Source organism: Vitis riparia, chromosome 12 (assembly GCF_004353265.1).
Source record: "Vitis riparia cultivar Riparia Gloire de Montpellier isolate 1030 chromosome 12, EGFV_Vit.rip_1.0, whole genome shotgun sequence".
Taxonomy (NCBI): Eukaryota; Viridiplantae; Streptophyta; class Magnoliopsida; order Vitales; family Vitaceae; genus Vitis; species Vitis riparia.
The window spans coordinates 17,794,115-17,865,720 of record NC_048442.1 but is presented as its reverse complement, the minus strand read 5'-3'; the positions used below and the strand labels follow the sequence as shown (position 1 = coordinate 17,865,720).

The window sequence follows — 71,606 nt, the reverse complement described above, 5'->3', positions numbered from 1 at the left end:
GCATAAACAAAACGTGATTCAATTAAATGAGATGTTTCTACCCACTCTAAGTCCAAAGTCTATACTATCATTCATGTCTCTTGTGTAACTTTATATACAAAGCATGTGATCCTCCCTCCCTCCCTCCCTCTCTCTCTCTCTCTCTCTCTCTCTCTCTCTCTCGGCCACAAGGATGAAAATTCATACATTTTCCCCTCACACCCATGAATAAAGATTAGGTTCATTGGTGACTCAGCCATGAATAAAGATTGGGTTCACCCATGAATAAAGATTAGGTTCATTGGTGACACAAGGCATGCACTTCTCTTTTTAATTTCTTCATTGTGACCAAAGATTTGGGTGATTGATGTGACAAAAGGCTTTCTCTTTTCCTTGATAGAAATAATTAGAAATGTGTAGACATGTGGAAACGTGTTGACATATGGGCCATGCTAAATCATTTTACTTTAGGATTCAAGTTGTTATACTCGACACATGGGCGTTAGCTAGAGAGTATGACGTACCAAGGAAGGAGAATTGAGGGAGAAGTCAGAAATGAGAAGAGTACCTTTTCTTCTTCTTATCTTTCCAAGGAGGAAAAAAAAACTAAAATCATATTTTCCTTTTTTTTCCCTACTAAAATTATGTGATTGTATAGTAAGGGTATGAAAGTGATATTAATATAAATATTAATGACTAAAAACACTTTTAGTAGAATTACTTACTAGTAAACCCTAAACTCTATTTTAAGTTAAAATATGTCTTTTAATAAATTTGTCAATCATGCACCAAAACCGTAAATTAAATTAAAAACGTAAAACTCATTGCCCATGAAATCGTTAATTTAAAAATTATTTATTACACCAATAATAAATTTTTATTATTAAGAATATCAATAATCATCTCAATTTTTATTTGATCACCACCATTAAATTATGTTTGATTTCAAGATATATATAAATTTTAATCCATGGTTTAAAAAATTATTAATTAGTACTTGATTATCATCTGCATCATTTCGAAAGCAATTAATCTTCTTAAAATTCTCGATGATCACTAGGATCATTATCGTAAATATTGTAAACTATTATCTCAAGTTAGGAGAGGTACCGGTTCAAAATTTTCTAAGGACGGGCGAATATTTCTACATCACTAAACTTGGTCAAGCCGGAATTAAACCCTAAATTACATCACCCTCCTACCATATGATACTAACAAAATATCATGCTAAAAGGAAAACTGGGATTATGATGATGATGATGATATCCAAACACGTACCCAAGTGAACAAACATAAAATAAGCCTCAAGAGTTGAAGACTTGAAGTCTTCAATATTAAACGGAACACCAAGCCTTGTGGATTTGAAACTAATATTCAATGGGGATATACTTTGGTGACAGCTTGAAAAGAAAGAAAGATACTTTTCACACAGATTTGAATTCATGTTTATATCTGTATACATTTCAATCCCTAAAGTTAAGGCATCATTTTCAACAGTCGTAAGCTGTGATTGATTCAATAAAAAAGTATACCATATCTGATATTACTACAATAAGAAATATGATGAATAATTAATCCACTTCAGTCAAAGTTCAACCCCATTTCTTTGAAGATTCAAAGTCAGTTTGATGATCCAATTAATCACTTGCTAGAGAAAACAGAATATTGTTTTCAAAAAACACTTTCCGGTGTGGATATCTACTACCCATCTTTTGGTCAATGCTTGAGGAAGGAAACCCCATCATTCATTGTCAACCCATCGGCAAGCTTGTCCCCCACTCTTTATTTATTTAATTTTTTTATTGTTTATTTTTATGGCCGGTAGGTTTGAGAGTTGAAGATTCCAAGCAAGTCAAAAAGATGCAAGTCTTCATGCCATTTTTATGGTTTCAAATGAGATAGATCATGGTTGTCTCTTGAAGTTCATTCAACAATAATGTGATAACTATGAGTTATGATAATTAAGTTTTGGTTTTCAATAGATTGCCATTTTGCAATTTTTTGGACTTAAGTAGCCTTAAAACATTCAAAATTCATCGGCACCAAAAGTCGAGAAATATCTTATATTAAAAAGCTTTTCAGTACTACATATTTCAATTATTTTATTTCTATTATATCTCTTAACTTTGATTTAGTGGCCACCTAAGTGAGACTAACTTAGGTCCTAATCAATGAAGGGTTAAAACTAGAAAGAATACGAGTTTTTATATTTGTTTTGGTGAAGATATGATTTAAAAGAGTTTAATATACAAATTAGGGAATATTTTTTTTTTTGTTGAGAATTTGGAATGTTAATGTTAATCTATTTTAGCGTATTTATAATATTTTTTAAAAATAATTTTTATTTATAATATTTTATTTTCAGTCAATTTCTAAAACAATTATTAGATAACAAGTTAAACAATTAAAAATAATTGAAATAAGCTTTCAAAAGCACTTTATTTTTATAACAATTTTTAAAAATTAAAATTTTATTTAATAATTATTTTCAAAAATTATTTTTTGTTCTCCATGATAGAAATACAAGAAAACATATTTAACAAATAGACAATAGAAAATAGTATTTTATTTTTAAAAGTAGAAAAAAGTTTTCTATTTTTAATTATTTTCACTTATTTTTTATAATTAATTTATAAAATAATTATACAAATATGAAAAATGATTAAAAATAAATTACTTAGTATAAAATTTATTTTAAAAACTATTTTAAAATTTTATTTAATTTTTCATAATTGTTTTGGAAAAAGCTTCTCAAATAATTGAAAACACACACATACAAGGGCTAATTAGTCAATGTTCTCAGTCAAGTCAATAGCACATGTTATTCTCTAGATGTGAAATCAAATGGGTCTTCGTCATCCTTAGGAGAAATGTCCAAATCCATGGACCAAAACTTTCTATCAATTTCACATCTTTTGGAAAATCATACACGCATTATATTTATATATCAATTAATAATAATGACTCGTTGCTTTCAGAAAACTGCATCTGCATTTCAGTTGGTTGCACTTCATTTACATCACTTGACTTTTGTGTGGACTCTTAAGCTTAGTAAACCCCAACAAAACTTCACTTCTCTTATCACAAAATTTACCAAAGATATGATGAGAAAACATGGTACAAACCCTAGGCTCATTAATTAGCCTATTAATAAAAACAAAAGTATGGAAAATCCTAAGGTGTTAATTCAGTACTTATCGAGTTTTCAATTTTGATCATAAAAAAATATACGACAAAAGCTAAATTATTGGATGATAATATAAATATATGAGGGCATGACATACACCAATGCGACTAAATATAAGTAAATGAGTTATAAGTAAAAAAGTTAATGAAATCTAGCATATACGAGTGAGACAAAAGTGGGACATAGAGTAACGTAGCAAACTAGTGATTGATCTAATTTTTCAATAATTAGTATTGTAAGTATATAATAGACCTAAGGTAATTTTAAAAATGTTATATACTTATGGTGCTAATATCTATTTAGTTCATTATCATGAGCCTTAATTAAATTTAAACTTTGTTTGATAATTTTTTTAAATAGTTTTTTATACTCCAAAACAAAAATATAGAAAAATATGTTTGATAATCACAAAACGATTTTTTGTTTTAAAAAATAGAAAGCGGTTTTTTGTTTTAAAAAACAGAAAATGGTTTTTTGTTTTTAAAAAACATAAACAAGGTGTTTTTAATATCATTTTTAATTATTTTCATGTCTTTTCTAAAGATTATTTTTAAAAAATAATTATATAAATATAAACAAAGATTAAAAATAAAACATTACATATAAAAACTATTTTTAAAACATATTTAAAATATAAAAAATAGGTTACAACCATTTTAAGTTATTAAATAAACTTTTATTTTACAAAACATCACAAAATAATTCTCAAAAATTGTTTTAACAGACTATTTTTCAAAACACTTCCCGAACATACTCTTAGACATTACATGGAATTTATCTTTTCTTATAAAGAAAACTTGGGTTTGATTTCAAAATTATTTTCCACAATATGTGAAAAGAATTTCTTCATTTCACTCCGACAAAATCTTTTAGGTGAGATTTGAAAATTTCTTTAGAGAGCAGGTGGGGAGGAGGCTAGGGCACTTGTGATAATCCTGTGTAGAAATTAATGTGATGATAAATTAATGGTGGGTGATTGGTTGGCAGGAAAATCTCATACCACAAGTTTATATCGTATAGGATAAGCTTCATATTTCAAGATATCAACATCAACCTTCTACTCATAATCACAACATTTAATTACTCAAGGCGAAATCAAGTTGTCAAGTCGTCACCCATATGCAAACCATCAATTTCCAAAGAAGATTTGGATGTCAGCCGACTTCACATGATCCAATCAAAGCAAAAATCATACATTATTTATTTATTTTTAACATAACCCATCATTTCTTCATTGACATAAAATGAAGTTGTCAATTAAACAATCTTGTCCCTTGATCTTTATACTAGTGAGATTTTTTTTTTTTTTTTTTAATTTATTAAATTATTTATATATATTATTTTACTTATTTTAATACTTTATTAATAATTTTGGTGTTCAAATTTATTAAAAGTCCAACCGTCCAAAAAGTTGAATGAAATTAAAAGTGGTTGAAATTTAAGATGAGTTCATAGGTAGGGCCATGAATGGAGATGGTCGAGCCACGTGAATTGGAAGTTCAAACTCCTAAAACTTGATAAGAAGAAAATGTTTTGTTTAAAGCTTTAAAACAAGGATGACTTTGACTAATAAGTTGATCGAGTGGCCACAAATTGTCGAACTCTATAAACCCAATTTCTTTTATTTTGTGCTCTCAGGTCATATTTGGTTATGTGAAAATTTGAAAGGAAAAAAATTATTTTTTATTAATATATTTTTTTCTTTTCTTAATATTTTCTTAGAACTAAGATAATATTATTGTTAGATTTTCTTTCCGAGTAACCAACTTAATCCTCGCTATATTTTTATTTTTATTTTTATTTCTAATATTTAGTCAAACTTAACATCCTCATCCATCTCCTTAAGCCATCATTGTAGGAGGTTTTGAAAAATTATTTTTATTAAAATTATGGGATCAAGAATGTGAAAGAAACAAGCAAATCAAATTCTCTTTTTCACATGTTGAGTATCAAACCGACCGACCAAGTTGAAGGGACCCCATTCCCCTTTTTGTAGGGGGGAGACGTATGAAACATGCGGGAGTTCATTATCTAATCTATATATAAAGGAGATTGGACCAAACTCCTACAAGTTAAAAAGCAGTCCAAGGCATTAGTTGAACAGTCTGGTTCCCAAAAGGTTGCCCATATTTTCAATTTTGCTCACATGCCTCTTTTTCTATTACTCTTGCCTTCACATTAAGTAATAAATGATGATGTGTGACCACCTATGACCCATGGACACCAATAAGCCACCCATTTGATTAAAAAGTTGGTTCAAAACGAAAGTTCGAAATAAAAATATTTTCACTAAAGTGAGGGCGAGTTGATCCGGTTAATAATTAATTTGAGTTTAATTTGAATGGAGAAATAATCAATTCAAGTTCAATTAACCTAATTTCTAATTCGAGATACTCAATTCAAACTCAATCCAAAAATTTCAAGATAATAATAAAAAATGAAAATAAACTGATACATTTTTTTTTTTAAATAAAAAATGTATAGTATAAAAATAAAATAAAATAAACTTATATATATTTTTTAAAAAATAAATATTATCATATAGGATAATAATCATTATAAATATTATAAAATTATTAAATTGGGTTTGGACTAGACTTAAGTTATTCCAACTTTGGAAGTTGGAACCCAATAAAAATAAGTTCGGATTAATAAAACTTAATCCAAGTTGAACCAGAATAATAAAATATTTATCTAAATTTGTCCAAACATCATTTTAGGTCCGGTATATATAATAATAATAATAAAAGACCAAACATGGTCCAAAATAAAGAAGATGAGAGTGAGAAGGCTCCCTGGCTCACAAAAGCCAAGCATTCGATAAAGGCCAAGTCCCAAAATTTGGGAGAAGGCAGGGGTGAAGAAGATGGGTGTGATTGTGAATTCAGCCGTCCCTTCCTCTAAATGGTTCACGTTGTGACAAGGACTTTGATCATCCCCAACTGTTACCATTCACACTCTCTTCTTCTCCCCTGGTTTCATCATACATGGGACTGTTGCCCACGACTCGTAACCTAGTATGCACGTGCCAAATGATGTTAGAATCAAGAGATCATGGGATTAAGGGAGGGGTTATCGAATACCTTTGATGGACATCAATTAGAGAGAATAAAAAATCTGATCCAATAATGGTATCAAAGTCTTGTTCAATTCACAAGGAAGACTATTCGAGACCAAATTTTACAGGTTTAAACTTTTTAAAAAATTTTGAGGTTTTGATTCCAGAGAAATGGAGCCCAAATGGTTTCTCTTTGGTTCATTCTTGTGCCAAGGAGCATGGACCATTGAAGCAAAGGCCATAAATGATATAGTCAAACACATGAAAGGAGGTCTGTAGGCGTTTCTTCTTGACAGTTGTAATAAGGGGGATTCACGAATGGATTTATACATTCTACGCTGTTTGTTTTGTTTGTTTCCTGGGAAAGAGGCGTCACCGAGTCATTGTCGAAAGGACACAGCCACCCACTAGAGATGGCTTCAACGACCACCAAAGACTTTAATGGACGGTAGAGTAGAAACACAACTTCAATTCGTGCCTTAATATTTACAATCTGAATGGGGATTTAACTTGAAGGAGAATTAGGTTTGGGGGGTGTGGAAAAAGATATAAATCAATTGAAAGGTATAAAATTTTAATTTTCTTAGGAAAAAGCAAATTTTAATTTTTTTTCTTATTTTGTTTTCAAATGATCGGAGGAAATTGTGATGAGAATGTGGCTGCCTAGGTTGACTTCGGCTCAATCTACGTTCAAATTCCACAATATCTTCCTTGAATTTTCCTATTCATATATACATATAGTTCCTAATTGGATCTTTCCCTCCTTCCGGATCTTTTCTCACTCGTTCAAACAACCTAGACAGTCCAAAATCAACTCATCATGGCCTGCTTAAAAGTCCAGGAACTTGGAATTTTTAAGTTCACACCTGTCAAAAGTTCCACAGATCCCTAAATATGAAGGTTCTGTTCAAACAGGAAGAAGTTTAAAAGATGACTTGGGGAAAAATCATAGTGATATTTAATAGGTGACTCCAAAATAACAATGATATCCTAAGGAAAACATGGGATGGAACTCAAAATTATACTTTATTCACTATAGACATCTCAAGACCAAGAACAAGATCCAATCTTCAAAGTTGCATCCAAACACAACCCAAGAGTCACAAAAGCATCCAAACACAATCCATATGTCCATGGTATCAGACTACTATATTAAGGCAGCAAGCAAGTAGTATGTGATGGATGGCAACGTAAAATTAAATGCGCTGCTTAGGGAGATAAGTAGCAACTCATCCATGCACGGAAACGAGACCATGCGAGCCCAACTGCATCTTCATCTTCATCTGGCATTCCCATACCCTTCCTCCGCTGTATACCTTCAGGAGACCTGTTCATGAAAGCATGACCATTGCCTGGATAAATGTGTACCTCATATGGAACCCCTGATGCTTTCAGCTTTTCCTCCAATGCTTTAGCAGCCTGACAAATCAAATTTCAATAGAAAATGAATTTTCTTGGAGGCTCGCAGATTATCAAGGAACTTCATTTTCACATTAAAGGAAACCTAAAATCTAAATATATCTAGCAGGCAGAAACCCATAAAAAAAAAATATATCTAGCAGGCAGAAGATTGCATGATGAGGGCATTATCCTTGAATCTAAACAATCTGGTCCTTGCACAAGGATTTTGTAATTATCTAGTGCTATGAAGCTAGAGGAATTCTGCAGCTCCAAAACCTAAATATTTGGAAGTGTTTCTTTACTGAAGAAGTTATCAGCATCATTCATTACACTCAGTTTACATCATAAAAAGTTTCTAATAATTTTAAGGAAGTGACCATATTGGCAGGGAGAAGCACATGGTATAGAAAAAAACATCTTTGTGAAACGCTACTTGGTAAAGAACCAAAATCTCAACTAGTTTTGAGAGAGATCAAAGCATTTAACTTGGGAAATTCTGTTATGGTAGTTCACTCTCAGTTTTCTTGTCCAGAAACACTTGGATAGAATTAGACAAGGAGAAGAGGGAGTGCTTCCTAACTGAATCCCGCCATAAATGATGTTCCCACTTAACTTCTCACCTTCATCCCTACCTTTTCTTATTCCAGCCAACACCCACAACCTTCTTCACTTCCGGTCCATTGACTGACATCTAATTTTGTTCAACAAGATTTATGTTGCACACAAGATGAAACTTGAGCATGTTAGGAGCTAAAATTTAAAGGCTACTGAGAACCAGTCATACCGTCACATCTGAGAAGCCAACAAAACTATCAAGCTCCCCAAAGTGGGCCTGCACAGGAGCCTTAGCCTTGGCAGGATCCGCCAACTCTGATGAGGGGACTCCATAGAATGCAACAACAGCATCAACCTCGGGAAGCAGGACAGAACTAGCAATAGAGAGAGCACCACCCATGCAATATCCTGTTACACCGACCTATTTCAAAGAGAGCACAAGTATGTTTAGTCAAATCCAATTCAATTTTTGACAATTGAAACCTATCACAGCTCCATAACTTCTAGCTATTGTAAAACACAGGAAAATTCAGTAGAACATGGAACCAAATGTGACATCTTAGTAAATACCATGACCAAAAAGCCCCCTGTAATTTCTATTCAAGCTATGGCCATTTAAATTGGTGAAAGTCCATTATGGCCAAAACGTGAAGAAATCAAAACCTAGGTGTCAATTACTTCTGTTAAAAATTTCTAAATTTCTATGATGTCTTGACTATCTGCAGAATGGGTCATATCAATGGGCTACTGACAACGTAGTATCAAAGCCTCAAAACTGGCAGCCCCCTCCTTCATTCTGGGAGGTAAGGTAGAAGACATGATCCTTATCTTTAAGCATCATGAAATTTTGAATCTCTCTAAAATAAATCAGAAAGCCAAGGAATAATTAAAGAAAAAAAATACATCAAAGATTAGAAAAGTTCTAAATGAAGTTAAACACACTGCATATCATAAAGTCTTGAATAAAAGGTTAAGCACCAGTCATATGCAAAGTGCTCCTTCAGAAGTTAATTGAAAAAACTAAGTTCCAACAGTTTTTTTTTTTTTTTTGGATAGGCAATTAGTAAATATATTAATAACATCTAACAAATAGGCGCACCAAAAGTACATAAACAGTGCAAAAATGCTGCCATAAGGAAAGTCAAAAAGAAAGAAACAAAAAACAACTCTAACCCTTTATTTTGAGGCTAACAATCAACAAGTCTACCATGAAGGTGTCATCTATGTGCACTTTAATCCACTCCAAAAAATTACACATGAAAGAAAGTTGAATGATCGATCCATCTGTTCACCATTTCCCAACGACTTCCTGTTTTTATCCTTTCATATAGTCCAAAATAAGCATAAAAGAGCAGCCCTCTAAGTTTTCTTCTGCTTCTTCCCAAAAAAGGACCCATGTCAATTCAAGAGAGTACCTCTTACTAAAGAGTGCATGACCGAAACTATCCCAAACAAAGAGTAAACTAATTGCCACAAGATTCTTGTTTCAGAACAATGAAGAAGGATATCATCAACCAATTCTTCTTCACCTTTACGCATACAGCATTTGTTCAACAACAATCCTCTCCTTTTAAACCGATTTAAAGTCAAATCCTCCCTTAAACTAATTCCCATAAAAAGAAGCCCACCTTCATCAAAACCATGGGTTCCAAACTACATGTGGGAAAGGTTCTATTCTTCCCAGAATTATGCAAGAGTATAAAGATTTAATTGAGAAGTTACCACACTTCAAATTCATCCAAACCATTCTATCCTCCTCATCCCTTTGTAATACCTTCTCTAGCAGTCTCCAAAAAAAGCCTCCACCCCATCAAATTCTCATTCACGAAGCCATCTTGAAAAATAGGGGCTCCAAATGTCCTCTTCCCTAGCCTCCTCCCATACCTTTGCTACCCATGAATCTTTGACAATAACTATAGTAAACAATGCAAGAAAGGACTACCGAACATAAGTCACTATACCACCTATCCTTCCAAAATATAACCCTCCTTCCATTGCTCGCCATAAAGTAAGTTTTATTATTAAAGACCTTCCACCTGCTTCTAATTGCCTTCCATAGCCACTCTACATGTCTATCCCTCACGTTCCCAGAGCACCATCCTCTCCTTCCATAAACTTTCCTACAATCACTCACTTTTAAAGGGATTCCCTCTCGGTAGTGAATCTTCAACTTCATTTGCAAAGGAGAGCCTTATTGAGAATAGAGAGATTTCAAGAAACAAACCAATTTACCACTTGTGGTTATTTTTCAAGCCCACCCTCCAAAAGGAAAATCTCTTTGAATCTTCTCTAACCTCAAGTCTATCCTTCTTGGAATAATTTTTTTTTTTGATAAGTGAGAGCAAAACATATTAAAGAAGGCCGAAAGGCCGCACCGCATACAGGAAGTATACAAAGCAGCCACAAGGCCAAAAGCGCAAAAACAGGAACACCTCACCAGCCCTTAGGGAACCGCTAACCACTCCAAAAAGCCTAAAAGTGAAGAGGACTCCTCTCCCCTATACACCTTAGCCCAACTCCACAAACTACATACAAAAGAATTCTTAAGAGTCTGAATAGCCAAAGAACCCCCTCTAAAAGCTAACCTATTTCTTTTCTTCCAAATCGTCCAAAAAATACATAACGGAATGGAATTCCATATCTTTTTCCTTTTTTTACCCACAAAAGGGCCCCGCCAACAGAATAACGCCTCTTTGACCGTCTCTGGAAACACCCACTGAACCATAAATAAGGCAAAGGCGATCTCCCATAGGGCCCTGACCACTATACAGTGTAAAAGAATGTGATTTACATTTTCCTCTTCACAACCACACAAAAAACAACGATTAGGGAGCTGTCACCCGCTCTTTTGCAGCCTATCCAACGTGAGGATTTTTTCCCAAGTAGCCTCCCACGTAAAGAAAGCAACTTTGGTTGGGACCTTGTCCACCCAAATATTTTTTTCCGGAGAAACGAGGGGGTTAGGGGCTGCCAGCAGATTATAAGCCACCCGAATCTGAAAAATATCAAAACCCCCTCCTTTCCATAACACTGAGTCCTCCTCTGGGGTTAACCTGAAGTCCCTTAGCAGAAGAAGCAATTCTTCTATTAACACCAGCTCCCAGTCATTAGAATCTTTAGACAATCTGAGATTCCACTCTCCTTGGCCAAGCCTTGGGTCCCACACCTCATTCACCGCTGGGGAAACGCTTGGGACAGTGCTGCGTTGCCGCACCAATGGTCAGTCTAGAACATAACCTTAGTTCCCCTCCCCACCCTGAACTTCATGTTATCCCAACACCAGATCGTCTCCTTCAAAATCTCCTTCCAAACTCCCACTCCAAAGGACCACGAACTTCCTTAGATCTCCAACCACATCCCTCCAAACCATGCTTCACCCCGATCACCTTCTTCCACAAGACATCCTTTTCAAAGGCAAATCTCCAAATCCACTTGCCCAATAAGGCTTTGTTCAATAACCCAGTCCTCCTGATGCCAAGACCCCCCTTCTCCTTTTGAGTACACACCACCTCCTAATTGATTAAATGGATTTTCCTACCTGGGCTTCCCCCTCCTCAAAGAAAATCTCTTTGTAATTTTTCAAGCCTTTTAACCACTGACTTGGGCATTCTAAAGATGGACAGTTGGTAGATGGGAATGCTGGCTAAGGTACTCTTAATGAGGGTGATTCTCCCGCCCTTAGACAAATAGTGTCTTTTCCAAAGAGCAAGTCTTCTCCTCATTCTTTCCTCCACCCCATCCCACATGGTCAAGGCCTTGTGCCGGGCTCCAAGGGGCAGCCCCAAATATTTAACCGGAAGGCTCCCTACTCTGCAGCCTAATTCCACCGCCATTTCCTCAATATTATCAATCTCCCCAACAGGAATAAGCTCGCTCTTGGCCAGATTAATCCTAAGCCCAGAAGCCGCCTCAAACCACGCCAAAATCCAGCCAAGATGAGTTAAATGCTCCTTTCTAGCTTCACAGAAGATAATAGTGTCATCGACGAAGAGCAAATGAGACACATTCATCTCCATACCCCCTTTCCCTCTTAGCCTACACCCAGTAATAAAATCCCCCTCCACAGCCCTTCTAATGAGTGCACTCAGCACTTCCATGCCCAAGACAAAAAGGTAAGGAGAAATTGGATCTCTTTGACGCAGGCCCTTAGAGCTGGAGAAGAAGCTTTCTGGCACCCCATTAATAAGGACAGAAAATTTTGCCGTTGAGAGACACCACCACATCCATTCCATCCAACGAGACCTAAAGACCATCTTTTTCAAGACCTTCATTAGGAAGTTCCAATTAATGCTGTCGTATGCTTTCTCAATATCCAATTTGCACACCAGCTCCTTCTCTTTCCGCTTCTGCCAATAATCAACCACCTCATTAGCTATAAGAGAGGCGTCTAGAATCTGTCTCCCCCTCACAAACGCGTTCTGATCAACCGAAACCACCTTATCTAACACCTGTTTCAGCCTATTGGCCAGCACTTTGGCCATAAGCTTGTACAACCCCCCTAACAGGCTGATGGGCCGAAACTCCCCTAGATCCTCGGCCCCACCTTTTTTTGGAATAATGACCAAGAATGTAGAATTCAGACTTTTGGCAAAAGACTTCTGATCATAAAATTCCTTGAACAGCTCTACAACCTCTTCCTTTACGAAATCCTAACAAGCTTGCCAAAAAGCCACGGTAAACCCATCCGGGCCTAGGGCCTTATCGCCGTTCATATCCATCAAAGCTGAGAATATTTCTTCCTCAGTAAAGGGAACCTCCAGAGCTTCAGCTTCACTAAGATTAAGACTTTGAAGGTGCAGTCCCTCTATATCGGCTCTCCAGCCTGGGTCTTCCCTTAGCTGGTGCTGAAAGGCATTCACAATCCCCTCCCTCACCTCCTGCTCCTCAACCAACTCCACCCCATTTATTTTAATTCTGTCCAAAAAATTGTTTCTCCAATGGGCACTAGCCATCTTGTGAAAATACCCTGTATTCTTATCCCCTTCTCTTAGCCACAGCTCCCTAGACACTTGTCTCCAATGGGTTTCTTCCAAGAGAACCCACTTTTTGAAATTCTCCTTGGCTTCATTTTTCAGATCCGTTTCTCTTTCTGATAGGCCCTTATCACATTCCACCCTGTCTCAAAATTCAATTTGCTGAAGGGTTGAGCTTTTGTTCACTTCCAGCCTACCAAAAACATCCCTATTCCAAGCTTTAATTTTCTCCTTCATCACCTTCATTTTAGCAGCCATTCTAAAGCTGGCCCTCCCTCCTCTCGCCCCTCCCTACCACCAATCCCGAAGGAGATCCTTAAACCCATCAACCTTGAGCCACATGTTTTCAAACCTGAACGGAGAGGGTCCCCGACTCATCCCGCCCCCTTTCAACAAAATGGGGAAGTGATCAGAGGTAGGCCTAGGAAGCCTACACTGGACAACCCCCCTGAAAATATCTAGCCAACTCTGCGTTACCAAGAAACGGTCCAATCTAGCCCATGTCCGATTGTTCCTGCCCCTGCTCCACCTTCTTGGAATAATGATAATGATATGAAATAAACTTGTAAACTAGATAAAGTACTTTTAATCAGAGCGAATCTCCCTCCTTTTGAGAAGTACTATCTCCTTCACAAAGTAAGCATTTTTTGAAATCTATGTTCCACTGCATCCCACACTATAGAATTTTTTTTTTTTTTTATCCGAATCCCACACTATAGATATTGGTAAGGGGCACCCAAAGGAAGACCCAAGTAAGAAGTGGGGAGTTCCCCTACCCTACAACCCAGAGCAAAAACTTGTTCCTCCACATTAGCAGCCCCTCGAAATTGGGATCGACTTACTTTTCTCTAAAATATATAGCTATATAAATTTCTAAGGCCTTTTAAGCCATAAAAACTAATTAAGAAATTTAAATTCAGTTGGTAATTCAGCATTGGTCAGATTATTAAATTAAAAAGGGGAAAAATGAAAATATTGTAGTAGAGAAATTGTAGTTAATCATTATGTATGCTAATGGATCTACATTTTCTTAAAAACATTGTGCAATCATTAATGAAAGATAAAAGCTTATTTAAGCACTCTAATGTATTGAATAAGTCATGCGCTCACCAAATTAATAGCAAGCTAGAGGTATATTTAATATCCAATTGGGATAAAAATCTTCAATATTATGTTAGGGTCAAACTATTGCATGTAATGCCGAATCTCAAGATGTGAGCCACAAGCTTTATGAATGTGTTACTTTGTGGGCATATGCCTTCAGGGAGTTAAACCTCAAGGATCCTACCTCATCACATTCGACTCCAGCCTCACCTCAAGGCAAGCATAGTCCTCTAACAACTATTTTCATGGTACATATGGATAGAAGCATTGCAACGTGTTTAGATTAAGAAATCTACAAGGCAAACTTAGTGTCTGAACATTGCAAAACATAATATAATGGGGAAAAATATCAATATAATTATGTCCCATGTCCTGCTCATGATCCCTCTTTCATCAATTAAATTGAACAAGAAGTCCCAAAATCAGGAAACGTGACATTACTATGCACAACTGTGTGATGTCCCCGCAAAGCGATTAGGCCCATCCTCAAATTTCAATCAAGGTTCCAAATGACAATTCACACAACGATTTAGCAAACAGTATAAGCAATGTCATCAGTGTTGTGTTAAAAATATAAATACACGGATACACTCTTCTTAAGTCTCATATCTATGAGTAGATCCATGCACGTTAGAAGGGGTTGGAAATTTGAAAGGTTAGATTCTCAAATACTGATTTTGACTCAACCATATACCAAGTTAACTCGAGCACCCAAAAGCTTGGGTTTGGATATGAGTGTTGGATTTGGGTATGTGTCTAGGTGTCTAATCCTTCACAACTCAAAAATAAATTGGAAGTGAAGTGAACATATCCATTTTAAAAGCAGCCATCTTTTCCCTCTAGTCCCTTTTTTTTCCCTTTCTTATTGAAAAGTTAGTTGAAAAATGAATTTTTTTAACAGTATATAGTCTATAAAAAAAACTATATACTGTTTAAAAAATTCACTTTTCAACTAACTTTTCTTTTTCTCCAATGTAATTATTATTAAGAAAGTTGAAAGAATATAAGGATATCAATTGAAAAAATCAAACAGCCACACCTAAAGTAAAATAGGAGTGTCCGACAAGGATCCCATGGTCACACTCATGTCATGTCGCATCGACATGGGTGCATTGGGTGAACTTGAAGGATCTAGATATCACAGCCTTAAAGGATCCATGGTGCAGTCACCATCCAAGCTAAACAAGTAAAATATAACTTAAAATGAATATTTCATTTTAGACAATGAAACAATCAACACACCTTTTGCGAGCCATTTGCCTTGAGCCAGTTAACTGAAGCACAAATGTCCTTTACAGCACCTTGCCAGTCAAGACCATCCATCAAATGTTGTGCTTCTGCAACATCTAACCCAACCTTTCCTCTATACAAACTGAAGTAAGATGAAACAGTAAAATATATTCAGCATTCAAAAGTTGTAAAAAGAATACAAATTTAATAATCATATGCTAACATTAAAGTTTGACAATTTAAATATTTGTACAGAGCCAATATATCTTACAAATCTGGGATAAGTGCTTTAAAACCAGGATCCAATTGTGAAATTTTCAAAGCATGGTTCTTGACCTCATAATCCACACCCCACCACTCCTGAACCACAACAATCCCAGGAGCATCTTCTTTGCCAACCACATATGCGTCAAATATCTGGTTGATCAAATGAATACTCAATAAGCGCAACAAACTCAGAACAGGCAATCTAGTTCATAATAGTAATGACGCCAACAAGAAGCATTAGGATGTTGCCTCAAACTTTGAATACAACTTGCCATTGTAATTAGATTCCTTTGAAAAAAAATGAAAACTTAGAAGAACGTTCAAAAATTAAATTGAAGCATTCATCCAATTTACATTTTTTGTGGCTTCAATGCACACATCATCAACTAGTTCTTCTTTATCAATGAAGCTAGTGTGACTCTAGCCCATGTATCACATTGCTTTTGGCCTTCTACTTCAAGCACTACAAGATTATCTGAGTGACTCATGAAAAGCCCAAAAGAGTTTGAGCATGTTTGGGAGTGATTATGAGAGGGTTAGAAGAGCTGCCTAATACTTGGAAACACTTTTCTTACAAAAGTTAGGTGTTTAGCAAAATTTTAAAAATCTAAAGAATCACTTGATTCTTGGACTAGAACTTGGTAAATGCTTCTTCAACACGTTACCAAAAACTAATTAATTCAGTATGTGCTGCTGACGAATTGGCCAAAGTCTAAAAACAAAATCACCACCAAACTGACCACAGTCGCATTATCTCCATTTCAATCTGGGCATCCCATCGGATAAATTAGTTCTTCAATCTATGGCATTTCTAGTTGAAATTCAGTATGGAGGGCTCTGTTGATGTATAGAAACCCTAAGTCGTCTCACTCATCATTAATCAACACAACAAAGGCTCAACCATTCATTAGGGAAACAAAACCCCATTAATCCCAAGAAGTGCAATGCAACACCAACACACACAACATATGCACGGTCACTCCAACACACAAATTCCAGTGAACCAGAAGAGACCCATTAATCCTAACAACCCCAAAAAACAAAACCGCTAAATAGCCTCAACCAACACAAAACCCATCACAAACTTCATCGAATCAGAAAAGACCCAGTTGGTTCTCAAAGCAAAGTGAAATGAAATGTTCAAAAACCGACTCAAATTCTCAAAACATTTAATTTTTCCTTTACTTTCCCGAGAACCAAACAAAAGAATGATGGAATAGAAGTATGAAACTCACAGTATCGTCTCTCTGGATCTGAATTTTCTTGAAGGGCGAAGAAGCAGATTCCGCCATTGAACGAACTTGCAGGCGAGAGGGCGAGATAGAGAGCGTCCGCACAAGAGGCTTGAGGAGGGTTTTGGTGAGGCTTCTAGAACATGGGATGATAGCTAGCATTCTTATACAGTGCATACTCGGTCAATGGCCTTCAGTGTATTTTTAACAATAGTCCACAGGAGGGGGCCATTTCAATGCGACGCCGTTTTGAGTAATCTTGTTGATCGTTCAGAACGACAACGTTTTGCCTGTTTGGTGAATCCAATTTTTTCCTTTTTGGCGCCCATAGTCGTCCTCGTCCTCCAAAGGCCATGCCTCAAAGAAGGCGAAGCCATGGAGATCATCTTACGGAAACCCTAGATGTTACTCCTTTTTCTACATTTTTTTTTAAAAAAATTTAGTTATCGAATCTTGAACTGAAGATTCCTCAGAAATTCACGGAGAAGCCACAAATTCGTTGTTTACTGTAAGATGTTCGATAAAATGCCTGAAAGAAGCTCCGCTTTCTACATGGCCATTTCATGATCAGGATATGTGAATTGTAATGATGCGATGACTGTGAGGCTTCAACGCTCATACTCACAGTCGCCTGAGTTCCTATTACGACTCCTCCAAGGTTTAATCAAACACCCCAAACAAATCAAACAAGTCCATTCCCTCCTAATCACCAATGGTCACCTCCTCCCCCGTTCAAATGCTTCAAATCTGAAATGGATGGCAACCCTTCTCTACAACTCCTTGATCAGAGGCTATCTCAACTTTGTGGAGCCTCACAAGACTCTCTTAATCTTCACCCACATGCTTGCCCATCAAGCTCCACCTAACAACCTCACCTTCCCTTCTATCATAAAGAAAGCTGCCTCTTGCTCACCCTCTTTAGCTTTCATGATAGGCACACCCCTTCACACCCATGTCATCAAGCGCGGGTTATCCCATGATCTATTTATACAGACGTCATTGGTTGTGTTGTATGCTCGACTTTGCAAGGTTTCTGATGCTTGTCGTGTGTTTGAGGAAATTTCCAGACCATGTGTTGTGTCTTCCAATGCAATGCTTGATGCCCTAGGCAAGAATGGGGATATGGGGTCCGCTCTTTTTCTCTTTGAGAGCATGCCTGAAAGAGATGTGGTTTCATGGACTAGTATCATTAATGGTTTTGGGAGGAATAGGTGCTTTGAGGAGGCAATTCAGTTTTTTGTGAAGATGATGGGGCATGAGGATGTGAGAAGTTGTTTTGTAAAACCAAATGAAGCTACATTTGTTAGTGTTCTGTCTTCATGTACTAATTTAGATGGGGTTGGAGCTTTGCATCAGGGAAAACAAATACATGGGTATATTATTAGGAATGAGGTTGAATTTACTGTGTTTATGGGTACAGCATTGATAGCTCTTTATGGGAAGACGGGGTGTTTGGAAAATGCGATGAAAATTTTTAATGGAATGGTGGTTAAAGGGGTCTGCACTTGGAATGCAATGATTTCTTCGCTGGCTTGTAATGGCAGAGAGAAGCAGGCCTTGGACTTGTTTGAAAAGATGAAGATGCAAGGGCTGTGCCCAGATGAAGTTACCTTTGTTGCTGTTATTACTGCTTGTGCTCGTTCCAAATTTGTGGTGTTAGGTTTGGGATTTTTCCAGTCAATGTGGTGTGACTTTGGGGTTATTCCAAGGATGGTACACTACGGGTGCGTGGTTGATCTTTTGGGCAGGGCTGGGCTATTGGAGGAGGCAACTGGGTTTATCAAAAGGATGCCTTTTGAGCCTGATGCCACTGTTCTGGGGGCTCTTTTGGGTGCTTGTAAGGTTCATGGAGCCATTGAGTTGGGAAATGAAGTGGGTAGAAGGCTGTTGGAATTGCAGCCGCATCATTGTGGTCGATATGTGACATTGTCAAATATTTATGCAGGGGGAGAGATATGGGGCCATGCTGCTGATTGGAGGAAAGCAATGACAGAGGCTGGAATTAGTAAAATTCCAGCCTATAGTATGATTGATGTGATGTAAACATTTAGTGCCAGTCTCTTCCCCAACTTCGGGCATTTCAGGAAGCATTAAGTCTCAGTTCTAGAGCATTAAGACAACAATTTGGCTTGAGAAAATTTGGAGATGGACTATAAAGAGATTTTGATCAAAGATGCGTCAATTTCATGGTTGTGTAGTGTCTGATTCTTGTTAAGGGGGGAAACGAACTGAAGTGCTAGCAAGAAGGATGAGCTCAAGATGACTTATTACGTGCTAGTGCAGTTGCAGGCTTTCATCAACTTTAGTCCACTTGATGATTGATGGCAATTAGGTGACCCTTATTACCATTCCTTTGATGGCATTCAGCCTGCTATTTCAACTACTTCAGAGTTTTAACACAAGTGGGCTTTAAGTGGCACTTCACCTCAGAATCTTGTTGCTGAACTTTACTCACTGGTAAATGGTACTCTGAACCAGTTTACACTTCCTAGTTACTATGTAACTTGTACTTGTCAGGCTGACATATTTGCTGTTTTTTTATTCACAGGTCCACTTCCTGCAAATAATCCCATACTTGTATTACTTGTCCAAGATCTGTGAAATGTGGAGCAATTGATTATAGGTATGGTTCCAGGCAGTTTATGATCTCTTTGCCCCATCTGAATTCACATGCTTATCTTTGAAGCTGCCATGATGTATGGTTGTTTGAATAAACCGTGAATTCTGATGCAAATGAAGTAGTGGCTCATACCTGATTCCTAAATTGGAGGGATGTTAGAGTAGATGATGGGTTACGGTTTAAGAGTTCTATATTGTCAATATAGTAGTTCTAAAAATCTTAATCATTTGATATTTTGATAATCAAGATCAATCCACTGTTGTGCACTAGTCAATTTGATTATTTGATTATCCCGTTGCTTGCATCACAGTAATTTTCATAAGGAAAGCACACAATCCAACATTTAGTTAGTTCCATTGCCCCAAAGAGATGTTCTGTAAATTTGATTTTCATCACCTGTTAAAGTCTCAACTATTGATTTAATTTAGCTATTCGGAGCATCTTCTCAGCATAGTTAGAGTTTACTAGTTTAGTTGAAAAGAGTGTTATGATGATGAATTGGTGATCAAGCCCTAATATGTGAAGATAGTGCAATTCCATTCCAAAAGATTAGCATGGCAGAGCTCCATCATTAGTTAAATAGATTTAAATATGCGATGCCTGTCTCTGGTTCAACCAAAAGATTGGTTAAAAATCATCTGATGATTAAAATTATCTGACATACAGTTGGACTTTGTCCAGCAGACCACCCCATATCTGGAACCCCCTACGATCACACTAAACACTCTGCTCTCCTTGCTGACAGTTGACTATCCGGCTAACAAGCTAGCTTGCTATGTATCTGATGATGGCTGTTCGCCTCTCAGCTTCTAGGCTCTCCTTGAAGCATTGAATTTTGCTAAGCTTTCGGTTCCTTTCTGAAAGAAGTATGGTATTTGCACTAGAGCTAGTGCGCTATTCTGGTGAGCTTCAATCATTCAGTGATAATTCAGTGGAGTTTCTACAAGAATAGAGAAAGATGAAAGTGATTGAAAGTTGGAACAATTTTTTATCTTTTCTACTTTTGATTCCAATTGGTAAAATGCAGATGATTCTAGCACTAAGAATTTTCTTTTCCTTTAAAATTTTGAGACCTCAGACCTTGAATTTCAGTCACCAGTGACTTTCACGGGAAAAAACATTTTTTCTCGGCTTTAAAAGCATACAATTATAAGGTTAATGTTTGTTTTATTTGTGGACCCTTTCTCTAGGTTGATCGTCAGAGGTTCCGTGGCCAATACCGGCTGGAGTTCTCACCTTGAATTATGTGACTGCAGAGTCTGATTCATCGAGCCAAATCTAAGGACATACCAAAACATTGGACTAAAAGAAAGTTTTAGAATGTAAGAACTTTATTTTTTTTGTGTTACAAACTGGACTCATTTGGTTGCTGAGAAAATGGGAGGAAAACACATGTGAGATTGAATCCTATTAGAGTTTGTTGACCCAAAAAGCTTGCAGTGTAAATTATAATTATGAGATTTTTTGGAGTGTGTTTTTTAGGGTTATGATGATTATGCTTCTATTGTAGTTGCTCGCATCTCTTCCTTCTTGTATCAATCTTTTGATACGGTGGATTTCCTTCTCCTTTATCCATAGTTTTTCTCGTTTAGAGTTTTTCACGTCAATTTGTGTGTTCTTATTCTATTTTTTTGTTACCTATTTTTGTTATTATGTAACAAATCCTATGTTATAAATATTAAGAGTTGTATGCTCCAATTTGCAGCTGAGATAATGTAAGAGACAAAAGAAAAGCATGTTCAAATATAAGCATGCATATAACTCCTGTTTTTTGTTTTTCAAAATAAAAAATAGTAATTTTTATAAAAGATATAATAATTCTTAAAGGCTTATAATAAATAATGGTTTTAAAAATTGTCTAAAACAGTTAGATATATATATATAAAAAATTATTACCTCAAATTAAAAATGTTTAAAATTAATTTTTAAATATATAAGATAAATTTATATTTTTTTGCATAAGATATTATACTTTTATATATGAAAGTTTTTTACTTAAAAAAAAAAAAGGGAAGTCTATCCAAACTAATACTAAAATTTTCATTTTTTTTCTTGAAAATAAAATGATCTAATCAACCATTCCTAATACAACAATTTGGTAGAACAAAATCAACAAACATACAATTCTTTCCACTTCTCTCTCTCTCTAGAAAGCAAGGTACCTGCAAAACATTTCCAAGAAAGAGTAAAAAATAATTTTTAGCATATCTATGAAAAAAAAAAAAATTAAAACCAAATATTCCGTGTGGTTAATGAATAGGGCAAAAGGAAGGAAATTTGAAATTTTGATTTAAAAATCTGGAATTGCAATATATTTTGCTTTTAAAAGAAAAAACAAAAGAATAATAGATTTGTAAAAAAAAAAAAAGAAAAAAAAAAGAAAACTCTAAAACCAAATCTTCACTATGGTTAGTGAATAGAGAAAAAGGAAGAAAATTTAAGATTATGTTTAATAATTTTTTTGGAGTATAGTTCTAAAAAATGGCTTTTGAAAAATTTTCCCTAATGATTTGGAGAATAAAAATTTATTTGAGAATATGAAATTTTAGCCATTTTTTTATATTTTAATTATTAAACGTATTTTTTTATTTTTATTTTAAATTTTGAAGAACAAAAAACCGTTTTAAATATGCCAACAAAATTGTTGGTTGATGGCTGAAAAAAATTTAAAATAATAATAAGCAATTTGTAATTAGTCTAAATAGTAAGTCATGACATTAACTATCAGGTAGTTATGATCTTATTAAGTTATTATATTGTATGATCTCTCAACTTTGAAATGACACTAAGTTTGTGTTAAAGTATGTAGTGACTTTAATCTATGAGTTAGATTTTAGTTGGTCATATATTCCTTATGGATTGAGTTATTATTAATGGTGGTTGATGACAATAGGTATTCTCAATAGAGGTACCATGATATCTCATGAGATTGAAACAATGTGTCATATTGGGTGATCCTAAGGACATGCGTTCAAGAAATCTATGGTTGTAGTAGTTACATGGTTGAAACTTGACATATTCTCTTTGTGAGTTAGAGTATGTCAATTGATTATATAATCTAAGGATTGTAAACGTAATCTTGAAAGGTTGATAATATTCATCTTATTAGATTATATGCACCAGTTCATGAGAAGACTGCATATAGTAGATAGTAGGTCATAGACTTGAGCATTTGTATTATATTATAATATACACAAGATACAAGAGTATAGTTGACTTTCTATAGTGGGACGTTGAGTTAACTTCCGAATTAGATTTTGAGAGAGCTAGTATTTGTTTATGGATCTCAGTAGTCTCTACTTGAACTTATATTTCTTGATGACATGATTTATAAGGGTTAGTTGAATTTTTTATTTACATGTGTGTATAAAAGCATTTTGGTAAATAAACAATGTTGCACAATAACTTGTGAATGGTCTCTTTAGACTGAGCTAATTGGTTAATTGAAGCCTAATATTAATTAATCAATTAGAACCTAAGTAGGTTAGTTTAAGTGACACATTAATACGTACTTGACTATATAGAGCAAAAAAAGCTCCAATAGTCAAGTCATTTAAGCCTAATAGAAGCTTATAAAAACCTTTTTGGGTGGTAGGGCTTCCTTTTTGTTTTCTTATTCACTCCAAGGAGTTGAGAGCTCTAGACACAAATCCTTTGAGAGGATTCCATCTCTTGGTGCTTGGATTCAAGGAGAAAAAAACATTGTGGTGGGAGATCTTTAGGTTTGTGAGGTCTACCATGATTTCAGCACTTCTTCACCTATTGAATCTAATATGAGAATATATAAATCTAAGGTAACACACTAATCTTCTAGATCCAAAAGTTTTAAATGTCTACTTACTTTTGTTGCTAGGATCTAGAGAGCAGGAAGATTTGCATGAAACCTAACGGTTTAAGGATAGGGAATTAACAACAACAAAACTCAAATAGAACACTACAAGAAGGAGAACAAGACTGTAAAACTGCCACTGTTGCTGATGGGATGAACTGCAATAAACAGAGGAGTAGAGTGGCTTGGATGTAGTCAGATGTAAAACACAATGATGGGTGGTCTAAAGCATGGGACCAGTGGGCAATGGAGTAGAGGATGGAACAATTTTTTCTATCTTAGATTCTGAGGGTTGGGGTGGGGAGGATGGGCTTGGAGGCTTTTATAGGGAGAGTTGTAATAAGACTCCTATAAAAGCTAAATGTCTAAAACTAATTTACTTAAATTAATTAATTTAAATAACACGTTCTGATCTGCTCATTCCACTCCACTAACATGTTCTTGAGACTTGGTTCAAGACTCTTAACATTCTTAAGATTTGGTTTGAGACTCCAACTGAGGAGAACCTAGTAAAAAACTTACTAAAAGAATTATTTTAGTAAAAGGAAGTTGGAATTGGGAACGTATGCGGGCATGGGGTAGACAACACTAATTAAGGTTTTCCGGATTCGACTACCTAAGATTCTACTGGATGGACTTAGGGCCCCTTGGACAGGCAAAGCTCCTACTTCCTTTTCCACAAGTTCAAGAGGCTTAAAAAGCTGTACTCCTACTTCAATATAGGATTGTTCACGTTAGCTTATGCACTCCTATATATACACCCACATGTACTTTTCGAACACTTTTTTCTCCTTAAAATTAATTAGAATATTTTGTATAAAAAGTATAGATTCACCTTATCTACTTAAAAATCATTTTCAAAAATTTTAAAATTTGAGGTAGTAAATATTTTTAGATATTTCATTTTTTTTTCATACGGTTTTTAAAATCATTGTTTTTTTAATGTAAGTCTCAAAGAACTCTTATATTTTATGTAAAAATTATTATTATTATTTATTTTAAAAATAAAAAACAAGAAATATATCCAAATGGATACTAAATTTAATATTGACTTTTATTAAATATGAAGTGATGATTTTAACTATTTTTACTTTCAAAGGATCTATTCAGTAGTGATTGTGTTAAAAAGGTTTTTAGTTTGTAGTGATTTTATTAGTAAAACTTGTATAAAAAAATTACTATTAGGGAAACTTAGAGTCTATTTGAGAACTGTTTTTAAAAATATAAAAAAAATTGTTTTTCAAACTTGAAAACACATTTGATAATTTTTTGACAAAAAATAGTCTTTTGAAAACTTGTTATGAAAAAAAGGTGTTTTTTGAAAACATATTTTAATTATTTTAAGTTGTTTTAACTTATTTTCTTGAGATTATTTAAAAAAAAGAATTATACAAATATGAAGAATTATTTTTTTTAATAAAATATTTGGAAACATAAAAAACACTATTAGAATATTCTAAGTTTCTAGATAGACTTTTGTTTAAAATAACATCAAAGCCTGGTTTTGAAAACCAATCTCAAAAATGGTTTTTGAAAATTATTTTTGAAAACATTCCTAATAAGATCTTTAGTATTTGAAAATAAATGAAAAAAAAGTCTTCAATGGTATTTTGGCAATTTATATAATAAAAAGTGATTTTTAGAAGAAACATCAATTAAGTCTTCTCTAGATTTTTAACTGAAAATAATCTTTTAAACTTAGGTGGTGTTTGTTTTTTTACTTGATTCTAAATAGAACCTTATTACTTAATAGTATTAAATATTAGGTTGTTTGTTTTTATAGTATTTTATTTTTATTAAGTATTAAAAAGTAAAAAAATCATTGTGTTATTTTTTCTATTTAGAAAAAGCCATATATTTTGACTTTTTCTATTTAGTAAAAAGTTTATAATAAGTCATGAAAAAGTAAAAAAAACAAACAACCTAAATTCTAAAACTAAATGGTTTTCAGCAAAAAGCCAAAAAAACAAACACCACCTTAGTCAAACACTTATTTTTAAAAAGGAAATTACGTCTACTTGATCTATCTGAGTCACTCCCAAACAAACTTTAAGTTATTTTGCACTTCAAATAATACTATTGAGTCGTTGTGTTACCACAGGACCTTCAAATATATAACATTATCAGAAACATTATTTTTTCAGTGGTAGAGAGAAATCTTGCAAACCATGCAGTGTATGTTGAATAAAATCCATGTGCATAAGACAAGACACAATTATATTTTTTCAGTAATAATAGTAATATTTTTGTGCAGGCCATGCGTGTTCAATGAAAAAAATCAAGGAAAACCGATTGATGGGGTTGCCTTCCAAGGAGTGGCTAGTTTGAAGGAAAGAATAAGCCCTGAATTTCATATATCATACACATAGCAGCCCATGTGACCTTCAAATATATGAAGTTAATAGTAATATTAATTATCATATTTTGTCGACTGTCCCCAGAAAACTCCAAATGGCATGCGGTTAATATACGTGATGGGGCACAAATAATGAATACGTGTTGAATAAATTCTTGTAATCAGACATAAAACATTTATATTGTAGCAGTAATATATGTGTAGGCGATACTTGTATGTCCAATGAGAAAAAAGTCAAGAAACAAGAGGAGAAACTACTGTTAGGTTTGCTTTGCAAGGAATGGCCAGCGCAACTATTAAGTCCAATAACATCTCCACAAACTACATACACCATCTATCCACCAAGTATCCTCCTCCATTTTCCAATGGCCAAACCAATCCCTTCACCTCTCTATGAAAAAATTCCCCAGAAAAACACACTCCATAGAGCCTTGGACCTCACCATCTTCTTCCTTCTTCTCTCTCTCCTTGCTTATCGTCTCCTTTCCCTCAAAAACAATGGCTTCACTTGGCTCATCGCCTTCCTCTGTGAGTCATGGTTCACCTTTATTTGGATTCTTAACTTCAGCTGCAAATGGAACCCTGTGTCCTACAAAACATACCCTGAACGTCTTCTACAATGTTATCGGTATCCAATAATGCTCTTAGTAAAACTCTTCGTGTGCTTTGGTGTTTTTTTCTGCCTTCAAATTTTATATATGACTATACTTATGATTTTCTGAACAGAGTTGATGAGCTTCCTCCAGTGGACATGTTTGTGACAACTGCAGACCCCATGCTGGAACCCCCTATCATCACTGTAAACACTGTCCTCTCCTTGCTGGCAGTTGACTATCCAGCTAACAAGCTTTCTTGCTATGTGTCCGATGATGGGGCTTCCCCTCTCACCTTCTACGCTCTCCTTGAAGCATCCAAGTTTGCTAAGCTTTGGGTTCCTTTCTGTAAGAAGTATGATATTCAAACTAGAGCTCCCTTTAGATACTTCTCCAGAGAGTTGTTACCATCCCATGATAATTCAACGGAGTTCCTACAGGAATACAGAAAGATAATGGTAGGCGCATTATTCCTAGTAGGAACCATAAGTGGTCCTTAATTATTTTAGTTCAACTTGGTGCAATTATTTATTTATTTAATAACAATGATTAGAATGCAGATGATCCTGAATCTAGAATTTTCTTCTCCAATCTATTGAACTATCTTTCTTTTTTTGTCCTTTTTATATATAAAATCTCCTTTAAAGAAAAAAATAAAAATAAAAATCCACTAGCAAGCAAGTTCGTGTCCAAGTTACGTGTTCAATTTTCTTTTTCTTCATCCCTCTGTAGGACGAATATGAAGAGCTTAGACGAAGAATTGAAGACGCAACCCTGAAGTCAATATCATATGAGTTTAGTACTGCAGATTTTGTCGCTTTCTTAAATATAAAAAAGGGAAGCCATCCAACTATAATCAAGGTATGTTTAGAGATATTACCGTTATTAGGTCTATTTGGATTGCTTTCTCATAAGCTAAAAAACAAATTTTTTAAGTTCAATAAAAGATTTTATGTCTGATTAATTTTATACTTATGGTTTAAGAAAAAGCTTAATATAAAAGTCATGAAAATCTTATTTCTTATAAAACCTTACACAAAAAGTCATTTTATGTTTAATACAAATCTTATGATATCAATATTACTTTTTAAAAATTATAACTTTAGCTTCAACTTTATTTTGTAGGTAGAGATTAAAAGAAACAAACAATCTCGAACGGGTCGGAATTGGTATAGAACAAAGGACCACTTAAAGCTAATAATAGGATATTAGAATGATAGTATAAAACTATTTGTTTTTGTCTTTTTCTATATTATATAAAAAAAAATAACTTTCTTTAATTAATAAAAAGATAAAAAGAAACAAACAATCTCAAATAGGTTGCAATCGATATAGAACAAATGACCACTTAAAGCTAATCATAGGAGATTAAAATGATAGTATAAAACTATTTGTTTTTGTCTTTTTCTATATTATATATAAAAAATAACTTTCTTTAATTAATAAAAAATAGTCATGCCATTAAAAAAAAAGTTTTATTTATTTGTATTTTGATTTATACTCTATTTCTTTGTTCTTGTACTTTATTGTATTTAAATTATATTTCTTTATATTTACGTTCAATGGTATGTTTAGATTAAAAGTTCAATACGATACTAAATTCAACAAGCTTGCCATGAGCTTCATTTAAGCTATAACTATTCGGTTACGACATGAGAGAGCTAGGGAGTTGTGGTGAAGGAAGTATTTGACAACATTTCTATAACCACGGATGTGACTTTGTAGGTTATATTGGAGAACAAGGAGAGCCGCTCTGATGGACTGCCACATCTAGTCTATGTATCCAGAGAGAAGGATCCCAAGCATCCACACCATTACAAAGCCGGTGCCATGAATGTTCTGGTAAGGAAGCTTCCTTGAATTAATATAATTACTGATCTCCCTCTTCTTCTGATTGTTTCTTGATAAACAGACCAGAGTCTCTGGAGCTATGACAAATGCTCCTTTCATGCTGAACGTAGACTGTGATATGTACGCCAACAATCCACTGATTTTTCATCATGCAATGTGTTTGCTCCTCGGTTCCAAGGATGAACAGGACTGCGGGTTTGTTCAGTCTCCACAATGCTTCTATGATGGACTAAAGGACGACCCATTTGGAAATCAGCTAGTAGTTTTGTATAAGGTATGCCAAATTTCAATAGCGAAGAGTGATCTCTTCCATACTATAGAGCACACGTAGTAGAAGCCTCTTTTATTTATTTTTCATTAATTGATATGTTTGTTGAATCAGTATCTGGGAAGTGGGATGGCAGGGCTTCAAGGACCTACGTACTCTGGAACGGGATGTTTTCATAGAAGAAAAGTTATCTATGGGTTATGGCCAGATGGCAGGATGGAGATTAAAGGAAGAAGTGGTATGCAGTCAATTTATTTGTCTTATGTATCATTCTAATTTTCTTAGGGGGATCTTAAAATTTTATATGAAACTAAGCATTACAATTTTCTACTTCTTGGTAGGAAAATTAACTGATGAGAGAATACAAAAAACATTCGGAAATTCAAAGGAATTCACCACAACAGCTGCAAGGATCTTATCCGGGCTGAGCGGGATTTCGCATTGTCCATATGATCTTTTGAATCGGGTTGAGGCAGCACAAGAAGTTGCAACTTGCAGCTACGAGTATGGAACTAGCTGGGGTACAAAGGTGAGCTGCAAATATTTAGAACAACAAGAATAGCACGTACCTCAAATAAAATCTGAAGTTGCAATGATTAGCACTTCCCTGTTATTTGATTAATTTAGCTGTAAGTTTACAAGATTGCTAAAGATGATCCCCTCTTGCTTCATGGCATAGGCTTTATATAGCCTCTCCCTCTGTCACTGCTTCACGCTTTGGTTCTGCTTTATGGACTTTAAGACGCATGGTGATAAAGAGTCATTGAGCTCAACTTTTTAGGGGCAGGTTGGTTAGTTAGGTCAACCTACAGGTCCGAGGTGGGTTGTCTTTCTTTTTGGTCCTTGCTTTGGGGTGAGGTGCTTTTGTGCACCTTCAGTATCCCCCTTCCCCCCTCCCAGCTTTGAGTTTTTCTTTTTGGAAGAGGTTAGAGCCTTTTCTTTTTGGGTTGTGTGCTAATGATGTTTAGGCAGTGCTAGTGCAATTTTCAATGGCGGTATACCCATTTTGGTTTCCTCCGTTTTGAGGCAGTTTCTTCCACTAATCTCATGTTTGATGGTTGAGATTTGTCCACGTGCCGCATCCTTAGCCTTTCCTCAATTGAGAGTTTTCTCTTTCAAATCCTACGCTAATTATTATTTCTTCCTTCAATAGTCGATAAGTATTATATCTCCCATTTTCTTTCTTCATTTATGGTTTTCTTCTTCTTCTTCTTATATTCCTGTTCCACCATATTGAAGAAATAAAAAAGGATGAATGCCTCTGGATCGATTGAATAGTTTCATGCTAAGTTTAATATCCTACTGTTAGTGGGACTTTGCTTCATGGATGATGGGGATGTAATCCTGGCCAAAGGGAGTCTAGTTGAAGGTGAGATGTTCTTGCCCAAAAGCTACTTCGAGGCTGGGCTTTGACTTCCACTTCTTCTATTGTTTAGAAGCTTAGTGTGTCATCTTCGACTTGTCTCGAACCAACTATGTATTAATATCGTTCGTTTGATCATGTCAATGATCGTGTTAGATTACTTAAGGGGTTTGAATATTTCAATGAGGGATGTTATGTACATCTATACTATGAAGTAGTCTCACATTCCTCATGAATGGTACTTGTTCGCTTGCTTAGGTGTGACTGGCTTCATCACCGGGGCACCCTTGACCAATAAAGACCTGAATTGTGGTATTGTTGCCATTTTGGCTGAATGAAAGCTTGGACCTTTTGAACCCGATGACCTTCCTAGGGTTCTAGAACACATGACATGTCACATTAGTTTTTAGTTTTACTTTTCCTCTTTTCTTTCAGAAAGGCGAATCTTAATAATGGACTACACCTAGAGGGGGGTTGAATAGGGTTGAATTATAAAAAAAAATGTTCCAACAAAGATTATCTAATTTTAGAAATTTTCAATGTCAATAAACTTTTATTTCAACAACTTTTCAATAAAACATAAAATCCATAAGCAAGTATGTATGTACCAACACTCTCCTAATAATTTATAAATGCAATTAACATGCAAATGCTTTAACACTCCTCAAAATTAATTCAAAAGAACAATTATCTCCTTAACTCATTTCAATTTACGACAAGATATCATTAACTAAAATGAACAAAAAAATTATTGAAGATATTCCATGGAAAATCACACTTATATCAGCTTAGATATCTTCCATTTAACATATATGCCCAAGTGACCAATGATATCAAAAACTGAAAATAAATCAAAGAGTAGAATGAGAGAATGAGACAACTGACACTAGATTTTAACGTGGAAAACCTTCGAAGAGATAAAAAACCAGGAGCCTATAATTGATAAAAAAACATCCACTATGAAGAATAAAAATTGAATACAAAGTTTTACTTAACTCAAGCCAATCAATCCCTTCTCGGAACATTTAACTAGTACCTTTTACTTTCAGCTTCTCACCTTCTTCTTCAGAAGCACACTTAGAGTCCACACCAAGATCGATCTTGATCTCTTCTTGAATCCACACAAGAAGAAAATGAGTTTTTACACAAACCCACAAATAATGAGAGATGAATGCTTAAGGAATCAACCCATTTTTCTTTTCAGAAAATCCATTTAAAATTTTTCTTGGAAAACTTGGATGTGATTTTCTTAGTATGCAAACAACCTAAAAAATGGTAAGGAATGAGGAGCTCTCTATCATGACTGCTAAAATCTCTCTTACCTAGAAATGAGAGAAGTTTGTATTTAAAAAGCAAAAGAAACCCTTAATCTGATGGCTGAAATTTGATCTTAAAAACAGGTTAGTTGGATTGATCTACCCCTGCGCCTAGATCGATCTAGAAACAGGGGAACTTACTACTTTTATCAAAAATTATTTTTCCCAACTTCCCTAACACTTTTTAAAATAATTCAAAGCAATCAACATATTGAAAAATAGTGTTGATTCAAATTCATTCAACACACGCTCGGTTATATACCTCGACCTCTTAGCAAAGTCTTAATCTTCAAAGGTCAAGTAGTTCAACCAACATATTGAAAAATAAGGTTGATTAATTTCATTCAACACACATGTGACTACATACCTCAACCTCTTAGTAAAATCTTAATATTTAAAGGTCAAGTAGTTTGGAGAAGAATTGGAAAACTGAGTTAAGAGACACTTAGGAATTTTGTCCGGAATTGCCAACCTAGCTAAACACTCAAACTTTCCTTCTTTGTAGATTCTCCTTGCCTTTACTTTTTCTTGTAGTGATAGAGGATACCGAGGTTCTAGAGATTAGTGATTCCTATCGAGCTGAGATCATTGGTGATTCAAAATCGACATTGCTTTCGTGACTAGAAGGTTCTGTTGAAGCCAACCCAATTGTATGCCAGTTTCATCTCCTTGGGTTTGATTTCTCCTACCCCCAACCTTTCTTTCATCAATTCGAAGGAGTGACTTCTTTGGAAAAAAAATTCCTGCTCTTCACACCTCCTTTAGTAGCTGATCCTATAAAGAGGAAGCGTGAGCAACCTTTGTTGAAACAATCTTCTTCGGATGGGAAGTCTCAAAACATTGGGTCAAACACTAGGGGCTTGTTGAGTCACTGACAATCTCAAATGATAGAGCAAGGCTCGTTCAAGTGTTAGGGTAACCCATTCTTTTGGGACCTTGAAGAGTAAGACATTATTTTTCTCCACTTCGATCAATCTCATTGTAAGTTTTGAAGATGCATAAGATTCTACTAAATCTAAAGCTCCAAGAATGATAGGTGGAGCAATGGAGAAAGACACTTCAGATTGCAGGGACATAAGGAAGGTTGTGGCCATGTCGTCCTCTATTGTAGTATATGACTCATATTGAGTGAGAAACATATGTGGAGAGAAAAAAAAAATGGCAAATGCTGGAGTGGAGTGTAGTGTATGGTTCGGGGGTATTTTTAGAATTTCAATACTTAAGGGTTAATATAAATACCCCTTTATGTAACCTTAATTTTGATACAGTGAAAGTCTTCTTCCCTGTTGTGGACGTAGGCATTCTACCGAACTACATTAAAATCAGTATATTTTCTTTTGTTTTCTCAAATCTCTTCATTAGGAACCCTTCCTAACCTAAGTTCTAAAGGGGGAAAAGATTCTGAGTTTGAGATGCTTTTTGTTGGTGGGGATTTACTTTCGGTGGTTGAGGTAGCTAAGTGGTCAACTCTTCCTAGTGATGCCAAATTTATTTCGGGTTTTCCTAATCCTGAGGTGGTAGATAAATCAATTAGGCTGAGCTATTGGGTGCGAATTGAAGTTTTTGTTTCCTTTTCCCTATGTTTTTATGTTCCATGTGGGTCATTGAGTTGGCTTATAGTTTCTGTTTTATGTGTTTTCCTCATCCATGTAGGCCTTATAGTTCAACCTGGTTATTTGTCAACATCTTAATTCGTCTCGACTAAACTAGGTCGGGTTGAGGGACCAAGTGAGAGTATGTCCTCCCAAGTGGAGGTCATCTCAAAAGAGTTGGTCATGTTAAATCCAAGTTGGAGGTTGAGTGGAACATTATCACCAATTTCCAGCAAGAGATTGTGTCTCTTAGGGTTTGTTTTAGGGACTTGGAGTCTTGCTAGAAGTCACTTTCTAAAGAAAAAGATGACTTGAGCAATCTTTTGGAGGAGATTAGATGAGCCAAGATGATGTGCGAATTGGACCTATTCCACTTGCAAGAAAACTGAGACAAAGAGAAAGAAAAAGTTTGTGACGAAGTTTATATGCAACTTACTAGTGACTTGTTGGCCCGTGATAAGCAGAACCAGAATGAGGGATACGTTCTTGGTTAGAGTATTTGAAGCTTGGAATTGAGTCTTTTGACCCTCTTGAGTTTGATTTTGGTAGTAAATCTGACAGGTCTTCTGACCAGTTCCTTATGAATGATCATTTTCTGGGTACGAATGGTGGTCTTACAAAATTGGATTTAGAGGTGAATTTTTTTTTTTTTTTTGAAATCTTATTGACTGTAAGGATTTTGGTGTTTCAAGGAGCTTGGGTTGGCTGGTGGACATCAGGATGAGCCAAGAAAAAGACAAGGTAGTTGCAAGAGCTTAGGTGTTGTTCATGAGGTAGTTATTGAGGCTTTTAGATCAAAGGAAGACGAGGCAACGAAGAATGCTACTCTTTCTGTTTCCTTAGTCACTAACTCTTCTTAATTCAAGGGTGATACCTTAGAGATTGACATTAATACTTCTTCAAAGGAGTCTGGGCTTTTGTTGGAGAAAGATTCTTTTAGACTTGAAATTGCTTTACCACATTAATACCTCTTCAAAGGAGTCTGGGTTTTGTTGGAGAAAGATTCTTTTAGACTTGAAATTGCTTTACCATTGGAAACCTGACAATACTTTGTCCTAGCCGTCTTTTTCCTCTCTGTTTTTGTTTTGGAAATGTTTGCCCTGTTTTAGACTATATGAGATATTTCCTTTGTAGTGAACGATATGCTAAAAACAAAATTTTCTTTTGGCAATTCTATGTGTTGTTGTGTAAGTTAGGGAAAGAGATGATTTTGTGTTGTAGGTAGAATGCTCTCACTTCTTACCAAGAGGTAGGGTCCTACTAGGGGCAGGTACAATCAACATGGGTTGGCAAATACAGTCGAAGCTCTATATAATGACCATTCAAGCCTTTTTAATTTTTTGGCTATGTTATGGTGTTGCGGCTTATATGCTTGCTTGTATTTAAGCTTTCCTGGAGGTTGCTTACCCAAATTTTCCCATTCTTACATTGCATAGTTAAGTTAAAGCGAACCAAATTTATTTAATACATAATCAGTTATGCATAGTACTTTTTAAGGTGTATCCGGTCCCAAGGTTTAGGTATGGGTGTCCCATCTGGTTGTACTAGGCAACATGCTTCAGTTCAATACATTTTAATAACCTAAAGCGACCTTCCTAAGTTGGCACAAACTTGCCTTCATCCGCATGTCTATTTGGATCATGTATAGCTCGGAGTACCAGATCTTCCCTTTTATATGGGTTGATGTTGGACTTTTTGGTTGTATGCTCTTAACAGTTGTTGGTATATGCAACTATTTGAATGACCACCTTCTCATGCCTTTCCTCCAGGAAGGTGGTGGTTTCGACCAGAGTCCTTTGTTTGTCTTTCCCTTCATAATATTATACAAAAATGGTTGACATTCCTATATTAATTGGTACTAACCTCCGCTTCGTAGGAGTTTCCTTAGTTGTCATGATGTGAGGTGTGGCCCAGTATGCCCATAGGATTACTGGTAGCTTTTCGACCCATTTGGCTTTAAATATTTCCAAACTTTTTTTGAGTGCTGCGAGTATTGTTCTATTACTAATTTCTACATGTCCATTACCTTGGGGGTAAGCCAGAGTTGATAAATGATGATGGATACCCAATTCTTGGCATAAATCCTTAAACTCTTAGGATTTAAACTACATTCTATTATTGATAGTGATCTCGATCTTGTGGACTGCTGAACCGACAAACGATGTTCTTCTAGAGGAAAGTGTGGATGTTCTTCTCTCTTATTTGAGATAATGGTTCTGCTTCAATCCACTTTGTGAAATAGTTAGTGGCAACTAGGAGGTAGTGTCGTTGAGCTGTTGATATAGGTAATGACCCAATCAAGTCTAACCCTTAATGAACAAAGGGCCAAGTTGTACTAGTCCGGTAATATTTCTATGGTGGTAGGTGTCGTAGAAGGGCATACCTTTGACACCTCTCACAAGCCTAGACAAATTGCATCACATATTTTTGCACGTAAGGCCAATAGTATCCCAGACTAAGGGCTTGGTGCATCAACATTCTTTTGCCATAGTGATTTCCACATTGCCCTTGATGTATTTCTGCCAAGAAATACTGGGATTCGAGATGTGATAAACATTGGAGGTAGGGACCTTGTGTGGAATGTAAATATAACTATTTATCAATAATTGTATATTGCAAGGCTTAAACTCAAAGTTTATGTGCATTTTTTTTTAGTCCTTTGACAACGTTCCATTTTTTAAGATATTTATAGGAATGGTGTCCTCCAGTCTTCTTCATTGATAGAGTTACTGCAGTTTACACCAATTCGCATCTGTATATGCTTGGTTGCTCTTGATATTCCAAGCTGACACTTTGCTGCTTGTCCACCCTAAGATGTACTGCTAGGTTAGCCAATAGGTCAACGATCACATTTTTCTCCCGCGGAATTTGTTCAATATTGAATTTGTTGAAGGTTTGTTTGATTTCATTGACTCTAGATAGATAGGCTCCCATTCGATCATCTTTGGCCTCATATTGAGGCAGGACCTGACATACGATAAGTTTGGAGTTCCGAGTATACTTGGATTTTTCAGGCTCCTAAAAGTCGAGATACTTCTAATCGACGAAGTAAGGCTTCATACTTTGCTTCATTTTTGGATGCTTCGAATCCAAGTACAATGCTTTTGTCTGTACTTCCGAATGGGGTTTCCATGTGGATTCCAATCCTTGCACCATGTTGGTTTGAAGCCCCATCTACATAGAGAACCTAAAACTCCTATGGCCTTGGTTTGTCTCTGGTTTAACTCCTTTTGTGAACTCAGCCACAAAGTCTACTAACACTTGCTCTTTTAATTGTAGTATGTGGTTTATAGCTCATGTTGTATTCGCTCAACTCCAAAAATCATTGTAGCATCTTTCCAGATGGGTCAAGTTTGCAGAGGACGTTTCTGATTGGTAAGAAGTTAATACGATGATGGTATGCACTTGAAAGTATGATTGAAGCTTTCAAGTAGCAACCAATAAGGCCAGGGTTAACTATTCCAATTGGGGATAACTGAGCTTAGTGTTCAACAATGCTTGAAAGTATGATTGAAGCTTTCGAGTAGCAACCAATAAGGCCAGGATTAGCTATTCCAATTGGGTATAACTGAGCTTAGTGTTCAACAGTGCTTTGCTTACATAGCAGATTGGTGTTTCTTTATTTTTTTCGTTTTGAAACAAGATAACACTTACGACCTGTCTAGAGATTGCTAGGTAGATGTATAATTTCTCATGAGGTTGGGCCATTGAGAGGGGATTGACGGGTGTGATAGGTGGTTTTTTTAGTAGTTTGAAGGCTTCAGTATATTTCATGTCCTACAGCAATTTTTTTTTTTTTTTTAGAAAAACAAAAATGGGTTTACACTTGTCAGTTGATTAGGATATGAAACTAGATAAGGCTACTATTTTTTCGGCTTCTTGTACCTTATTCTGTGTAGTTGGGATCTTCATGTTGTGTATGGCACGGATTTGGTCCAGGTTTCACTTACTGCCCTGCCCTGTTTCCAAATGCCCTAAAAATTTTCCACTGGCAACTTCAAAGATGCATTTAATTGGATTAAGCCATATCTCGTGCTTGAGTATAGTGGCCAATACTTCGGCTAGGTGTTGGGGATGATCATTGGCCCTTTTACTTTTTACCATCAAGTCGTCCATGGAGACCTCCCTTCCTATTTGTTACTAGAATACTCATGCCATTTTACGCTGAAAGCCATTACCTTGTAACAATATGTTCCTTGCTCCGTAATGAAGACAGTTTTTTCCAAGTTGTCAAGGTGCATGGGAATTTGGTTGTATCCACTGTATGCATCTAAGAAGGTCAATACCTCGCGCCCAACGACGGAATCCACTAGCTGATCTATACAAGGTAGCGAGTAATTGTCTTTTGGACAAGCCTTGTTGAGGTTAGTGTAATCTACACACATCATCCATTTCCCGTTCTTCTTTGGTACGATCACAACATTGGCCAGCTAGGTTGGGTATTTGACTTCTCGTATGATGGCAAGTAGCTTTTTTAAACTTTTCTCATATGATTTGATTTTTAAATGGTGCAAAACGACTTTGTTTTTGCTATATCGGTGGGAAATGGGGTTCGACATTGAGCTAATGACTATAGACTTGCGGATTTACCCTTGGCATACCCTGTGGTTGCCAAGCAAACACGTGCACATAGGCTCGTAAACACTCTTCTAGGCTTTCCTGCAAAGCGTCATCTATTACTTTTCATTGTTGCTTTGCTTTCCTATCACGATTTCCCAAGTGGGCTTTGCTACTTTCTATCGTTTTTGATCTTCTTTTGGCTTGGTCAGGGAGGAGGAATTTCTTTAATTGCTATTTGTCAGGAGTTACCAAGGGTAGTGGTCTCACAGTTGTAGGTTTTGCATACATTATAGCTAGATGGCAATGCCAAGCAGTGAGCTGGTTTCCTAATACTTCATGTATTCCTTTTGGAGTTTGCATCTTAATCTTTTGATGCTAGGTCAAGGTCACCACATGGGTGGCATGTATCCAGGGTCGACCTAGAATGGCATTGTACGGGGAAGTGGAGGTTTCAATTAGGAAGTGGGTTGGGGTTTGTGGTTGATTTGATCACCACCTCCAAGGTTAGTTTTCCTGTGCTTTGGTGGTTTTGCCATTGAACCCAACCAAAATGGTCTAACTTGGTTCCACTCTTTGATGCTCTTGGTCCATTAATTGGGAGCAACCATAGAAAAAGATGTTGGTGGAACTCCTAGTGTCAACTAGAATCCTTTGGACTTGGTATGACCTAATATGTAGGGTGACTACCATGGGTCACTGTGGGGGAGAGACGTGTCTAAGGTTTTGGGCAATGAATTCTATCACTGGTTCCCATATCCTGTTGAACTATTATACTCGAGCACACTAATGTGGTAGGTTAAATATGGTGTTGTTGCTGGACGACTCTTTGGCGTACATGCATAACAAATCAATTTTGGGTCTTGTTACTGTAGGTGTCGATAATATGTATAGATGGTGCCAGGTTGTCATCTATTTTGAGGGATGGTAGTTCATCTTGTTCCTTTGCCTCAACCGAGGTTGGTCATCGTGGATCATATTTCTTTTCATATTGTTGTAATCCTTTGCACCACACTATATTCTCAAGATATCGATGTAGTGCCTTACAATGATTTGTTTGATGTCCATGAATGTGATAGTAATGGAAATACTTGGATTTATCTTGCTATTCGGAAGGCTAGACGGGTGATGGAGGCCATCAGAAGTTCGGGTCACCTTTTAGTTTAGCCAACAATTCTTGAGGTGAGGTCGTGAATTCTACTCGGGTAGCGGGGGATTTTTTTATTGAATCTTGTTTGTTTTCTTAGGTCCAACTCCTCAATTTGAGGTATGTTTGAGTTGTGTGATCTTCCTTTTGTTATCTACGACCCCTAACTCTTCTTCCATGTTGGCGTATCTATTTGCTTTTGCTAAGAGTTCCTCCATGGCAGTCAACCCACTTTTCGCCAGTGATTGTAGTAGAGGGCTTCTAGGCTGTAAAGCCTTTCTGAAGGCAACAATTATCGTCCGCTGGTCATTGCTTTCCACTTGGACCATTTTAGTGATGAACTAGTGGGTGAATTTTTACAATGATTTCGTTGTTGCTTGCTTCAAGTTGAACAGATAATCTACACTTCGTCTCGTTGCAGGCATCTCAGGTCATAAACTAGTCACACGATTGCGTGAAGCTGTTTATGGAATGCAGTGGAAGCTAATGGAACGACGTTAGGGATGACCCATGCAAGCTGGTGGGAAAGACTCAGTAGAGCAGTCCCTCTCGAACATCCACAAGGGTCATGAGTTACTGGAAATGATATATGTGTCACTGGTTCCATCATAGAGGTTGAATTTTGGTGGGACGTGATAGGTATAGAGAAATATACTGCTGGATTAAATAAACTATTTCCTCATCCCTTATTCAATTGATCTGTACGTAAATATATACAACATCACAGAGAACTATTTTAGGAAATATTTACAGCAATTACTATGACAAAATAACTATACACCAATCTCGGCTAATAATCACATAAATAGAAATAGATCAAAGACTTTATTCAAATGGCTTGATTGTAGGCTGAAATCATGAAGGTTTGACTTGATCTTGATTTTGGCAATCTTCCTTAATACGCCCTCGCAAGATTGAGCTTCCATCGGCAAGACCAATCTTGGTACGTAACAATTCAGTCCGTTGCCGTGACAAGGGTTTTGTCAAGAGATCAGCAAGTTGATCTTGCGTGTGAACATGACGAACATGAAGGGTCCCATTTTGAACAAGCTCTCGGACAAAGTGTAAATCAATCTGAATATGCTTCATGCGAGAATGATTAACTGGATTAAAACTCAGATGTGTGGCGCCAAGATTGTCACATAGCAACAAGGGAGGCACCTTGAGTGGAAAACCGAGTTCATGAAGTAAGGAGTTTAGCCACACAGTTTCAGACGTAGCATTGGCAAGAGCACGGTATTCAGCTTCCGTCGATGAGCGAGCAACAGCTCGTTGTTTCTTGGAGCTCCAAGAAATGGGATTTGTGCCAAGAAAACTAATATAAGCCGAAGTAGAGGTTCTGTCATCCACATTCCCTGCCCAGTCAGCATTAGAGAACGTGGTTAAAACTGAAGTTGTGTTTCTAGTAAGCTGAATACCATGAAAAATGGTTTGTTTCAAGTAACGAAGCAGTCTCTTCGTGGCTGTCCAGTGGGCTGTAGTTGGCTTATGCATGAATTGAGATAGCTTATTCACAGCAAACGAAATGTCCGGTCGGGTCAGTGAAAGATACTGAAGACTACCAATGACACGCCGAAAGTCAGTGATGTCAACAGGTGCTGTGCCATCAAACAATTTCAGAGAAGCAGATGTGGATAAAGGAGTGGACACATCCTTAGCACCAAGCATATTCGTTGTGGACAATAAGTCACGAATGTATTGATGCTGTGATAAGAACAGACCAGCACGAGTAGGAATAACCTCTACTCCCAGAAAGAAGCTAAGGTTTCCCATATCTTTTAGGGAAAACTTTTCACCCAATTTCTGAATTATGTGATCCACAAACTGAATATCATTGCCAGTAATTACAAGATCATCAACGTAAACCAAAAAATAGCAAATGATAGAACCATGTGTATAAATAAACAAAGAAGAATCAGCTTTGGAATTTTTGAACCCAAGCTGAAAAAGAGCAGTTCTCAGAGCTGTGTACCAAGCTCGAGGAGCCTGTCGAAGCCCATAAATGGCTTTTCTCAATCGACACACATGATCAGGCTTACTGGTATCTTTAAACCCTGGAGGTTGCATCATATAAACAGTTTCTGTGAGGGTTCCATGTAAAAAAGCATTGTTGATGTCCATTTGTCGTAAAGGCCACCCATTCATCACGGCTATAGTCAAAACACATCGAATAGTGGCTGGCCTAACAACAGGACTGAAGGTTTCCTTGTAATCTAGGCCCGGTCTTTGAGTATAGCCTTTGGCCACAAGCTTGGCCTTAAATTTGTCCACTGAGCCATCAGCTTTGCGTTTTACTCTAAACACCCATTTACAGCCCACGGGTGTCCAGTTTGGGGGGGGGGGGTGGAACCAAATCCCAGGTTCCATGTTTCATCAAGGCAGTGAGCTCAGTGGACATAGCATCACGCCACTGAGGATGGTTCACGGCTTGAGTCACACAAGTTGGCTCAATTGCTAGAGGAATGGGATGTTTGGAAACCAAATGAAGTTGCTTGGGTTTAAAGATGTTGTTCATGGAACGGGTTGTCATTTTGTGGAGACGAGGGTTCCCAGTTTGAACACACGAAAGGGGAATGGAATGGGACTGAGATAAAGTAAGATCAGCGACTGTGTGTGTGTGAGTCGGATGAAGGGAGGAAGGAAGAACAGGGTCATGCGAGATGGGAACATCCGAATGAGAACCGGAATTTCTAAGAGCATCAGTCAAAGGAAAATTAGGAGAAGAGAGAGGGGGGTTACCTGGAGGTGATGGAGATGTAGCAGAAACATCGGCCGGAAGCACATGTGGTGGTGCCGAATTAGAGGAGTGCACGAACGGAATCACTTGAGGAGGAACTCGCATGGGCTGAGAAGAAAATGGAATAAAGAAGTAGGGCACAGATGAGAAGAAGACTCGGGTTGGGCTGGGCTCTGGGCTTGCTCGGATTGAAAAGGCAGTTGGGTCTCATCAAACAACACATGCCGAGACACATAAGTTTTGTGGGTCTTAAGATCCAAACAAATATAGGCATTTTGAGTTTGAGAATAGCCCCAAAAAAGACATGGAATGGACTTAGGTTGCATCTTGTGATTATTATATGGACGTGTAAGGGGATAGCAAAGCGAACCAATTTTTTTTAATTTAAGATAATTTGGTTTCTGTCCAAAAAGAGCCTCAAATGGGGACTTGTTGGTGAGAAGAGGAGTCGGTTGCCTATTTATGAGATAGGTGGCAGTTCGAAAAGCATGAGGCCAATATGAAAGAGGCAAGGAAGCATCCGAAAGTAAGGTGAGGCCAGTTTCAACAAGATGTCGATGACGGCGTTCAGAGACTCCATTTTGTTGCGGGGTGTAAGGAGCAGTAGTATAGTGACTAATGCCGTGAAGATTTAAAAAAGGTTTGAGAGAAATAAATTCACCACCATTATCGGAGTAAAGGGTTTTAATTTTGGCTTGAAATCGAGTTTCAACAAAAATTTTAAATTGTGGAAAAATAGTTGACACACTCGATTTGGTAGCCATGGGATAAAACCACATGTATTTCGTGTAGTGGTCCACAAAAAGAAGATAATAACGAGAACCATCAAGTCCCGTTGAGTGTGCGGGACCCCAAACATCCGTATAAATAATTTCAAGTGGACCAGTACTCGAAAGACTAGTTGTGCGAAAAGGTTGTTGATGAGATTTATTAATAGAACAAGAACGACATAACATGGACATTTTATTTGTAGTGGTAGGAAGAGAAAAAGTAGAAACAAGATTTTTAACAATGGGATAGGAAGGATGACCAAGACGCTTGTGCCACCCATCAAGCGACGTCCGTTCATGCACATTAGCAACCTTTTGTGAAAAATTTCCCACAAGTGATTCCGGAAAAATGTAAATGCCGTTCTCACATGAACCTCTTAGTAGGATCGCCCCCGTGATCGGTTCCTTCACAAGAAAATAAGATGGGTGAAACTCAACATATACATTATTTTGTGAGGTAAAATGATGAACAGAAATCAATTTTTTTTTAAGATTCGGAACACAGAGAGTATCACGCAAGATAAAGGTTCGATTGGGTGAGTGTATAGCTAAAGAACCAACATGTGAAACAGCCAAACTTGAACCATCACCCAGAACCACTTCATCGGTGCCGTCATATTGGGAGTGAATAGATAAATTCTGAAGATCACCAGTGATGTTGTGGGAGGCAGCGGAATCAAGGAGCCATTTTTGCTCTTTCATGGTAGAAGTTGTTGCACTGTTTGCAGTAATTTCACTGGGCTTCAATTGAGGACAATTTTTGGCCGTATGGCCCAACTCATCACAGAATTGGCATTTGGGCCTATAAGGCCGCTGGTTGTTGCTGGGCCGATTGGAACCATTGGGACGTCGACCATCACGATTTCCACTTTGGGCTGGAGCTTGCCCAGACTGACGCTGAGGCCCATTTGGCTTGCTATAGCTGCGTTGTTGACCTCTCGAAGAACCAGACTTCCTGGTTGTATAGTTTGTAGCGGTTACCAGTTGCTGAGTAGCAGTTTCAAGGCGGCGCAAATAATGTTCGTGGCCGACCAGAAGATCGTGGAGCTCCTCAAAGGCAAGAGACTTTTCGCGAGCTCGGATTGGTGCTGCAATTTCCCTGAAATCAGAACCTAAGCCATTAAGCACATAGAGGGTTAGGTCATCATCAGAAATGGGGTGGTCAATAATGGCAATTTCATCTGCCAGAGACTTCACAGCATGTAGATAATCAGAGATAGGCCGATTTCCACGCTGTATTAAGGTGAGTTCCTCTTTTAATTGCATAGCCCGAGTTCGTGATTTGCTAGCATAGAGGGTGTTCAATTTTTACCAAGCCTCATGGGACGTTTTTGCTGTTGCAATGAGTGGGGTGATGGTAGGGGAAGTGGAAGCAAGAAGGGCACTGAGTATAAGTTTGTCTTGTCGAACCCAATGAGTTTTGTGTAGGGCAGAAACAGAGAGATCACTCGAAGAGGGACATTGAGAGATGCCGGTGACATAATCAAGCAAATCATATCCTATGAGTAAGGCTTCAAATTGAGCACGCCATTGAGGAAAAGTAGGAGTCAATTTTTCATTAATCTGGGCAGTGATATTGAGAGCAACAAGAGTGGTTTCAGTGGAGGAAATGGGGTGGGTGTTAAGATGAATTTGAGGTTGTTCGGGTGAGGAAGACATTGGGGAAATGGGAGGGATCGACTCGTTGGAGAAGGGCTCTTATGATACCATATAGAGAAATATACTGCTGGATTAAATAAACTATTTCCTCATCCCTTATTCAATTGATCTGTACGTAAATATATACAACATCACAGAGAACTATTTTAGGAAATATTTACAGCAATTACTATGACAAAATAACTATACACCAATCTCGGCTAATAATCACATAAATAGAAACATATCAAAGACTTTATTCAAATGGCTTGATTGTAGGCTGAAATCATGAAGGTTTGACTTGATCTTGATTTTGGAAATCTTCCTTAATAGTGGGCACAGTTCTTCTTGGAACAAATGTAATGCAATAGAGGATTTAAATTTATTTCCCCAGCTTTGAGTGGCCTTGGCGAGTGAATTAGCTTGCAGTTTGATTTGTTGTACTTCCGTTGCCAATTTCTTGTATTTTCGTTCAAGATCCTCTGGTTTTTGGGTACGTTGAACCTTAAGAATGGCTGTTCAGGTTGTTGAGGCGCCCTGCATGCGGCTGATCACACTTCCCTCTAAAACCTGGTCATTTTTATGGGGGGCTCCCCTCCACGTGTCCTTCCCAGACTCAAGACCCTTTGGTTGATCAGGGCAAATGTATAACCCATCTGGAATCACTCTATCTAGACCAAGTTAAGCTCTGTTTGACACCAGAAGTAAGAAGTTTTCCTTCTTTCACAATGCCAGCCAAAATGGATAGACCAAATTGATTGACCTTTTAGACGGGCTCACAATGCTAGATGGAATAGACAGACCAAGTCAACTGTATATTTCAAACGGACAAATCAATCCAGTCAAGTCCTTAGGATTTTTGACATGTGTGGTTAACCACGCCTGATTCTAAACATTGACCTAGCCGCTTGATGCTTGAGCATCGGACTAGACGCTATCTACACCCAAAAGTCAATATCAATTAATTGTTATACACAATCCTAGACATTGGCAAACTAAATGAACAGTTAGCTACACGGTTCGAGATTTTGGCACAACAGTCAGCAAATGGCACTAATCAGCAACCCTTACTTGATGTGATTGCCTAGTCCACACAGTAGTGACGACGTTGACAGTCCGCGCAATCATCATTACAAGATAAGGACGGTGTTATTAGCTCTATATAAATCCCTCAAGAAGCACGAATAAGGTACATACGCTCATTCTTTCCCACAAAATAGTTAAAGTTATCCTCATTTGACTTAAGCTTCGAAGGGGTGTGCTTAGACCACCCGTCCAGACATCTTTCTGTGTAGGGAAGAAACCCGTCTGACTCCAGTAAAGTTGAACGAACTCCTCAACAAGTACGAATAAGAGAAGAAGTCCGTCTAACTCTAGTGAATCTGAACAAACTTGAATCCAATTGGCTCGACACCAACAATTCTAGGTTGATAGGTACACATTGTTTAAATTTCAACGCAATTGGCTTATTAGGCCGTCTTGTCGAATTAGAATATTTTCTATTTGCTGTTGGTGTTCTTACTGCTGTCATTCCAGCTTGTGAAGGATTTGTGATAGTTGGTTCTACATAGCATCTAACTTGTCTAGGTTGTGCTCGGATTTCCTTCCTCGTTTGCAAATTCTCCATTCATGGTTTCTTTGCTCATGCTGAGATGCTATTCTCAACATCATTCTCAACATCTTTTCCACAGACAAGGTCATTGAAGTTGCAATGATTAGTAATATCCTTTATTATTATTATTATTATTAGTTTAGCTATATAAGTTTAAAAGATTGCTAAAGATGGTCCCCTCTTGCTTCAAGGTGTAGGCTTTATATGGCCTCTCCCTCTGTCACTCCTTTAGGCTTTTGGTTATGCTTTATTGACTTTAAGGTGCATAGGATAAGAGTAGTTGAGCTCGACTTTTTAGGGATAGATCGGTTAGTCAAGTCAACCTGAAAGTCTCAGGTGGGTTGTCTTTCTTTCATGTCCTTGGTTTGGAGTGAGGTGATTTTGTGAACCAAAGTCTCCTTTTTCCCTTTAATTCTAATTTTTTTTTCATTAAATAAGGATTTACTTTTATTTTTTATTTTTGAAAAGAAACTGAACTAAACGTTACAGTAACCTTACTATAACCCTAAAATGTCTTGGTAATTACGTGGCTATCCATGTTCAGATTGGTTGGTTATATGGAACCACAACAGAAGACGTCCTCACAGGTATGAGGATACATGCAAGAGGTTGGAAATCCACAGATTGCCGGCCTGACCCTCCTGCATTTCTTGGGTGCGCACCCTCAGGCGGGCCTGCTGCACTTACCCAACAGAAGAGATGGGCCACTGGCTTCCTTGAGATCCTGTTCAGCACGAACAGCCCATTCATTGCCTCCTTCACTGCAAAGCTCCAATTTCGCCAATGCCTTGCATACGTGTGGCTTATTTCATGGGCTTTACGGTCAATTCCCGAGCTGTGTTATCTTGCTTTGCCAGCATATTGCATCATGGCCGGCTCACATTTCTTGCCCAAGGTGAGCAAAACTAAAACCATTCTGTTTTCCTCTTAAATGCATACATAGCATTAGTAGTAGTACTTCACCAACCTTTGTTTTATCGTCATTGACGCAGGTCCAAGAGCCAGCTGTGTTGATACCAATATTCCTCTTTGTCAGTTACAATTTTTACACTCTATTTGAATACTATGGAGCTGGGTTTTCAATCCGAGCATGCTGGAACAATTTGAGGATGGGGAGAATAACCACAGTGACTGCATGGTTATTTGGATTTTTCAGTGTCATTCTAAAGCTCCTGGGGTTATCGGAGACCGTCTTTGAAGTTACAAAAAAGGACCAATCTACTACTCCTGGTGAAGGCAGTGACAAGGATACTGGTCGGTTCACCTTTGATGGGTCTCTGATTTTTGTTCCGGCCACTACTCTTTTGTTGGTGCACCTGATGGCACTTGTTACAGCCTTGTTAGAACTATTTGATCATGTCGGGATCGAATCAAGAATAGGGGAGATAATATGTAGCGTGTGGGTGGTGCTATGCTTCTCGCCGTTTCTTAAAGGCCTGTTTGGGAAAGGAAAATATGGGATACCCACATCCACCATAAGCAAGTCAGTAGCTTTGGCATTGCTTTTTCTTGCTTGCACTATTACAGTAAGAAAATGATTTTATTGAAAACCGTACTGTTTATTTAGCATAATTGTTTATCAAGTGTGTTATGACAAGTATCATCCGGTTTAGTGTACGAACAAATTTGTTGCAATTATAATGGCAGTTTGCTTTTCACCATTGCCGTAGCAGCAGCAGCTCCATGAACTGAAATGAAGAAATGATCACAAGCAGTTAAACCATCCAAAAGTTTATACGGTTGAAAATTGGTAAATAATATATATTAAATAGAATAAAAATATTTGAAAAAGTAAGATCAACTTTTTACTTTTCAACCAAAAAAAAAATATTAAAATGCATTTATTTGATATGAGTTTAATTAATATATTTTTAAAAATATAATGACTAAAGAACCTTATTTAACATTTTCATAAATTAAAAAAATAAGTAATTTAACAATATTGTATAGGTGGAAACAATACATATATACCCTTTTTTTAATTAGAAATATTTTCTCTTTTGCTTCTCTTTCTTCTTTCAATTAAATTGTTTTTTAGTCATTATGAGTAATTTCTCTAATTTCAAAAGCTAAAAGGTAAAACAAATTTATTTTTAAATTCTTATGAAACTTAGGTGGCGTATATTTTTTGGTTGAATAAAAACAGTCAAATTAGATTTTTTTTTATTTGGTTAAAGCTATATATTGTCAATTTGTTCATATTTAGTTGTTGTGAGTTTTTAAAATTAGAAATGATGTGAGTGACAAAAAAAATCATCAAGATATTTGAATGCTCATGAATGACGGGCGGCAGGGGGTGGGTGTGGTGGTGGTTTTAACACCTAAGGTTGCCTCTTAGGACATGCAAATGCCCTAGGGCATTTGAATGCTTGCCCTTAATTATCTCTTTATTTTTTGCAATATTTTGAGTTTTTCTCCATTTTAAATGCCCTTAATTATCTCTTTATTTTTGCAACATTTCAAGTTTTTCTCCATTCTTTTCATCCTAATTTCATATTTTAGTCATTCCATAAGTTTTTATCAACTTTAGATGCATACACACCTAAGAAAACCATTGATTTTGAAACGGTTTGAGGTTAGCCTTATAGTAGTCTGAAGTTAAATAGAAGGTTATAAGACGTAAAGAAATATGTCACATCCAATCGATAAAAAATATAACAAAATTGCCAACTAAATCTAACAAATCTAACAAATCAACAAGCCCATGTGGGAAGAAATTAGTTCCCTCCTATGATAAAAAGGTCAAGTGTGTAGTTAATCCTATAAGGATTTTTGATATTATCTTTTAGAAAAGAAATTTGGCTTTAAAAATCACCAACAAGGATTAAGATCAAGTGGTATCAGACTTGATTTTTAACCGTTGATAAAAAAGCTTAGGTGTGTAGTTAATCCTATATATATGTATGTATGTATATATGTATGTATGGAGAAATAGAAATCAACCTCCTTGTGCAATTGCAGTTGCCATAGTTATTATCGTGTAATGAATATTGTTTCATGTGGTTCATCTTTGAAACCCTACAATCACTACCCTGCAAAATGTGAAATGATATTCTATTTTGGTAATGCTTTATCTAAGCATGATAATAATTGACTAGGAGTAAAACATGTAAAATTATTTTCCTATTTGATTTAGGTTGAGGGTTAGTAGACACATCCATTGTTCCTCTCTTCACACCTAGCTCTTTATTGAGAAAAATAAAAAAGAAAGAGCAAGTGTAGGGAGAGAGAAAAATAAATGTATGTAACATCATCCCAAGTCATTAATATATATGATTGATAAAAAAAAATTGAATTATTTTCAAAGATACCCAAGAATCCTAATTTGATTGCTTCATTGACAAGTTTTTTGTGTCAAGTTATGGATGAAATAAGATATAAAAATAATTTATTGACTTAGGATATATATATATTTTTTCTTCTATTTTTCCTCTTTATTTTCTTTTCCTCTCAGTTTTCCCCAAATTTTTGTGAGAGCCAAACATGGCATTAATATTTTGATACCTTAGACCTTGAATTTTAGGCACTAGTGACTTTCATGGTAAAAAGGAGACAGAAAATTTAGGCAACAATACTAACTTAGAAATATATGTGCCCAAAAACATTTCTTCTTAAGGCCAATGTTTGTTTTATTTGTGGAGTCTCTTGCCCTTTCTCTAGCTTGATGATCAGAGGTTTTGTGGTCGATGGGGGCAGGAGGTCTCACCTTGAATTGTGTGATTGCAAAGACTGATTTATTGAGCCAAATCCAAGGAAAGAGAGAGAGCCAAAAAAAAAAAAAATCATAGTATTAAGCCAAAACATTGAACTAAAAGAAAGTTTTAGAATGCAATAACTTCATATTTGTGTTACAAACCGGGCTCGGTTTGATTGTTGAGAAAATGGGAGGAAAACACAGGAAAGACAGTTTTGAATCCCATGTTGTAAATATTAACAGGGTTGTAGGCTCCAATTGGCAGTTTAGACAATCTAGGAGACAAAAGAAAAGCATGTTCAAATCTATGTGGTACCTGTTTTCTCTATTTTAAAATTAAAAAAAAAAAATAGTAACTTTTATAAAAGATATAATAATTCTTAAAGGTTTATGGAAAGCAATGATTTTAAAAACAGTCTAAAAAAAATTGAAATATAAAATCTTTTTATGACTTTAAATTTAAAAATTCTTAAAAGTGATTTTTAACTATATAAATTAAATACATATTTTTTATACAAAATATTATGGGTGACAAAGTTTGATACGATTCATTAATACAATACGAACCCAACAGATTTTTCATTGGTTTGGATCAAATTCGTATTGATTTGTTAAACCCATTTAATAAATAGGTAATTTTTGGATTAACTTGCATAACATGAATTTGTTCTATTTAATAATCTTGCTATTAATTTAATACTATTTTAAAACTATTTAACTCATATTTGATTTATTTTAAATTTATTTTTAAATAAATAGATTAATTGAGTCATAAATATATTTGATTGAAATATTAATCATATAGACGTATAGATAACTTAACTCAATCTAATTATTAAATAGGAAAACTAATTATTAAATAGGTTAATGGGTTGTTCTTGTACTTTATTGCATTTAAATTATATTTCTTTATATTTACGTTCAATGGTATGGTTAGATTAAAAGTTCAATACGATACTAAATTCAACAAGCTTGCCATGAGCTTTATTTAAGCTATAACTATTCGGTTACGACATGAGAGAGCTAGGGAGTTGTGGTGAAGGAAGTATTTGACAACATTTCTATAACCACGGATGAGACTTTGTAGGTTATATTGGAGAACAAGGAGAGCCGCTCTGATGGACTGCCGCATCTAGTCTATCTATCCAGAGAGAAGGATCCCAAGCATCCACACCATTACAAAGCCGGTGCCATGAATGTTCTGGTAAGGAAGCTCCCTTGAATTAATATAATTACTGATTTCCCTCTTCTTCTGATTGTTTCTTGATAAACAGACCAGAGTCTCTGGAGCTATGACAAATGCTCCTTTCATGCTGAACGTAGACTGCGATATGTACGCCAACAATCCACTGATTTTTCATCATGCAATGTGTTTGCTCCTCGGTTCCAAGAATGAACAGGACTGCGGGTTTGTTCAGTCTCCACAATGCTTCTATGATGGACTAAAGGACGACCCATTTGGAAATCAGCTAGTAGTTTTGTATAAGGTATGCCAAATTTCAATAGCGAAGAGTGATCTCTTCCATACTATAGAGCACACGTAGTAGAAGCCTCTTTTATTTATTTTTCATTAATTGATATGTTTGTTGAATCAGTATCTGGGAAGTGGGATAGTAGGGCTTCAAGGACCTACGTACACTGGAACGGGATGTTTTCATAGAAGAAAAGTTATCTATGGGTTATGGCCAGATGGCAGGATGGAGATCAAAGGAAGAAGTGGTATGCAGTCAATTTATTTGTCTTATGTATCATTCTAATTTTCTTAGGGGGATCTTAAAATGTTATATGAAACTAAGCATTACAATTTTCTACTTCTTGGTAGGAAAATTAACTGATGAGAGAATACAAAAAACATTCGGAAATTCAAAGGAATTCACCACAACAGCTGCAAGGATCTTATCCGGGTTGAGCGGGATTTCGCATTGTCCATACGATCTTTTGAATCGGGTTGAGGCAGCACAAGAAGTTGCAACTTGCAGCTACGAGTATGGAACTAGCTGGGGTATAAAGGTGAGCTGCAAATATTTAGAACAACAAGAATAGCACGTACCTCAAATAAAATCTAAAGTTGCAATGATTAGCACTTCACTGTTATTTGATTAATTTAGCTGTAAGTTTACAAGATTGCTAAAGATGATCCCCTCTTGCTTCATGGCATAGGCTTTATATAGCTTCTCCCTCTGTCACTGCTTCAGGCTTTGGTTCTGCTTTATGGACTTTAAGACGCATGGTGATTTTATTAGTAAAACTTGTATAAAAAAATTACTATTAGGGAAACTTAGAGTCTATTTGAGAACTGTTTTTAAAAATAAAAAATTGTTTTTCAAACTTGAAAACATATTTGATAATTTTTTTGACAAAAAAAAGTCTTTTGAAAACTTGTTATGAAAAAAAAAGGTGTTTTTTGAAAACATATTTTAATTATTTTAAGTTGTTTTAACTTATTTTCTCGAGATTATTTTAAAAAAAGAATTATGCAAATATGAAGAATTATTTTTTTAATAAAATATTTGGAAACATAAAAAACACTATTAGAATATTCTAAGTTTCTAGATAAACTTTTGTTTAAAATAACATCAAAGCCTGGTTTTGAAAACCAATCTCAAAAATGGTTTTTGAAAATTATTTTTGAAAACATTCCTAATAAGATCTTTAGTATTTGAAAATAAATGAAAAAAAAGTCTTCAATGGTATTTTGGCAATTTATATAATAAAAAGTGATTTTTAGAAGAAACATCAATTAAGTCTTCTCTAGATTTTTAACTGAAAATAATCTTTTAAACTTAGTCAAACACTTATTTTTATAAAGGAAATTACGTCTACTTGATCCATCTGAGTCACTCCCAAACAAACTTCAAGTTATTTTGCACTTCAAATAATACTATTGAGTCGTTGTGTTACCACAGGACCTTCAAATATATAACATTATCAGAAACATTATTTTTTCGGTGGTAGAGAGAAATCTCCCAAAATATGCAGTGTATGTTGAATAAAATCCATGTGCATAAGACAAGACACAATTATATTGTAGTAGTAATAATAGTAATATTCTTGTGTAGGCCATATGCGTCCAATGAAAAAAATCAAAAGGAAAACCGCTTGAAGGAAAGAATAAGCCCTGAATTTCATATATGTAGTCGATTCAGAGTGCATGAAAAATATATAACTTTCTATATTAAAAGTTGGTTTTCAGATTTCATAAAATTGGTCTCGAAAACCATATATTTCCCAAATGACCTCGTCAAAACAAAAGTTTCCCAATAATCTTTTAAACTTAGTCAAACACTAATTTTAAAAAGGAAATTACATCTACTTGATCTATCCAAGTCACTCCCAAACAAATTTTAAGTTATTTTGCACTTCAAATAATACTATTGAGTCGTTGTGTTACCACAGGACCTTCAACTATATAACATTATCAGAAACATTATTTTTTCAGTGGTAGAGAGAAATCTCCCAAACCATGCAGTGTATGTTGAATAAAATCCATGTGCATCAGACAAGATACAATTATATTGTAGTAGTAATAATAGTAATATTCTTGTGCAGGCCATACGTGTTCAATGAAAAAAATCATGAAGGAAAACCGATTGATGGGGTTGCCTTCCAAGAAGTGGCTAGTTTGAAGGAAAGAATAAGCCCTGAATTTCATATATCATACACATAGCAGCCCATGTGACCTTCAAATATATGAAGTTAATAGTAATATTAATAATCATATTTTGTCGACTGTCCCCAGAAAACTCCAAATGGCACAAATAATGAATACGTGTTGAATAAATTCTTGTAATCAGACAAAACATTTATATTGTAGCAGTAATATATGTGTAGGCTATACTTGTATGTCCAATGAGAAAAAAGTCAAGAAACAAGAGGAGACATTACTGTTAGGTTTGCTTTGCAAGGAATGGCCAGCGCAACTATTAAGTCCAATAACATCTCCACAAATTACATACACCATCTGTCCAACAAGTATCCTCCTCCATTTTCCAATGGCCAAACCAATCCCTTCACCTCTCTATGAAAAAATTCCCCAGAAAAACACACTCCATAGAGCCTTGGACCTCACCATCTTCTTCCTTCTTCTCTCTCTCCTTGCTTATCGTCTCCTTTCCCTCAAAAACAATGGCTTCACTTGGCTCGTCGCCTTCCTCTGTGAGTCATGGTTCACCTTTATTTGGATTCTTAACTTCAGCTCCAAATGGAACCCTGTGTCCTACAAAACAAACCCTGAACGTCTTCTACAATGTTATCGGTATCCAATAATGCTCTTAGTAAAACGCTTCATGTGCTTTGGTGTTTTTTTCTGCCTTCAAAATTTATATATGACTATACTTATGATTTTCTGAACAGAGTTGATGAGCTTCCTCCAGTGGACATGTTTGTGACAACTGCAGACCCCATGCTGGAACCCCCTATCATCACTGTAAACACTGTCCTCTCCTTGCTGGCAGTTGACTATCCAGCTAACAAGCTTTCTTGCTATGTGTCCGATGATGGGGCTTCCCCTCTCACCTTCTACGCTCTCCTTGAAGCATCCAAGTTTGCTAAGCTTTGGGTTCCTTTTTGTAAGAAGTATGGTATTCAAACTAGAGCTCCCTTTAGATACTTCTCCAGAGAGTTGTTACCATCCCATGATAATTCAACGGAGTTCCTACAAGAATACAGAAAGATAATGGTACGCGCACTATTCTTAGTAGGAACCATAAGTGGTCCTTAATTATTTTAGTTCAACTTGGTGCAATTATTTATTTATTTAATAACAATGATTAGAATGCAGATGATCCTGAATCTAGAATTTCTTCTCCAATTTATTGACTATCTTTCTTTTTTTGTCCTTTTTATATATAAAATCTCCTTTAAAGAAAAAAATAAAAATAAAAATCCACTAGCAAGCAAGTTCGTGTTCAAGTTATGTGTCTAATTTTCTTTTTCTTCATCCCTCTGTAGGACGAATATGAAGAGCTTAGTCGAAGAATTGAAGACACAACCCTGAAGTCAATATCATATGAGTTTAGTACTGCAGATTTTGTCGCTTTTTCAAATATAAAAAAGGGGAGCCATCCAACTATAATCAAGGTATGTTTAAAGATATTACCGTTATTAGGTCTATTTGGATTGCTTTCTCATAAGCTAAAAAACAAATTTTTTAAGTTCAATAAAAGATTTTATGTCTGATTAATTTTATACTTATGGTCTAAGAAAAAGCTTAATATAAAAGTCATGAAAATCTTATTTCTTATAAAACCTTACACAAAAAGTCATTTTATGTTTAATACAAATCTTATGATATCGATATTACTTTTTAAAAATTATAACTTTAGCTTCAACTTTATTTTGTAGGTAGAGATTAAAAAAAACAAACAATCTCGAATGGGTCGGAATTGGTATAGAACAAAGGACCACTTAAAGCTAATCATAGGAGATTAGAATGATAGTATAAAACTATTTGTTTTTGTCTTTTTCTATATTATATAAAAAAAAATAACTTTCTTTAATTAATAAAAAGATAAAAAGAAACAAACAATCTCAAATAGGTTGCAATCGATATAGAACAAATGATCACTTAAAGCTAATCATAAGAGATTAAAACGATAGTATAAAACTATTTGTTTTTGTCTTTTTCTATATTATAAAAAAAAAATAACTTTCTTTAATTAATAAAAAATAGTCATGCCATTAAAAAAAAGTTTTATTTATTTGTATTTTGATTTATACTCTATTTCTTTGTTCTTGTACTTTATTGTATTTAAATTATATTTCTTTATATTTACGTTCAATGGTATGGTTAGATTAAAAGTTCAATACGATACTAAATTCAACAAGCTTGCCATGAGCTTTATTTAAGCTATAACTATTCGGTTACGACATGAGAGAGCTAGGGAGTTGTGGTGAAGGAAGTATTTGACAACATTTCTATAACCACGGATGAGACTTTGTAGGTTATATTGGAGAACAAGGAGAGCCGCTCTGATGGACTGCCGCATCTAGTCTATCTATCCAGAGAGAAGGATCCCAAGCATCCACACCATTACAAAGCCGGTGCCATGAATGTTCTGGTAAGGAAGCTCCCTTGAATTAATATAATTACTGATTTCCCTCTTCTTCTGATTGTTTCTTGATAAACAGACCAGAGTCTCTGGAGCTATGACAAATGCTCCTTTCATGCTGAACGTAGACTGCGATATGTACGCCAACAATCCACTGATTTTTCATCATGCAATGTGTTTGCTCCTCGGTTCCAAGAATGAACAGGACTGCGGGTTTGTTCAGTCTCCACAATGCTTCTATGATGGACTAAAGGACGACCCATTTGGAAATCAGCTAGTAGTTTTGTATAAGGTATGCCAAATTTCAATAGCGAAGAGTGATCTCTTCCATACTATAGAGCACACGTAGTAGAAGCCTCTTTTATTTATTTTTCATTAATTGATATGTTTGTTGAATCAGTATCTGGGAAGTGGGATAGTAGGGCTTCAAGGACCTACGTACACTGGAACGGGATGTTTTCATAGAAGAAAAGTTATCTATGGGTTATGGCCAGATGGCAGGATGGAGATCAAAGGAAGAAGTGGTATGCAGTCAATTTATTTGTCTTATGTATCATTCTAATTTTCTTAGGGGGGTTTTAAAATGTTATATGAAACTAAGCATTACAATTTTCTACTTCTTGGTAGGAAAATTAACTGATAAGAGAATACAAAAAACATTCGGAAATTCAAAGGAATTCACCACAACAGCTGCAAGGATCTTATCCGGGTTGAGCGGGATTTCGCATTGTCCATACGATCTTTTGAATCGGGTTGAGGCAGCACAAGAAGTTGCAACTTGCAGCTACGAGTATGGAACTAGCTGGGGTACAAAGGTGAGCTGCAAATATTTAGAACAACAAGAATAGCACGTACCTCAAATAAAATCTGAAGTTGCAATGATTAGCACTTCCCTGTTATTTGATTAATTTAGCTGTAGGTTTACAAGATTGCTAAAGATGATCCCCTCTTGCTTCATGGCATAGGCTTTATATATCCTCTCCCTCTGTCACTGCTTCACGCTTTGGTTCTGCTTTATGGACTTTAAGACGCATGGTGATAAAGGGTCGTTGAGCTCAACTTTTTAGGGGTAGGTTGGTTAGTTAGGTCAACCTACAGGTCCGAGGTGGGTTGTCTTCCTTTTTGGTCCTTGCTTTGGGGTGAGGTGATTTTGTGCACCTTCAGTATCCCCCTTCCCCCCTCCCAGCCTTGAGTTTTTCTTTCTTGGAAGAGGTTAGAGCCTTTTCTTTTTGGGTTGTGTGCTAATGATGTTTAGGCAGTGCTAGTGCAATTTTCAATGGCGGTATACCCATTTTGGTTTCCTCCGTTTTGAGGCAGTTTCTTCCACTAATCTCATGTTTGATGGTTGAGATTTGTCCACGTGCCGCATCCTTAGCCTTTCCTCAATTGAAGGTTTTCTCTTCAAATCCTACGCTAATTATTATTTCTTCCTTCAAAAGTCGATAAGTATTATATCTCCCATTTATGGTTTTCTTCTTCTTCTTCTTATATATTTTCCTGTTGAAGAAATAAAAAAGGATGAATGCCTCTGGGTCGATTGAATAGTTTCATGCTAAGTTTAATATCCTACTGTTAGTGGGACTTTGCTTCATGGATGATGGGGATGTAATCCTGGCCAAAGGGAGTCTAGTTGAAGGTGAGATGTTCTTGCCCAAAAGCTACTTGGAGGCTTTGACTTCCACTTCTTCCATTGTTTAGAAGCTTAGTGTGTCATCTTCGACTTGCCTAAAACCAACTATATATTAACATCGTTCGTTTGATAATGTCAATGATCGTGTTAGATTACTTAAGGGGTTTGAATATTTCAGTGAGGGATGTTATGTAATACTATGAAGTAGTCTAACATTCCTCATGAATGGTACTTGTTTGCTTGCTTAGGTGTAACTGGCTTCATCACTGGGGCACCCTCGACCTATAAAGACCTGAATTGTGGTATTGTTGCCATTTTGGCTAAATGAAAGTTTGGACCTTTTGAACCCGATGACCTTCCTAGGGTTCACAGTACACATGACATGTCACATTAGTTTTTAGTTTTGGTTTTCCTCTTTTCTTTCTGAGGTAAATCTTAATAATGGACTACACCTAAAGGGAGGGTTGAATAGGTGTTGTTGAACTATAAAAAAAAATGTCCCAACAAAGATTACCTAATCTTAGAATTTTTCAATATCGATAAACTTTTCTTCCAACAACTTTTCAATAAAACATAAAATCCATAAACAAGTATATATGCACTAACACTCGCCTAATAATTTATAAATGCAATTAACATGCAAATGCTTCAACACTCCTCAAAATTAATTCAAAAGAACAATTATCTCCTTAACTCATTTCAGTTTACTACAAGATATCATTAACTAAAATGAACAAAAAAATTATTGAAGATATTCCATGGATAATCACACTTATTTCAGCTCAGATATCTTCCATTTAACATATATGCCCAAGTAACCAATGATATCAAAAGCTGAAAATAAATCAAAGAGTAGAATGAGAGAAAGAGACAACTGACACCAGATTTTAACGTGGAAAACCTTTGAAGAGATAAAAAACCATGGGCCTATAACTGATCGAAAACATCCACTATAAAGAATAAAAACTGAATACAAGGTTTTACCTACCTCAAACCAACCAATCCCTTCCCGAAACATTTAACTAGTACCTTTTACTTTTAGCTTCTCACATTCTTCTTCAGAAACACACTTGGAGTCCACACCAAGCTCGATCTTGGCCTGTTCTTGAATCCACACAAGAAGAAAATGAGTTTTTACACAAACTCAAATAATGAGAGATGAATGCTTAAGGAATCAACCCATTTTTCTTTTCAGAAAATCCATTTAAATATTTTCTTGGAAAACTTGGATGGGATTTTCTTAATATGCAAACAACCTCAAAAATGGTAAGGAATGAGGCGCTCTCTTTCATGATTGCTGCAATCTCTCTTAACTACAAATGAGAGAAATTTATATTTAAAAAGCAAAAGAAACCCTTAATCCGATGGTTGAAATTTGATCTCAAAAATATGTTAGTTGGATTGATTTACCCCTACGCCTAGATCGATCTGGAAATAGGGGAACTTACTACTTTTATCAAAAATTATTTTTCCCAACTTCCCTAACACTTTTTAAAATAATTCAAAGCAATCAACATATTGAAAAATAGTGTTGATTAAAATTCATTCAACACACGCTCAGTTATATACCTCAACCTCTTAGCAAAGTCTTAATCTTCAAAGGTCAAGTAGTTCAACCAACATATTGAAAAATAGGATTGATTAAATTCATTCAACACACATGCGACTACATACCTCGACCTCTTAGTAAAGTCTTAATATTTAAAGGTCAAGTAGTTTGGAGAAGAATTGGAAAACCGAGTTAAGAGACACTTAGGAATTTTTTCTGGAATTGCCAACCTAGCTAAACACTCAAACTTTCCTTCTTTGTAGATTCTCATTGCCTTTACTTTTTCTTGCAGTGATAGAGGATACCGAGGTTCTAGAGATTAGTGATTCCTATCAAGCTGAGATCATTGGTGGTTCAAAATCGACATTGCTTTCGTGACTAGAAGGTTCTGTTGAAGCCAACCCAATTGTATGCTGGTTTCATCTCCTTGGGTTTGATTTCTCCTACCCCCAACCTTTCTTTCATCAATCCGAAGGAGTGACTTCTTTGGAAAAAAAAATTCCTGCTCCCCACACATCTTTTAGTAGTTGATCCTATAAAGAGGAAGCGTGAGCAACCTTTGTTGAAACAATCTTCTTCGGATGGGAAGTCTCAAAACATTGGGTCAAACACTAGGGGCCTGTTGGGTCACTGACAATCCCAAATGATGGAGCAAGGCTCATTCAAGTGTTAGGGTAACCCATTCTTTTGGGACCTTCATTTTCCTCCACTTCGATCGATCTCATTGTAAGTTTTGAAGATGCATAAGATTCTACTAAATCTAAAGCTCCAAGAATGATAGGTGGAGCAATGGAGAAAGACACTTCAGATGTCAGGGACATAAGGAAGGTTGTGGCCATGTCGTCCTCTATTATAGTATATGGCTCATATTGAGTGAAAAACATATGTGGAGAGAAAAAAAATGGCAAATGTTGGAGTGGAGTGTAGTGTATGGTTCGGGGGTATTTTTGGAATTTCAATACCTAAGGGTTAGTATAAATACCCTTTTATGTAACCTTAATTTTGATATAGTGGAAGTCTTCTTCCCTGTTCCCATGGACGTAGGCATTCTACCGAACCACATTAAAATCAATGTATTTTCTTTTCTTTTCTCAAATCTCTTCATTAGGAACCCTTCCTAACCTAAGTTCTAAAGGGGAAAAGATTATGAGTTTGAGATGCTTTTTGTTGGTGGGGATTTACTTTCGGTGGTTGAGCTAGCTAAGTGGTCAACTCTTCCTAGTGATGCCAAATTTATTTCGGGTTTTTCTAATCCTGAGGTGGTAGATAAATCAATTAGGCTGAGCTATTGGGTGCGAATTGAAGTTTTCGTTTCCTTTTCCCTATGTTTTTATGTTCCATGTGGGTCATTGAGTTGGCTTATAGTTTCTGTTTTATGTGTTTTCCTCATCCATGTAGGCCTTATAGTTCAACCTGGTTATTTGTCAACATCTTAATTCGTCTCGACTAAACTAGGTCGGGTTGAGGGACCAAGTGAGAGTATGTCCTCCCAAGTGGAGGTCATCTCAAAAGAGTTGGTCATGTTAAATCCAAGTTGGAGGTTGAGTGGAACATTATCACCAATTTCCAGCAAGAGATTTTGTCTCTTAGGGTTTGTTTTAGGGACTTGGAGTCTTGCTAGAAGTCACTTTCTAAAGAAAAAGATGACTTGAGCAATCTTTTGGAGGAGATTAGATGAGCCAAGATGATGTGCGAATTGGACCTATTCCACTTGCAAGAAAACTGAGACAAAGAGAAAGAAAAAGTTTGTGACGAAGTTTATATGCAACTTACTAGTGACTTGTTGGCCCGTGATAAGCAGAACCAGAATGAGGGGTACGTTCTTGGTTAGAGTATTTGAAGCTTGGAATTGAGTCTTTTGACCCTCTTGAGTTTGATTTTGGTAGTAAATCTGACGGGTCTTCCGACCAGTTCCTTATGGATGATCATTTTCTGGGTACGAATGGTGGTCTTACTAAATTGGATTTAGAGGTGAACTTTTTTTTTTTTTTTTTTTTGAAATCTTATTGATCGTAAGGATTTTGGTGTTTCAAGGAGCTTAGGTTGGCTGGTGGACATCACGATGAGCCAAGAAAAAGGCAAGGTAGTTGCAAAGAGCTTGGGTGTTGTTCATGAGGTAGTTATTGAGGTTTTTAGATTGAAGGAAGATGAGGCAACGAAGAATGCTACTCCTTCTGTTTCCTTAGTCACTAACTCTTCTCAATTCAAGTGTGAAACCTTGGAGATTGACATTAATACTTCTTCAAAGGAGTCTGGGCTTTTGTTGGAGAAAGATTCTTTTAAACTTGAAATTGCTTTACCGTTGGAAACCTGAAAACACTTTGTCCTAACCCTCTTTCTCCTCTTTGTTTTTGTTTTGGAAATGTTTGCCCTGTTTCAAACTATATGAGATATTTCCTTCGTAGTGAACGATATGCTAAGAATGAAATTTTCTTTTGGCAATTATATGTGTTGTTGAGTAAGTTTGGGAAATAGATGATTATGTGTTGTAGGTAGAATGCCCTCACCTCTTACCAAGAGGTAGGGTTGAACTATGGTATGGTCCTACTAGGGGCAGGTACAATCAACAAGGGTTTGAAAATACAGTCGAAGCTTTATATAATGACCATTTAAGCCTTTTTATTTTATTTTTGGCTATTTTATGGTGCTGCGGCTTATATGCTTGCTTGTATTTAAGTTTTCCTGGAGGTTGCTTACCCAATTTTTCCCATTCTTACATTGCACATTTAAGTTAAAGCGAACCAAATTTATTTAATACATAATACAATTATGCATAGTACCTTTTAAGGTGTATCTGGTTCCATGGTTTAGGTAGGGGTGTCCCATCTGGTTGTACTAGCCAACATGCTTCACTTCGAGACATTTTGATAACCTGAAGGGGCTTTCCTAAGTTGGCACAAACTTGCCTTCATCCGCATGTCTATTTGGATCATGTATAGCTCAGAGTACCAGATCTTCCCTTTTATATGGGTTGATGTTGGACTTTTTGGTTGTATACTCTTAACAGTTGCTGTTGGTATATGCAACTATTTGAATGACCACCTTCTCATGCCTTCCTCCAGGAAGGTGGTGGTTTCGACCAGAGTCCTTTGGTTGTCTTTTCCTTCATAATATAATACATAATATAATTAATTGGTACTAACCTCCGCTTCGTATGAGTTTTCTTAGTTGTCATGATGTGAGGTGTGGCCCGGTATGCCCGTAGGATTGCCGGTGGCTCTTCGACCCATTTGGCTTTAGATATTTCCAAACATTTTTTGAGTGCTGCTAGTATTTTTCTGTTACTAATTTCTACATGTCCATTACCTTGGGGGTAAGCTAGAGTTGATAAATGATGCTGGATACCCAATTCTTGGCATAAATCCTAAACTTTAAGGATTTAAACTACATTCTATTATTGATAGTGATCTCTTGTGGAATGCTGAACCGACAAATGATGTTCTTCTTGAGGAAAGTGTGGATGTTTTTCTCTCTTATTTGAGATAATGGTTCTACTTCAATCCATTTTATGAAATAGTTAGTGGCAACTAGGAGGTAGTGTCGTTGAGCTATTGATATAGGTAATGACCCAATCAAGTCTAACCCCTAATGAACAAAAGGCCAAGTTGTACTAGTCGGGTAATATTTCTATGGTGGTAGGTGTTGCTGAAGGGCATACCTTTGACACCTCTCTCAAGCCTAGACAAATTGCATCACATATTTTTGCACGTAAGGCCAATAGTATCCTAGACTAAGGGCTTGGTGCGTCAACATTCTTTTTCCATAGTGATTTCCACATTACCCTTGATGTATTTCTGCTAGGAAATACTGGGATTCAAGATGCGATAAACATTGGAGGTAGGGACCTTGTGTGGAATGTAAATATAACTATTTATCGATGATTGTATATTGCAAGGCTTAAACTCAGAGTTACTGCAGTTTACACTCAATTCGCATATGTATATGCTTGGTTGCTTTTGATATTCCAAGCTAACACTTTGCTGCTTGTCCACCCTAAGATGTATTGCTAGGTTAGCCAATAGGTCAGCGATCACATTTTTCTCCCACGGAATTTGTTCAATATTGAATTTGTTGAAGGTTTGTTTGATTTCATCGACTCTAGACAGATAGGTTCCCATTCGATCATCTTTGGCCTCATATTGAGACAGAACCTGACATACCATAAGTTTGGAGTTCCGAGTATACCTGGATTTTTCGGGATCCCAAAAGTCGAGATACTTCTAATCCACGAAGTAAGGCTTGATACTTTGCTTCATTTTTGGATGCTTCGAATCCAAGTACAATGCTTTTGTCTATACTTCCGAATGGGGTTTTCATGTGGATTCCAATCCTTGCACCATGTTGGTTTGAAGCCCGATCTACATAGAGAACCTAAACCTCCTATGGCCTTGGTTTGTCTCTGGTTTAACTCCTTTTGTGAACTCAGCCACAAAGTCTACTAACACTTGCTCTTTAATTGTAGTATGTGGTTTATAGCTCATGTTGTACTCACTTGACTCCACAAATGGGTCAAGTTTGCTGAGGACGTTTTTGATTGGTAAGAAGTTAATACGATGATGGTATGCACTTGAAAGTATAATTGAAGCTTTCGAGTAGCAACGAATAAGGCCAGGGTTAACTATTCCAATTGGGTATAACTGAGCTTAGTGTTCAACAATGCTTGAAAGTATGATTGAAGCTTTCGAGTAGCAATTAATAAGGCCAGGGTTAACTATTCCAATTGGGTATAACTGAGCTTAGTGTTCAGCAATGCTTTGCTTACATTGTAGATTGGTCTTTCTTTACTTTTTTGGTTTTGAAACAAGATAACACTTACGACCCACCTAGATATTTCTAGGTCGATGTATAATTTCTCATGAAGGTTGTGCCATTGAGAGGGTTGACGGGTGTGATAGGTGTTTTTCAGTAGTTTGAAGGCTTCAGTACATTTCATGTCCTACCGCAGTTTTTTTCTTTTTTTAGCAAAACAAAAATGGGTTTACACTTGTCGGATGATTGGGATATGAAACGAGATAAGGCTACTATTTTTTCGGCTTCTTGTACCTCCTTTTGTCTAGTTGGGATCTTCATGTTGTGTATGGCATGGATTTGGTCCAGGTTTGCCTTAATGCCCTGCCTTGTTTCCAAATGCCCTAAAAATTTTCCACTGGTAACTTTAAAGATGCATTTAATTGGATTAAGCCATATCTCGTGCTTGAGTATAGTGGCCATTACTTCAGCTAGGTGTTGGGAATGATCATTAGCCCTTTTACTTTTTACCATCAAGTCATCCATGTAGACCTCGACCTCCCTTCCTATTTGTTACTAGAATACTCACGCCATTTTATGCTGAAAGGCATTACCTTGTAACAATATGTTCCTTGCTCCGTAATGAAGACAGTTTTTCCCACGTTGTCAAGGTGCATGAGAATTTGGTTGTATCCATTGTATGCATCTAAGAAGGTCAATACCTCGTGCCCAACATGAAATCCACTAGCTGATCTATACAAGGTAGTGAGTAACTGTCTTTTGGACAAGCCTTGTTGAGGTTAGTGTAATCTACACACATCATCCATTTCCCGTTCTTTGGTACGATCACAACATTGGCCAACTAGGTTGGGTATTTGACATCTCGTATGGATTCGATGGCAAGTAGTTTTTTTGAACTTTTCTCATATGATTTGATTTGTAAATGGTGCAAAACGACATTGTTTTTGCTGTATCGGTGGAAGATGGGGTTCGACATTGAGCTAGTGACTATAGACTTGTGGATTTACCCTTGGCATATCCTGTGGTTGCCAAGAAAACACGTGCTCATAGGCTCGTAAACACTCTTCTAGTCTTTCCTGCAAAGCGTTATCTATTACTTTTCATTGTTGCTTTGCTTTCATATCACGATTTTCCAAGTGGCCTTTGCTACCTTCTATCGCTTTTGATCTTCTTTTGGCTTGGCCGGGGAGGAAGAATTTCTTTAATTGCTATTTTTCAGGAGTTACCAAGGGTAGTGGTCTCACAGTTGTAGGTATTGCATACATTATAGTTAGATGGCAATGCCAAGCAGTGAGCTGGTTTCCGAATACTTTCTGTATTCTCTTTGGAGTTTGCATCTTAATCTTTTGATGCTAGGTCAAGGTCACCGCATGGGTGGCATGTATCCAGGGTCGACCTAGAATGGCGTTGTACAGGGAAGTAGAGATTTCGATTTGGAAGTGGGTTGAGGTTTTTGGTTGATTCGATCACCACCTCCAAGGTTAGTTGTCCTATGCTTGGGTGGTTTTTCCATTGAACCCAACCAAAATGGTCTAACTTCGTTCCACTTTTTGATGCTCTTGGTCCATTAATTAGGAGCAACCATAGAAAAAGATGTTGGTGGAACTCCTAGTGTCAACTAGAATCCTTTGGACTTGGGTCACTGTGGGGGAGAGACATGTGTCTAAGGTTTTGGGCAATGAATTCTATCACTGGATCCCATATCCTGTTGAACTCTATTATACTCGAGCACACTAATGTGGTAGGTTGAATATGGTGTTGTTGTTGGACGACTCTTTGGCCAACATGCATAATAAATCGATTTTGGGTCTTGTTATTGTAGGTGTCGACAATATGTATAGTTGGTGCCAGGTTGTCATCTATTCTGAGGGATGGTAGTTCATCTTGTTCCTTTTCCTCAACCAAGGTTGGTCGTGGTGGTGCATGTTTCTTTACGTATTGTTGTAATCCTTTGCACTACACTATATTCTCGAGATATCGATGTAGGGCCTTACAATGATTTGTTTGATGTCCATAAATGTGATAGTAATGGAAATACTTGGATTTATCTTGCTATTCGGAAGACTAGTCGGGCGTTGGAGGCCATCAGAAGTTCGGGTCACCTTTCAGTTTAGCCAACAATTCTTGAGGTGAGGTCGTGAATTCTACTCAGGTCGCGGATAAGGTGAAGTTAGCGGGGGAATTTTTATTGAACCTTTTTTTTTCTTAGGTCCAACTCCTCAATCTGAGGTATGTTTGACTTGTGTGATCTTTCTTTTGTTATCTACGACCCCTAGCTCTTCTTCCATGTTGGCGTAGTGGTTTGCTTTCGCTAAGAGTTCCTCCATGGTAGTCAACCCACTTTTCGCCAGTGGCTGCAGTAGAAGGCTTCTAGGCTATAAAGTCTTTCTGAAGGCAACAATTACCGTCTGCTAGTCATTGCTTTCCACTTGGACCATTTCAGTGATGAACTATTGGGTGAATTATTGCAATGATTTCGCTGTTGCTTGCTTCAGGTTGAACAGATAATCTACACTTCGTCTCGTTGTAGGCATATTAGGTCATAAACTGGTCACACGATTGCGTGAAGCTGTTTATGGAATGCAGTGGAAGCTAATGGAACCATGTTAAGGATGACCCATGCAAGCTGGTCAGAAAGACTCGGTGGAGCAGTCCCTCTCGAACATCCACAAGGGCCATTAGTTACTAGAAATGATATATGTGTCACTGGTTCCATCATAGAGGTTGAATTTTGGTGGGACGTAGTGGGCACGGTTCTTCTTGGAACAAATGTAATGCAAGGAAGGATTTAAGTTTATTTCCCTAGCTTCGAATGGCCTTGGTGGGTGAATTAGCTTGCAGTTTGATTTGCTATACTTCTGTTGCCAACTTTTCATATTTTCGTTCAAGATCCTCTGGTTTTTGGGCAGGTTGAACCTTAAGAATGGTTGTCCAGGTTGTCGAGGCACCCTTCATGTGGCTGATCACACTTCCCTCTAAAACCTGGTCATTTTTGTGGGGGGCTCCTCTCCATGTGTCATTCCCAAACTCAAGACCCTTTGGTCGACCAGGGCAAATGTATAACCCGTCTGGGATCACTCCGTCTAGACCAAGTTAAGCTCTGTCTAGCACCAGAAGTGAGAAGTTTTCCTTCTTCCATAATGCCAAACAGAATGGACAAACCAAACTGGTTGACCTTTCAGACGGGCTCACAATGCCAGATGAAATGGACAGACCAAGCTAGCTGGACCTTCAGAAGGGCAAATCAATCCAGTAAAGTCCTTAAGATTTTTGACATGTGTGGTTAATCACGCTTGATGTTTGAGCACCAACCTAGCCGTTTGATGTTTGAGCATCGGACTAGACGCCATTTATACCCAAAATTCAATGTCAATTAATTGTTACACACAATCCCATACATTGGCAAGCTAAATGAACAGTCAGCTACACGATCCAAGATTTTGGTACAACAGTCAGCAAATGGCACCAATCAGCAACCCTTACTTGATGTGATTGTTTAGTCCACGCAGTAATAACAACGTTGACAGTCTACGCAATCATCATTACAAGATAAGGACAGTGCCATCAGCTCTATATAAATATCCCTCAAGAAGCACGAATAAAGTACACATGCTCATTCTCTCCCATAAAAATAGTTAAGGTTATCCTCATCTGACTTAAGTTTCAGAGGGGTGTGCTTTTGTCCAAACATCTTTCTGTGTAGGGAAGAAGTCCGTCTGACTCTAGTAAAGTTGGACGAACTCTTCAACAAGTACGAACAAGGGAAGAAGTCTACCTAACTCTAGTAAAACTGGACGGACTTGAATCCAGTTGGCTCGACACCAACAATTCTAGGTTGATAGGTACACATTGTTTAAATTTCAACGCAATTGGCTTATTAGGCCGTCTTGTCGAATTAGAATATTTTCTATTTGTTGTTGGTGTTCTTACTGCTGTCATTCCAGCTCGTGAAGGATTTGTGATAGTTGGTTCTGCATAGCATCTAACTTGTCTAGGTTGTGCTCGGATTTCCTTCCTCATTTGCAAATTCTCCATTCATGGCTTCTTTTCTCATGCTGAGATGCTATTCTCAACATCTTTTCCACAGACAAGGTCATTGAAGTTGCAATGATTAGCACTATCCTATTTTTATTTATTTATTATTATTATTAATTTAGCCATATAAGTTTAAAAGATTGCTAAAGATGGTCCCCTCTTGCTTCGTGTAGGCTTTATATGGCTTCTCCCTCTGTCACTGCTTTAGGCTTTTAGTTATGCTTTATTGACTTTAAGGTGCATGGGACAAGAGTCGTTGAGCTCGACTTTTTAGGGGTAGATCGGTTAGTCAAGTCGACCTGCAAGTCTCAGGTGGGTTGTCTTTCTTTCAGGTCCTTGGTTTGGAGTGAGGTGATTTTGTGAACCCTCAAAGTCAAAGTCTCCTTTTTCCCTTTAGTTCTAATTTTTTTCATTGAATAAGGATTTACTTATTTTTTATTTTTGAAAAGAAACTGAACTAAACGTTACAGTAACCTTACTATAACCCTAAAATGTCTTGGTAATTACGTGGCTATCCATGTTCAGATTGGTTGGTTATATGGAACCACAACAGAAGACGTCCTCACAGGTATGAGGATACATGCAAGAGGTTGGAAATCCACAGAATGCCGGCCTGACCCTCCTGCATTTCTTGGGTGCGCACCCTCAGGTGGGCCTGCTGCACTTACCCAACAGAAGAGATGGGCCACTGGCCTCCTTGAGATCCTGTTCAGCAAGAACAGCCCATTCATTGCCGCCTTCACTGCAAAGCTCCAATTTCGCCAATGCCTTGCATACGTGTGGCTTACTTCATGGGCTTTACGGTCAATTCCCGAGCTGTGTTATCTTGCTTTACCAGCATATTGCATCATGGCCGGCTCACATTTCTTGCCAAAAGTGAGCAAAACTAAAACCATTCTGTTTTCCTCTTAAATGCATACATAGCATTAGTAGTAGTACTTCACCAACCTTTGTTTTATCATCATTGACGCAGGTCCAAGAGCCAGCTGTGTTGATACCAATATCCCTCTTTGTCAGTTACAATTTTTACACTCTATTTGAATACTATGGAGCTGGGTTTTCAATCCGAGCATGCTGGAACAATTTGAGGATGGGGAGAATAACCACAGTGACTGCATGGTTATTTGGATTTTTCAGTGTCATTCTAAAGCTCCTGGGGTTATCGGAGACCGTCTTTGAAGTTACAAAAAAGGACCAATCTACTACTCCTGGTGAAGGCAGTGACAAGGATACTGGTCGGTTCACCTTTGATGGGTCTCTGATTTTTGTTCCGGCCACTACTCTTTTGTTGGTGCACCTGATGGCACTTGTTACAGCCTTGTTAGGACTATTTGATCATGTCGGGATCGAATCAAGAATAGGGGAGATAATATGTAGCGTGTGGGTGGTGCTATGCTTCTCGCCGTTTCTTAAAGGCCTGTTTGGGAAAGGAAAATATGGGATACCCGCATCCACCATAAACAAGTCAGTAGCTTTGGCATTGCTTTTTCTTGCTTGCACTATTACAGTAAGAAAATGATTTTATTGAAAACCGTACTGTTTATTAAGCATAATTGTTAATCAAGTGTGTTATGACAAGTATCATCCGGTTCAGTGTACGAACAAATTTGTTGCAATTATAATGGCAGTTTGCTTTTCACCATTGCCAAAGCAGCAGCAGCTCCATGAACTGAAATGAAGTAATGATCACAAGCAGTTAAACTATCCAAAAGTTTATACAGTTGAAAATTGGCGTAAGGTTAAATAGAATAAAAATATTTGAAAAAGTGAGATCAACTTTTTACTTTTTCAACCAAAAAAATATATTAAAATGCATTTTATTTGATATGAGTTTAATTAATATATATTTAAAAATATAATGACTAAAGAACCTTATTTAACATTTTCATAAATTTAAAAAATAAGTTATTTAACAATATTGTATGGGTGGAAATAATACATATATACCCTTTTTTAATTAGATATATTTTCTCTTTTGCTTCTCTTTCTTCTTTCAATTAAATTATTTTTTAGTCATTACTATCAAAAGGTAAAACAAATTTCTTTTTTATGTTTTTAATGAAACTTAGATGGTATTTATTTTTTGGTTAAATAAAAAAAGTCAAAATATGTAAATTTTTTTATTAAGTTAAAATCATATGTTGTTAATTTGTTCATATTTAGCTGTGGTGAGTTTTTAAAATTAGAAATGATGTGAGTGACAAAAAAAAATCATCAACAAGATATTTGAATGCTCATGAATAACGGGGTGGGAGGGGGTGGGTGTGGTTCATGGTGGTGGTAGTGGTTGTGGGCCTAAGGTTGCCTCTTAGGACGTTTAAATGCCCTCTTGGGCATTTGAATGCTTGCCCTTAATTATCTCTTTATTTTTGCAATATTTTGAGTTTTTCTCCTTTCTTTTCATCCTAATTTCATATTTTAGTTATTCCATAAGTTTTATCAACTTTAGATGCATACACACCTAAAAAGACAATGATTTTGAAATGGTTTGAGGTTAGTCTTAAAATAGTCCGAAGTTGAATAAAAGGTTATAAGACATAAAGAAATGTGTCACATCCAATCAATAAAAAATATAGCAAAATTGTCAACTAAACCTAACATATCAACAAGCTTATATGAAAAGAAATTAGTTCCCTCCTATTATAAAAAGCCCAGGAGTGTAGTTAATCCTATAAGGATTTTTGATATTATCTTTTGGAAAACAAAATTGGTTTTAAAAATCACCGACAGGGATTAAGATCAAGTGGTATCAGACTCGGTTTTTACCAAATGATAAAAAGCTCAAGTGTGTAGTTAATCCTATATGTATGTATGTATGGAGAGATAGAAATCAACCTCCTTGTGCAATTGCAGTTGCCCTTTCTCTAGCTTGATGATCAGAGGTTTTGTGGTCGATGGGGGCAGGAGGTCTCACCTTGAATTGTGTGATTGCAAAGACTGATTTATTGAGCCAAATCCAAGGAAAGAGAGAGAGCCAAAAAAAGAATCATAGTATTAAGCAAAAACATTGAACTAAAAGAAAGTTTTAGAATGCAATAACTTCATATTTGTGTTACAAACCGGGCTCGGTTTGATTGTTGAGAAAATGGGAGGAAAACACAGGAAAGACAGTTTTGAATCCTATGTTGTAAATATTGACAGGGTTGTGGGCTCCAATTGGCAGTTTAGACAATCTAGGAGACAAAAGAAAAGCATGTTCAAATCTATGTGGTACCTGTTTTCTCTAATTTAATTTTTTTTAAAAAATAGTAACTTTTATAAAAGATATAATAATTCTTAAAGGTTTATGGAAAGCAATTTTAAAAACAGTCTAAAAAAATTGAAATATAAAATCTTTTCATGACCTTAAATTTTAAAATTCTTAAAAGTGAATTTTAACTATATAAATTAAATACATACTTTTTATACAAAAATATTATAGGTGACAAAGTTTGATATGATTCACTAACACAATACGAACCCAACATATTTTTCACTGGTTTGGATCAAATTTGTATTGACTTGTTAAACCCATTTAATAAATAGGTAATTTTTGGATTGACTTGCATAACATATATTTGTTCCATTTAATAATCTTGCTATTAATTTAATTATATCTTAAAACTATTTAACTTATATTTAATTTATTTTAAATTTATTTTTAAATAAATAGATCAATTGAGTCATAAATATATTTGATTAAAATATTAATCATATAGACATATAGATAACTTAACTCAATCTAATTATTAAATAGGTTAAATAGGTTGTTAAACTTGTTACCAATTTAATTATTAAGTAGTATTTAAGTTTATGTTTTTGACATGATTATTATTCATATCAGGTTTGGGTTGAGTTATATATTAAAATACCTAAGCTTAGACACGATACGAACATGACCTACCAACACAAATTACCACTCCTACAAAATGTTTTACTTTTATATATAAAAGTTTTTAGGACTTTAAAATAATAAAATATAAAGTTTATCCAAACTAATACCAATTTTTTCATGCAAGCGAAAATAAAATGATCTAATCAACCATTACTAAGACAACTATTTGGTAGAACAAAATCAACAAACACATGGTTATTTCCATTCTTGTTTTAAGCAACTAAAAAGCAAACAATTTTTGACATATTTGTGAAAAAAAAAACTAAAACCAAATATTCCGTTAAGTTAAAGAATAGGAAAAAAGAAAGAAAATTTTAAAATTCTGGAATTGCACTATATTTTGCCTCTAGAAGGTAATTAAAACAAAAGACCAATGTTAACAGATTTGTTAAAAAAAAAAAAAAAGAAGAAGAAGAAAACACTAAAACCAAATCTTCCCATATGGTTAGAATAGAGAAAATGGAAGCAAATTTAAAATTTGGAATAGAAACAACTTCAACAAATTTATAAAACACAGGAAACACTAAAACGAAATATTCCATTTGGTTAGTGAATGAAGGAAAATAAAGAAAATTTAAAATTCTGGACTTAATAGAGGTGAGTTTTTTTGGTTCTTTAATTTATATTATATTATTATTAAGGAATATTTGGTTAAAATGGGCAAATAAGCCCTCATAATTAACTATTTTTATACCAAATTACCCTCAAACCATCACCTATTAATACAACAACATTATTTCATTCCAAATTCAAAGCAATGCCTATTATACCTTCTTAAAATTCAATTAAA

General features: G+C 36.2%; 5 protein-coding genes across 8 annotated transcripts; 4 read left to right on the top strand and 1 right to left on the bottom strand.

The window, feature by feature from the left end:
* Nucleotides 1–7,207: 7,207 nt before the first annotated feature.
* On the bottom strand, nt 7,208–17,157 carry LOC117926871 (protein usf). Its single transcript, XM_034846167.1, has 5 exons — nt 16,990–17,157; nt 15,762–15,904; nt 15,500–15,629; nt 8,410–8,601; nt 7,208–7,643 (listed from the first exon to the last, which is right to left on the bottom strand). The coding sequence occupies exons 1-5, from the start codon at nt 17,146–17,148 to the stop codon at nt 7,434–7,436; spliced, it is 834 nt and encodes a 277-aa protein (XP_034702058.1). The 5' UTR covers nt 17,149–17,157; the 3' UTR covers nt 7,208–7,433.
* An 86-nt stretch (nt 17,158–17,243) lies between these two features.
* Nucleotides 17,244–21,066, top strand: LOC117926870 (putative pentatricopeptide repeat-containing protein At1g10330). Of its 3 annotated transcripts, none has more exons than XM_034846166.1 (3): nt 17,244–19,443; nt 19,535–19,609; nt 20,352–21,066. In XM_034846166.1, the coding sequence occupies exon 1, from the start codon at nt 17,581–17,583 to the stop codon at nt 19,027–19,029; it is 1,449 nt and encodes a 482-aa protein (XP_034702057.1). In that variant the 5' UTR covers nt 17,244–17,580; the 3' UTR covers nt 19,030–19,443; nt 19,535–19,609; nt 20,352–21,066. The 3 variants fall into 3 exon arrangements, with proteins under 3 accessions (XP_034702057.1, XP_034702056.1, XP_034702055.1); XM_034846165.1 differs by having other exon boundaries at nt 19,535–20,508; nt 20,797–21,066; XM_034846164.1 differs by having other exon boundaries at nt 19,535–21,066.
* A 4,956-nt stretch (nt 21,067–26,022) lies between these two features.
* On the top strand, nt 26,023–46,896 carry LOC117926284 (cellulose synthase-like protein H1). 2 transcript variants are annotated; one of them, XM_034845368.1, is made up of 9 exons: nt 26,024–26,419; nt 26,518–26,842; nt 27,117–27,245; nt 28,110–28,226; nt 28,297–28,509; nt 28,618–28,741; nt 28,845–29,032; nt 45,780–46,130; nt 46,228–46,896. In XM_034845368.1, the coding sequence occupies exons 1-9, from the start codon at nt 26,157–26,159 to the stop codon at nt 46,771–46,773; spliced, it is 2,256 nt and encodes a 751-aa protein (XP_034701259.1). In that variant the 5' UTR covers nt 26,024–26,156; the 3' UTR covers nt 46,774–46,896. The 2 variants fall into 2 exon arrangements, with proteins under 2 accessions (XP_034701260.1, XP_034701259.1); XM_034845369.1 differs by lacking the exon at nt 27,117–27,245 and having other exon boundaries at nt 26,023–26,419.
* Nucleotides 46,897–50,003: 3,107 nt separating this feature from the next.
* On the top strand, nt 50,004–50,686 carry LOC117926050 (cellulose synthase-like protein H1). The gene is made up of 3 exons (XM_034845136.1): nt 50,004–50,133; nt 50,204–50,416; nt 50,525–50,686. The coding sequence occupies exons 1-3, from the start codon at nt 50,122–50,124 to the stop codon at nt 50,684–50,686; spliced, it is 387 nt and encodes a 128-aa protein (XP_034701027.1). The 5' UTR covers nt 50,004–50,121.
* A 2,169-nt stretch (nt 50,687–52,855) lies between these two features.
* Nucleotides 52,856–68,520, top strand: LOC117926287 (cellulose synthase-like protein H1). The gene is made up of 9 exons (XM_034845373.1): nt 52,856–53,184; nt 53,283–53,607; nt 53,880–54,008; nt 54,872–54,988; nt 55,059–55,271; nt 55,380–55,503; nt 55,607–55,794; nt 67,468–67,818; nt 67,916–68,520. The coding sequence occupies exons 1-9, from the start codon at nt 52,922–52,924 to the stop codon at nt 68,459–68,461; spliced, it is 2,256 nt and encodes a 751-aa protein (XP_034701264.1). The 5' UTR covers nt 52,856–52,921; the 3' UTR covers nt 68,462–68,520.
* The last annotated feature ends 3,086 nt before the right edge of the window (nt 68,521–71,606 follow it).

Coding starts and splice junctions, on each gene's coding strand:
- LOC117926871 (XM_034846167.1), bottom strand. CDS start 17,148: ATGCTAGCTATCATCCCATGTTCTAGAAGCCTCACCAAAACCCTCCTC. Junction 15,905..16,989: donor AGATCCAGAGAGACGATACT/GTGAGTTTCATA, acceptor TTGATCAACCAG/ATATTTGACGCATATGTGGT. Junction 15,630..15,761: donor TTTAAAGCACTTATCCCAGA/TTTGTAAGATAT, acceptor ATCTTACTTCAG/TTTGTATAGAGGAAAGGTTG.
- LOC117926870 (XM_034846166.1), top strand. CDS start 17,581: ATGACTGTGAGGCTTCAACGCTCATACTCACAGTCGCCTGAGTTCCTA.
- LOC117926284 (XM_034845368.1), top strand. CDS start 26,157: ATGGCCAAACCAATCCCTTCACCTCTCTATGAAAAAATTCCCCAGAAA. Junction 26,843..27,116: donor AGGAATACAGAAAGATAATG/GTAGGCGCATTA, acceptor ATCCCTCTGTAG/GACGAATATGAAGAGCTTAG. Junction 28,227..28,296: donor CCGGTGCCATGAATGTTCTG/GTAAGGAAGCTT, acceptor CTTGATAAACAG/ACCAGAGTCTCTGGAGCTAT.
- LOC117926050 (XM_034845136.1), top strand. Junction 50,417..50,524: donor AGCTAGTAGTTTTGTATAAG/GTATGCCAAATT, acceptor TTGTTGAATCAG/TATCTGGGAAGTGGGATAGT.
- LOC117926287 (XM_034845373.1), top strand. CDS start 52,922: ATGGCCAAACCAATCCCTTCACCTCTCTATGAAAAAATTCCCCAGAAA. Junction 53,185..53,282: donor CGTCTTCTACAATGTTATCG/GTATCCAATAAT, acceptor TTTTCTGAACAG/AGTTGATGAGCTTCCTCCAG. Junction 54,009..54,871: donor GCCATCCAACTATAATCAAG/GTATGTTTAAAG, acceptor GAGACTTTGTAG/GTTATATTGGAGAACAAGGA.